Raw genomic sequence first — 64,445 nt, forward strand, 5'->3', positions numbered from 1 at the left:
AGGTTTTTGGCTTTGATCTGAAGCTGAATAACGCAGCCCCGGGCCCCTCGCGTGTTAGGAAAGCGTCTGGTCCCTTTTCACCTGGAGGAAAACGTGCGCTGCGGGAGGTGGCACCCCCACGTCTCCGAAATCCCGGCTGCGCCCATGCCGGGAGCGGCCCAAAGGGGCCCAGAGACCAGCGAGGGCCGGCTCTCGTGGGGCGCCGCGGAAAAGCCTGCGAGGAAGCGGGGTGAGGACTCCTGGGGGCCCTGCAAGGGAGGGGAGCCTCGTGGTTGGGGGGGGGTCGAGACTCCTGGGTCCCCTACTACCTGGGTCTGGAAGGAAAACGGAGCCTAGAGGTTGTGGGCATGAGGACGCCTGGGTTCGCTACCTGGATCTGGCCGGCACCAAGGCTTAGTGGTTAGAGGAGGCGGTGCTGGGCAGCGGTGGGGTCAGGCGGCCCGGGGTCCCTGCAAGGGAGTGGAGTCGAGTGGTCAGAAGAGGGGCCGGGCCAGGACTCCTGGGGTCCATTCACACCCACTGGTGCCCTCCGGCCAGTCTCTCCTCCCACCACACCAAAACCGGGATCTGGCCTGGAGACACCCCCACCCCGGCTCAGCCCCACAGCCAGGCAGAGCCCAGGGGCCACAGGGCCCTGTTTCCCAGCTCCGATCCCAACCCACAGCCACCGGGACTCTCCCCGCTCCTGTCTTCCTTAGAGTAGACCCATGGCTGTGGATCCCTGGACTCTGGGAGCTGGGGCTTGTGGGGATAGAAACGGCCCCAGGCCGGCCTGCCAGCTCCCCTTTGCCAGCACACTCAGACAGAACAAAGCCCTTGTGCCCAGGGCTGGGGGGCTGCCAGCTGTGCTGTGCACTATCCTCCTCCCACAGCTCCAAACTCCTTCTCCTGGTGGCTCATTTCCATGGACTTGGCCCTAGGCCTTGCAGCTACCTTTGGACCCTGCTGCAGAGACAGAAGGGCCCAGCCAGGCGGGAGCTAAGGGCAGAGGAGGGGCAGGTGGCTCCACAACTCAGCAGGCCCCAGGCCCTGCCCCAGCCCAGGCCCAGCCCTGTCTGCCCACAGGCCAATTTAGCTGCAGCGAAGCCAGGGGTGTTTCAGCTCCAGCAGGAGCAGTTTTAGCCACTGCCCAATTATGGGTTGAAACATGTCATTATGGGCGCAGAGAGGCGGCGGCGGGGAGAGCAGCACGGTGCCTGCCTGCGTGTTGTGTACACATGGGGGTGGGTGTGTACACGTGTGCAAGTGTGTGCATATTTAATGCATAGATGTGTGTCTGCATGCCGTCACATTAATGCATGCTGTGTACACATGTGCGTGCATACTGGTGCATGCTGTGCATGTCAGTGCATATTAGTACATACATGTGTACATGTATGGGTGTGCACGTGTGTACATGTCCGCCTGTATGTGTACATGTGTCTGCATATCGGTGCATGTGTACACATGTCTGTATCTATGTGCGCATATCAATACATGTATACTGTGTACATGTCTGTGTGTGCATATCAGTACATGTGTGTTGTGTACATGTGTTTGCATGTCTGCATGTGCACGAGTGCCCGTGCGTATTGGCGCATATGCATTGCATGCACCTCTGTGCATCTGTGCATGTGGACATGAGTCTGGATTGGTACATGTGTGTTGTGTACATACCTGTGTGCCTGCATCTATGCATGTTGTGTACACCTGCCTCTGTACATAAGGTTACATATGTGTTGTGTACATGTGCCTATGTGTTTGTACATGTATCCACACACGTGCATATGCATATGCGCATGGGGACAGGCAGGAACCACTTAGGATGCCCAAGTCCATGGCTTGGCCCAGCCTTTCTGCCTCATGCAACCCGGCCACGGACAAGCCACTGTTCCCAGCCACAGGCACCCCCGGAGCCCCCCGCCTGGTGCGCTCAGGGCTGTACAAATGCTCTGCAGGAGACCTTCACTGGAGAGGGGGAAGGGACACACGGCAGGTCCTTACTGCAGCCAGAGGCGCAAGCCCAGCTTGTCCAGACAGGCCCGGCTGGCTTGGGCTGATCCCCGCCATGGAGGAGCTCACTGTGTGGGGGCAGCCCTGCCCTGCTCCCCGCGGAAGGGAGCCTGCTGCAACCTGCCAGGAACACGTGGCCTCCAGCGCCAGCCTGCAACAGGGGTGCTGAGCAGAGCCCAGCTCAGCCCAAGATCCGTTGGCGGCCCTGGAGAACCAGCCCCAGCCCCAGCCCCGGAGGTTGAACCACAGCGCTATAACTAGCAAACACGGAGCCATCAAATAGCAGCGTGGAGGTTCCCGGGGGAGTTTTCCCCGTGCTGCAGGGCTCCGTTGCTCCCTGCCCTTGGCTGCACCCAAAGCCGTCGAAGGGAAGACAGAGGCCCAGGCCCGGCTGCGCCAGGGGCTGTACAAACACAGGGCAAGGGGCCCATTCTCTAAGGGGGAGATAGAAGGAAACCAATGCCTTTAGGTGCGCGGGGATGGAGCTGGGAGCAGGGCAAGGGCATGGAGGCACAAGCAGGGGAGGGAACGCAGGCATCCTGCTCCCTGCCAGCAGACAAGGGGCTCCAATAAAGACCTCATTGTGCGAGGCCCCGTGTGCTCGCCCTGGCAGGAAGCGCCGGCACAGCTAGTTCCCAGCGGCTCCTGCCCAGCTCTGCCAGACCGGCTGCCAGGGGCCGAGGCCAGGCCACGCGGCCTCCGCTGATGAGCAACAGACCTGGGGGGAGGCCCTGGGGAAGATGGGCTGGATAGGACAGCCAAAGCAGATGGGTGCCAGGCGGCTGGGGCACGGTGCCATCCGCGGGGATTAACCCTTCAAGTGCTCCTAGGAAATGACCCAGGAGGCCTTTGATCATCTTACTGAATGGGTGGGAACCCAGTCGTCCTGGCAGGCAGATCCTCTGCTCCAACGGCTCTGCCATGCACGAGGCACCACAGGGCCTGGATAGGGTCCAGCAGTGGTGCTTTGCACCGCACCAGCTTGGAGAGATTACGGGCGGGTGGGGCTCCAGTCCCACATCTGCTACCACCAGCTCCTGGGGCCTTGGGCAACTCCCTTCATCTTTGCAGGGGGTCGGGATTTCCAGAGGCTCCACTTGACCCACTGAGAGGACCCAAACCAGGCCCCTTGCAGCGTGACACCAGCCTACATGTCTCAGTCCCCAGCCCTAGCATGGTGTTGCCCCCTGCATAAAGCCCTGAGGCCAGAGCCTCCGACACCTTCCTCCGATCCGGGATGGAGCCAGGAGCAACTGCCGGTCCCCTCCCGGTGCTGGGATTTGGGTCTGTGCCCTCCTGGTGGATGGGGATCATGGGGGCTCTGGCTCCACACAAGGAAGAGGGAAAGAATTTCGTCCTGGCCCCAAACAGCTGCATTCCTCCATGCCACTGTGGCCCGGATCAGCCCTGGGGTGCCCACAGCCACGCGCTTTTGGGTGGCCCAGAGCCCAGGGACAAGTGCAAACCCCAACTCAGGACCTGTTCCCAGCAGAGAACCACATTGGCTTCAATCGGAGCATTGCACTTGCCCTGTGAGATTGGCTCATCCGCCTCGTCTTATGCCTGTGCCGGACCAGGCACTGCCCCAAACCGCTCATGTGCGCTGTAGCCCAGAGAGCAGGGCTGGGGAGGAGGAGAGGGGCAGGGAGAAGAGAAAGGGAATGATGCAATTTCAGTAGCAGGACCCAGCCTGTCCTAGGAGCTTGATCAAGGGCCTTCTGCTCTTTAGCATAAAGGATTTCTACCTTCCCCTAGCATCCCTGATGGTGAACAGGACAATACATTTCATGGCCAAGCTGGGCAGACTTATTCACCATCTTCAGTTAGTTAAGATCTGGACTTTGCTATCCCTGCAGCAAAGAAGTCCCTGAATTCATAGGAATAGGTGTAAAAAAATCATTCACTCTGCCCCAGCCCAGGCTGGGTTTCTAGTTTCCCCTGGAACTTTGCCATATGCCCTCCGAGAGGGACTGGGCACCCCTGAAGGGATGATGATGGATGGGCTGAGCCGGGACATCAAACCCCCTCTGCACACAGACTGGAAAGCGAGCTGGGGAGATGTGCCCAAGGCCATGCAGCAGGTTGGTGGCAGAGCTGGGTGCTAAGCTGGAGAACCCAGGTGTCCTAAGGCTCTGGCCACTAGACCCTACTACCCCTATAGGATGGGGCTAGCAAGGCTGTCTTCCCTGCCTTTGGCTCTGTGCTTAGCACCTGCAATGCTGGATGCCCTGGAGATCTGGCTGTAGCATGGAGGGGTGAGGGGGGACACACCTGCCCTACCCTGGGGACTTGACTATGGCCTAAATTCAGATGAGAAGGACTCGGCTGCTCTGGGGTTAGCAGTTCTGCGCAAAGTGGGGGCAGGGAGGGGAGAGCTGTAACGGAAAAAGCAGCGACAGAGCAGGCATCCTTTTTAACCGCAGCCAACAAGATGCTGTGGTTTCTACCCAAGTTGGATTTCTGCAGACTCTACAGCATTATTCTTATCCTGCGGGGGAGCGGGGCATGGTTCACGCTTATGCAGGCCGTGACAATGGAAAAAAGCCATGCTGCTTGCTTTGCAGTCGCTACCAGCTGGCTCTCTGAGAAGAGGCACTCGAGCTGGGTAGATTTCCTTCCTTGAAATCAAACCCTCAAAAAGATGCTTAAAAAAAAAAAAAGAAAGAGGGAAGTTTGTGCTGGGGGGGGGGAAAGAAACCATAATTAGCTTGTGAAAAAGGATGCAACTGGAGCTTTTTAATCTTCTTAGGCTCAAATAGCTGCACACAGATATTAGCAGCTGGAAGCCGGGGGGGTGGGTGGGTATCACGTCAGAGGATTCCAGTTGCAAACAGCCGCTCAGAGGTGGAAGGTAAATCTCTCTGGCATGCATGGTCGATGAGAAGCGATGCTAAAAATTGATCCCGCCACTTGCTGGGAGGAATAGCCAGCATACCTCGGCAGGGCGCGAACTGCATTGGACACTTCCAGAAGAGTTGGCCAGCCAGAGAGCAGGTCCGCCCTTTGCTGGAGGACTCAGGCCCAGGGAATGCAATGATAGGAAGCCAGCACGGCTCAATGAGCCGCCAGCTCCACTTGCAGCGGCATTTCCTCCTCTGCAGGATTGGCCTCTGGAGGTGGGGAAAACAAAAAGCAGAGGACGATTCGGGGTCGGGATTCAGTTATCCAGCTCAAATGTGCGCCTGCTGAGCTAGCAAGGTTGGGAGCACAGCCAGGATCTAAAAGGCAGCACAGAGGAGGGTGACAGGAGCACTTTGCACTACTCAAATGCAGCAAAAAGAGCTGACAATGAAAGGCTTCCTGGCAAGCCTTTTCCCAAGCCACCAGGAAGGTGCCATTGTCCATCACTTGAGGCTTTAGAGTGGTCTCAGGCTCCCTGGACCATCCTGGGCAGCCAGCGGATGAAGGATGAGTGCATGGGGTATGAATGCACAGGGGCTCCAGAAGCTGATCTAGAATCAGGGCACAAGAGACTGAAAGGAAATAGCAGCTTGCTTGACACCGATCTAATCTGGTCATTAAAATAAGCAACGTCGGACCACTCGTAGGTTGTGGCGGCAACACGGAGCAAGAGAGAAGGGGCTGACTGATAACCAGATGTGGGCTGTTTCTGCTCAGGGACTGGAATAGCCATTGTGCTGGCCGCAGGCATCCAAAGGGAGAGGGAGGACTTCATCAGAGAGTCTTGGCATCAGGATCCAGGCTCCGCGTTTCTAATTTACTGCAGTGGACAACAGCGGGGGTGAGTCCAAGTCGGGAGTCGGTTCAATTCCAGCAATGGCCAACCACTCTCTGCCACGAATAACGCTGCTAAAATAGGAAGATGCATGGATTTTCCAGCAAACCTTTGCAAGAGGGAACTCAGTCAACCTGAGAGGCCATTTGTTTTGGCCACCGGCAATTACAGGCCTGAGTTGATGCCCACGGAAATCAATGGAAAAATGAGATCTCTGAAAGCCTGCTTGAAGGCAGCAATCACTGTGGCAGAGCAGAGCCGGCAGCATTCATTCCCGGTTCAGCTGTGCAAAGCCTTCAAGCAGCTGCTGAAACCCTCAGCTGAATTGGGACATGGGTCTTTTATTTGATCATGGACACCATCAGATGGCTGCTCTGTCTTTCTGAGTTTACACTGCCTGCTTCTGTACCAGACAAAGATCTGCTTCGCTTGCTTCCTGGACTCGGTGGTGAAACGCTGCTGTGGGTGGTTTCTGATGCTTTGGGAGAAGAATATCTATGAATTCAAAGGGCGTCTTAACAAGCGCATGAAGGGATCTGTGTAGCCAGCCTGGAAGCTTTCCTGCTAAACCTTGTAATAAGACTGAAATTTGTTACCTAAATCCAAGGGACTGGGAAGTAGAGCAGAGTCCGGTGGTACCAAGGGCCAACTAGGAGGAAATAGATTAAAGCAGATGCTTAAGAAAAAGCCAATAGCTGGAGATCATTAACTTTAGAAAAATCCAGGGGTAAGACTGGTTACTGTGGAAATCAGAGTCTCTTCCAGGAAGGGCAAGGACCTCACTATGGAGCTGAATTTTTCCTCTAGGTCACAAGAATTGATGGTGTAAAGGTTTATTTAGGAGGAAATTCCCATCCTTAAGAATGTTAGGTCTCCAAATCCCTTTGCTAGCCAATGGGGTTTGGGCACTGACCTCTCTCAAACCCTGCTGAAATTCCCAAGCTGCAAACAGAGTGTGATGGCTCTTTGCAGCTAACGTAGCTCTGGAAAGGAGAAATATACATGCACGCAATACACTGGGCGACCCTGGGCTTCCAGATCAATGGAGAAACTCCCCCCGAGACCAGCGTTTGGCTTTCTGCCCATCTTACCTTTGTGCCACACTGTGCTGGCCTAAGGGGATGCGCTACAGCACCATACTAAAAACATTTGGCGGCTTGCAATGCCGGAGTGGTGGATGGCTAAGACCGTCTTTATTAGACGTTTGTACCTGATACAGAATAACCTGAAGCCTTTAGAGGCTACTCGAATACAAAAATAAATCAAATCTCACACATGCTATTGACACACACAGCCCCGTTATGTGTTCAAGTTGAAGCTGGACAGAAACCAGCTGTAGAGTTGTTACAAATTTTCAAGCACTACATTTCTAGCAGGCTGGCTCTTTTTGTAGCTGGAGAGATTTTTATGGGGTGACAGTTCCTTTGCAGGTACAGGACCGGTCTCAACCTATTGCGCGATTAACAAGTGCAGAGTAATTCTCATTTTAAAAAATTAAAGATTTTTTTTTTTGTTGCAAAAATGTAGTTGGTCTAATAAAAGATATCACCTCTACCACAAGTCCTGATTGCTTTTGCCTCTATACCAGTAAGTCTACAACCTGGATACCAAGTAATTTTCATGCAATTCACTGGCTAATCACGCAATAAGTGGAGACCGGCCACACCTGCAGATTGGCCAAAACCACAAAGTAATTCTCATGCAATTCACTGGTGGCATCTTTGCAGGTGTGGCCAGGTTCAATTCATGGTGCGATTAACCAGTGAATTTCAGTGTGCGCGCCAGGGCCATGCACACACAAATCCCAGATCTCTCATTTCAGTAGGAAGTGGAAGAAAAGTCACACCTGCTACTCCACGGTTATTAGTTGAACTTTTTTTCTTTTTTTCCTTTTTTTATTGGTCAGTGAAATCTATGGTAGCATAACTGAAAATATACGGTGTAATAAGACTGATCACGAAGCGCCACCTAGTGTTCATTACAGCAGTGCATTTAAACTATGAGTAAAAAAGTTGCCAACCCAATATTTAAATTAAAAAAAAAAAAAAAAAAAAAAGGTTTTTTTGTCAATAAACAATTGAAGAATTAATTCAGGTCACTTCTCATATCACTAGTGAAAAGCAGAGACGTGGTAAACCTTCCTATGGAGACTCGACAGGCCTGCTAAGATCATCCGTGGCTTTAAAAGTCACTCTTATAAAAAGCAAATACTACATCTGGGTTTTGGCAGAAATCAAGTCTAGTAGGTGAAATACAACAGCGAGCCTTCTAGCCTCAACCATGCTTCCTCTGCCCCAAAGCCAGAGGGTCACCCGGGGGCAGAGGGCAGCACGATGACATGCTTGTTAATGGTTCATTAAAATATTTTAACTTCTAATAGTTTTTAAAACCCTCTAATGTAGCTTTCCAAAGCCAGGATGGTGCAGAATTAAAGGAGGCTGCACAGGAAACCCCGGTCCTAATGGCAAGCAACAGTTCTTGCAACTGCACCCCTAAGTGCACTTATACGAAGACAGCAGGATCCAGTGCCCTTTTTCTGTCTCTGAGGCTAGTCCTCGGGGAGTCTGCCGTGTGTCTTGTGCCTCGGCATCCTCTTCGCTGGCTTCTGTGTGAGATATGCACTGACCTGGACACAGAAACTCGCCTTACTGCATGGTTCCCCCCCCCACGCATACAAAAGTGGAGCATTTGGTGCTCACTTTAAATGAAAGGTGCGTCAGAGCAGAAATTGCTTGATTTGTTTTGTCGTTTTCCCTCCCAACCCACTCCCCTGTGTTTCCCCTCTCCCCCCACCCACTTTTAAAAAAATAGGTACCGTAAAATATTTAACCTCACAACAGCCATCTTCATGCTGCATGGGCGATGGATTTAAGGATGTGTACAAAAGAAGGAAAGCGGATGGTTAATATTCTTTCAATAAATAGAATTTGCATTTCATAGTCCCCCCTTTTTCCCCCCCCCTAAAAAGTTTCACCATAAAGGAAACAAAAATGACCTGAAAAAATCCTTAGCAGTTCTACAGAAAAATTCAATCAATTTTCTTGCTAGTCAATTCATTATGACGTAGTTAAGGCGGGCAGGCTTTGGAAACGGGTGTGCTCAGGGTAATAGCTGAAATTCTGTCCTTTATAGAAAAAATACTCTTCAAATATCTTTTTTCTTTTAGTGGAAACTTAATTTTGTCTGAAGTTCAATTTTTTTTCTTTTTGATTAAAAAAGCTATGAACTAGACGTAACCGCAATAGTAATTATAATAAAAAAGGGCCAGACGAGCCAATGCCAGAAGCCAACCGCAAGGTTAAGACCCTAAAGAAATCTCTTGTCTGGGTTGAACCAGAAAACAACGTGCCTTTCACCTCCTCAAATGTCCATTGCCCCCTTCACCCAACTTTAAAAGCAATTGGGTCCTGGCATGCGGCAGTCTGACCGTACGTGTTTCTCTCTCACTCGTTCAGACTCCTATCAACTATGTACAGGTTTTACATTCACACCACAGTATAGCAATCTGGGTTCAAACAAGCCTGGGAAGGGTTGACAATACAGTCAAACGTCCTTAATAAGATCATTGTCAGTGGACAGCGTGAAGCACCCAAGGAAGCTCCCTTTAAAAGAAAAAATAGAATAAAAAAATAACAGAGCAGTGACAATTTTGCTAGCACATAAGAGAGAAATGGATTTTGTTTGGAAGAGTTGACCTATTTAGTAATCTGTAGCTAGCATCCTCCCAGCTATGGTCAGGGTGGCTCTGAACAAGTGTTGTGCATACAGCTTGCTGCCAGTCTCCAAGATGAAGTTGCTTTAAAAATTAATTGCTTGGTCTAGCTTCACATTTTACCACCGAGATTGTCAGCAGTGGGCTGTGAATATGGGTCTCGCCTTCTGGGGGTCCTTTTAAGACACCTTAAAAAGGGGCCTGACATGTAGAAAGTGCTTCTGATGCTTCAGCTCCACGGTCAAAAATCACTGAGCTCTAGTGAAAGCCCAGGCTGATGCCATCAGGACAGGAGCATGTTACTACCTTGCTTGTGGGGGCTAAAAGTAGGAGCATGGGCTTTTGCTTGTTATTGGTTTGGTCCAAATGGAACAAATGGTGATGGTGGGTTGGAGCAAGCCAGAAATGGAGCTAAATCCCCTTTGGAAATACATCAATCTCGCCTTTCTCCTACTCACGACCAGGTGAAGACAGGCCCTGCCAAATACAGTCCCTTCACTCCCATCACTTGAGTGGGAGCTTAAAAAATGTCATCCTCTGCAATGCAGAGCTGCTGTTTTGGATCCGGGGAAGGAAAAAAGATGATACTCAGGTGAAACATTCTCCTACTGCACCGAAGTTGCAGGACAGTGCTTTGGCAGCAGAAAGGGCCCACAATATGGGGCTGATTGATGGTTTATCAGACTTCCAGGCAGCCGTGGATGCGCAAAGGGGCTGCAGGGTTTATCTGCATGGAAAACAGCACTGGTTCAATGAAAGGCGCAGCTTAAATCAATGCAGTTAAATGAGGCAGGCTGACAGAACACCCCTGAACCCAACAGGCAGCTGGCCTGTATCCGTGCAGCCAAAGCTGAGAAGGAAAGAGGTGAAAACTCAACTGAAACATGGCTTTCAAACCCAAATCAGGATGTCTAAAAGGGGGTTAGCACCATATGAGCTAAGGCCTTTTCAGTGCAAAGATACACACCTGCTTAACACTTCAATTTAGCCAAGCCATGACAAACCCAGAGTTGCCGTTTGTTCCGGCTGAGCTTAGTCTAACAGCGCCTCATGGTTCAAACCCACCTTTAGATAAACCCATGCCGCTTTCTCTTGCGGACAAGACCATGTTTTAAAAACACCCTTACGTTAAACTGGTAAAACATGGGTGTTCAGATAAAGATTTAGCATTTTAGTGAAAAAAAGGCTCTAGGAGATGTTCCAGTGTAAGTACACTTTCACCTGCTCAGTGAAAAGCAGGCAGGCTTCAAATGGCATCTCCTTGCATAGTCACTTCTCTGAAGAGCAACAAAGGGAACGTTGCATTTTGCATTGTCCAGGACCATTTCCGTATTTAACTTCCACATGGAGAATGGTTTTGCAGTGCTCCATAAAAGCCTGGAAGGATGGAGCATTCTAGCCTGGGATAGATGGTTAAAACAAATAAAAGAAAAAACCTGTGCAAAGTTAGGTCCACCACAAACACTTCCTTTGAGTATGATTCTTGTTTGTCCAGGCTCTTGCTGCAGAGATTGGGAAGGGGAAGAAGGAAGGAAAAATTGCAGACCACAAAGTGTGTTTAACTTATGTAACAATTAGGGGGTTTGTTTTGGGGTGGTTTGGTTTTTTCAATAGTGCGGCCTTCAGACCCGTGATCAAAAATATCTTTGTTACCCATCGTTTCAAAGTCAGCACTGGGTTCAGAGAACTGGAGCCAAGTTCATCATATTCGACAAAACAGAGGTAGTCTGGAAGTTACTTGATCAAGTACAAAACTGCGCGTGCACGTCTGCGTGCGTGTGTTTGTATGTGTATGCGTATCCATGTACCTGGTTGTCTGTCTGCGTCTGTCTATCTACACACACACACACACACACACACACTTCTGAAGCTAGCAGCAAACCGGGAGAGGGCTGTCGTTTCCAATGCTGCAGGGCGCTTGGCCGGTCTCTTCTGCTTCTCCACACCAATGGTTATTGCTGATGGAGGCACTGACCCGATTTCTGGGCTGATTCTTAGTAAGTCGGTTTGACTGTATCACTGACAGAACGGCTATGCACAGTACTTCTGTAAGAAAACCCACACACCCAAGATTGCTTCCCCTGCCCCACCCCTGACACCCTCCCTCCAAAACCCCTCCCCTCAAAAAAGGTTTAAAAATAAAATCTTAAAAATATAGTCAAGCCCATCTGAAGAGTACAGCCCTGACCCTGCTGCTAGGAGGTGTGCTCAGAAGACATCCAGTGAGAGTGATCTAGAAGACTGGGGCTTGGCAGGACCCCAGGAAGTTAAAGGGAGCAGGAAAACTAGTCCATTTCCAACTTGAAATTCCTCTTAGTACCAGCAAAGACTAAAAATAAAACCAGTGTTAAAATCTCTTAATAAAAAGGTCCATGATTTAAACTGAAATTGCTGGGCTGTTTTTTGTGGGTTTTTTGCTAACTCTGCTGGAGAAGAAAGAGAAAGAAAAAAAAAAAATGAAGCTGTTTTAAATTAGGTTAAGTTGGAATCCAACAGAATAGGACCCCAGGCAGGATAACTCTCCACGCGCCTTAACTTGAAAGCTTTGGTCTGGTTTATTTGATCGGGTAAGAACCTGGCGTCTCTCCCCACGGGGGGAGCCCTACAGGGGCTGCTATCTTAGCTCCCCTTTCACCAGAAGAAGCCTGTTTGATAGCATCTCTCTTGCTCTTTCAGTCTCCTGGGAAGGAAGGGTTGTCTCTTCTTTTTTTTTTTTTTCACCCCCTCGCCTCCTTTTCAAATGGACTGCCACTATACACACAATAGCACAATCACATTTGCCGCTCCCCTCCCACCCCCCGTCCGGTCAAGAGGGAGGAAGAAAGAGGAGCATGGAAAGAATTATTATTGCATTCCCCATACTTCATGGGTCCAAGACGTGAACATGAGGCCAAGCCCTCAGAACCGGTGTATTAGTGCTTCTCGTTCCCTTTCTTTGCGTTTCAGCTCCTCTCGGTAACAGCAGGAGCAGAAATTCCCGGTTTCCGGATGCCCATAAAAACTGCAGTTTGGTTGCTTGCATTTGGTCTGTTGAACGCCATAAAGCCCACAGCCTCTGCTTTTGTCCGTGGCTGCTCCCTTCTGCAAGCTATCCTGCTCTACGTATTCCCTGTAGCCGTTGCTGTGGGGGGCGCCACAGGGAGGGCTGTCGCACTCGACGGGGTAATTGAGGGGTATGTCCATCTCGGTAGGGGAGAACGTCCCCAGGTGGGAAGGGCTGGTTTGGTACGGGTGAGGCCGCCCCTGAGTGCAATGTCTGGGTAAGGTCGCGTACGCGGGGAGGCTGCTGCAGGACCCCCCTGCTACCTGCCTTCTGGCGTCTTGATAGCTGGGTGGGTGGGAGCCGTCCGTGCTGCTCACCACAGAGGGCCTGGGAATGGTGAAGACCCCGGAGTAACTGGAAGGAAACGCTGTCATCCTGGCTCCCCCCATGGCCAGCTCTGGGGCCTGGAGGCTGTACGTGGGGGGCAGCTGGGAGTAGGCTGGGTTCAGCATCATGTCCTCCCCCTTGTGAGGATTTGCCCCGTCGGGCTCCATCTTTTTGGAGGCCCCGTTGCTGCCCAGTGCCTTCTTCTCCGCCTCCTTTTGCTGTTGCTCTGCCTCAGCGTCCAGGAGGTACCTCTGGATCATCTCCTCCTGGTATTGGTGCCGGTGGCTGGTCTTGAGGTGGCCAGCAAAGATGAATTTGCGCTCACCTTGCATGGCAGCCCGCAGGATGTTCAGGCTCAGCTTGACCTCCTGACTGTATTTGCAGGCATCTGTCTGTTTCTCGCTGGCTGCTTTCCCTGGACAGGTCTTCTCTACAGGTGATGACAAGTCCCCTTGGGAGGACTCCTCCTTGCTGCCCTTCCGTGACTTCAAAGAGCCTTTCTTCTTCTTTTCCAAGGTATCACCCTGCCCATTGCTCACTCCACCTTTGATGGCTTTGCCATGCATCAGGCCACCCATGTTCTTCTTGAGCTTGCTGCCCAAGGTCTTGCCGAAGCTGCCGAGTTTATTGGCCACCGAGTCCGCCCGCTTCTTGTCCTTCTCCTTATCCCGCTCTTTCTTAAGCTTCTCTTTCTCCTTGTCCTTGCTGCCCTTGCTGCCCCCATTGCTCGTGGAGCTGCTGCACACCGACTCTTTGTCTGACTCGCCTGACTCTGGGGCAGAACGGGCATCATCACCGGCAGAGGCCGTGGGGGATTCGGGCTGGGCAAGGGGTGCCTGAAGAGGAAAGAGACAATGCATGAGAAGGCCGCTGGCTCAGCAATGTGTAGGAAAAGATCTAGCAAGCTTATTGAGCACCCAGGGTGATGGTGGGGTGGGATTCTGACCATGGCAGGGAGTGGGAAGTCTTACCTACCCAGGTTCTCTGCAAAGTGAAGGTGGCTGATACTGCTGTCACTGCTGTAGCAGCAGCCCCATAGCATGGGCTCCCCTCCCCACCATATGCTACTGGATGCAGGGGCCATGCCTCCTCTGGCAAAGCCTCTGGGTTGGAGGGATTGTGGGGGGAGGACCATTCATTCTACTTATCCCACTTGCCCCCCAACCCCAGGGCACAGCTGCCTCTGCCATGGCAAAAACTCCCAGGGCGGGGGGTGGGATTCTGACACCCTCCCCCCATTGCTGATGCCCTGCTCACCCTTCCTACGATGTGCAGGTGCTAAACCAGAGGTGACAGGCACACAACTAACTCCCTGTCAGGAGATGAAGAGGAGCGTGCTGCTTTGCAAGGTTGCACAGCCTTCCTGCATAACCCCACCCAGTAAGTCAAATCTGAGCCACTGGACAGGAGGGCTGTGACATGCCTTGTTTGGAGGGTACCTGCACGTTTGCCCCCAGAGGTACATTCACATTGTAAGTGTGACTACTGGGCTGTTCTACTGGAGAGGGAGGGAATTAATGGTTTTTCAAGGACTTCCACTCCAAGACAACTCCGAAGCCAGCTCCAGATGCCTCCTGGAAATAGCCACAACTAATAGCCTGCCTAGGAAAGGTCACCCTGGACGCAGAGGGGGGATGAAGAACAGCCGTGTGAATACTGAGGCTCTGTTGTCAAGACTATAATTGAGAAGCCACCAGAAAGTTACTGGAGCTGAGGGCTGCAGCCCATTTCACTAGGGGTCACTGTACCACAATGATTCATGAGCGACGTTTGCTTGTACTGGGGCAGGGTGTTTCACGACAGGCTGAAATTCAGGCAGGCCAAGCAGTGTAAACAACCCGCGAAAGCCAGGAGGGATATTTAAAGGAGAGCACTGAGTCGGGGTCACTCGTGCCCGTCTGCACAGAGCATACATTGGCGGCATCTACTCCAGTTCTTGGAAGGGATTCAAACAGAAGCTTGGCAGTTTGCACAGGCATTTAGAAGCACAACTAGGTCCTAAATTACCAGAGCTACAACTTCCTTTAAATAATAATAATAATAAAAAAAGAGAGAGAGAGAGGGAGATAGTTTCTATGAGCCTGGCAGAATTTAAACCATATTTAAACTGTTAAGACAGCTACCACGATTTGGCAGGGGGACAGCAGGGAGCTTTCTGAAATATTCAGAAGGCTACAAATGAGCCCTTAAAATAACAGGCCCTTGGCAAAGAGTTTAGCTGACTCATCTTCTCTGCTACCCTGAGTCAGTCTCCGGTGACTGTAAACCAAGAGTCCAGTGGAGTATGGGTTAGACTGAGATTTGTCAGGTCCAGAAGGCATTGTGTAGCAGGCTGCATTAATGGTCCTTTGTGTTTACATGGAGGGCTCAAGCAACAGAATAGTATGCCCTACTACCCCGCTGTACAGATGCGTGCCATTTCCCTCATCTTGCTGATGAAAGCTGTGCCTTCTAATAGGAGCCTATAGAAACCAACATGAAAGGAAGCGACACAAGTCGTCCCCTCCCCCAGCTCTCCAAGGATAGAGGATTTTGTTTCTTTACCTGCATTTCGCAGGACAGGGTGATCCACTTCACATTCATGTAGCTGTGCAGCAGGTGGAGCTTAGCTTCCAATGACAACGCCACACTAGAGAAAGGCAGGAAAGAAACCACACAAGAGCGTTTCAGTGACGGCAGTACTCTGCATCCAGCAACGTCATTGCCTTTTCTCTTCTGCTAACACAGGCTTGCTTCTGTCTAACCTAATAACTGACTCAAAACCCTGTTTTTAAGTGGAACTGAACTTATAGGTCACCGGTAAAAGGGACAGTTGGGTTAATTTTAGCCCCTCAAATATCTTGTGTGGAGGCAATTTCTCAAGATGGTTTTATTCGGTTTTTGTTTTGTAAAAAATATTTCCATTTAAAATGCTTCCTTAGCCTGACGAAGGGTTTTTGAACCCGAAAGCTTGCTTAATAACTATTCTCCAACCATTTGGGTTGGTCTAATAAAAGATATCAAATTCACCCAAGGAACCTTGTCTGCCTTCTGTTTAAATTAGAATTCTTCTGGCAGAGACAGAACAAGGAGCAATGGTCACAAGTTGCAGCAAGGGAAGCTCAGGTCAGATATTAGGAAAAACTCTCTCACAAGAAGAGTAGCAAAGCACTAGAACAGGTTACCCAGAGAGGTGATGGAGTCTCCATCCTTGCAGGTTTTTAAGACACAGGCTGGACAAAGCCTTGGCTGGGATGATGTAGCTGCGGATGATCCTGCTTTGAGCAGGGGGGTCAGACTAGATGTGACCCCTGAGGTCCCTTCCCACCCTCATTTTCTATTATTTTGACGTGCCAAACACATCAGCAGCATTGCTGCAACTAGAAAAGAACCAGGGGAGGGGAAACCAGCTAAACATTAACAAAACCGTTTTATTCTTAATAATATAAAGGTCCATTATTTGAGAAGGTTTGAGCGGTTTTGCATTCTTCAAAAAGGAGTTTGTTTTTAAAAAACATTTGGAGATTTTTAGTATGTAGAAATTCTACATCACGCAAAGTGAACATAGAAAGAGAATGTGCCAGAAGACAAAAAGAAGTGCTAAATACAAGCCACAATCACATCGAGTAATTTAAAGCTGGAAAAGTGAAATTGTTGCATGCACCTGCTGAGTACTGATTTTTTTGTTGTTTGGTCAGTGTCCCTTTAAAAGCAGTGGCACCACGATAAATCTACTCATCTGTGATGCAACAGTCTGAGGACACTGATATATGGTAATGGTCCAGCCAAGACAGGAGGGGGAGTTGCTTTCTTTTTTGGCAGGGTATAAATCCCTATGAAAATAACAAGTCACCTGTGAAATCCTGAACCATCAGGCACTAGATGACATCAAGCATAAAAATGCACAGTTAATGAACAGGTATACCAGGCCATCAGCTATTCAAGAAGATCCCATTTTTTAAACTGGCTGAAGATGTTAAGAACACCTGACTGGGCTAATTTACTGGGTATTAAAAGTGTGGAAGATTAAAATTTATCCTAGAGAAGCGTCTTTAAAAATAAATCTATTTGAAGTTCTGGAACTGCATAAAAATATATCAAGGCAAGTTAATCTTCTGGCAGTACGGACACAAAGACTGCACTGTAGAAGGTCACCAAGGCCCTCCATGAGATCCTTTTAAATCACAGAAAATTTAAAATACGATGTTACCACGTGAGCACAGTGGCCAAATTCCAAAGATATTTTTCTGCGTTAGTTTGGAGTTACAAGATTACTGGAGGAATTAAAGATTTGAGGTTGTTTGTACATGTGATCCCTAAAGAATGAAGAAGCAGATGTCATACAAGAATCTAAATACAGCTTGTCTGCAAATGGTGTTCTCTTTTCCAAGAAAAATGATTTTCATCAAAAAAAGCCTCAAAGATGTTTATAACAAAAGCCGTCTTCATAACATTTTCCATTAGGTCAAAAACGTTGTTTTCAACTGCACCCACAATGAGGTTGTAGATCAAGAGGTGACAGGAAAGAGAAAAATATGTACTGCTCACTGTAATACCTCTGTAGCTGTATCTACATAAAATACTTTAAATCTTAGCTCTCTCTACAACTTGTACCCCTACAGTCTTACAAACAAAAGGATAAGAGCATCCAACGTTTGGTTGCTACCATCCAGGAAGTATTTTTTAACTCCCGGGGCAATAACATGAAGTTGGATCTAGGAATGGAAAATATTACGTGTCTTGCCCCAAATCAGCACTGAAGCTAGGGAGAAAGCTTGGGGACCACATTCCCAGCCCTGTTATCTCACAGATGCCCCATCCCCTCTTAGCACAATGTGACCCCTCACCATTTATTCAGTGGGTGAATCTGTACCAAAGCTGCTTCTACATAAGCTGCTGCAATCCACCAATATGACACACACAGTAGGTTTGAATAAGCTAATCAAGGAAAAAACCTGCTTCATCTCTATTGATCTTCACACCAAACATAAATGAGTCACGATGCTAAAAATTAGCAGTCCTAGTTATTAGGTGAAGATAAACTGATCAGCTGCCCAACTGCGGCTGCTCTTGCTACCCAGCTGAGAGCTCACCTTGCGAGTTTGACGTTGTCGTTGTCATCTTTGTCCCATTCCCAGTCCTTCCCTGGATCTACAGCAAAGTGCACGGGCAGCAGCTTGTGTTCAGAGTCCGTCAGTGGGATCACAGCTGGGATGGAATGATACAGTTTGGTCAGAGCATGGAAGAACAGACGTCTGAGCAAGATGTGTGCATGTGGATAAAGGTGGTGCGGAACAGAAGGAGCCAGCCACAGTCTAGGACTCCCATGCTGATGGATCACCATCAGCAGAGAGAGGGGCTCAGTCTCCGTTTCAGCCCTTGGCTGACACTACCAAGAAGGGTGTCTGTTTTGATAGCAGCTCATGGGGCACCAAGTTATATGCAATCACTGGCACTTCCAATGCATCTCATACCAGTTGCCTTGTGACTTAAAATTCACCAGCTGGATTCTAACATGTACCTTGGTCTTTTGTAGGTTCCTTCTGCTCCATGGACACCAGTGCAGAAAAATGGGCCTGATCATAAGCCAGTACCAGTGGTGATCGATGACATCTGTTGGCAGGAACTTCTAGGGGCAGGTAGATGCCACCAAAGGGGATCGGAGCAAATGCTGGGGAAAAAGGATTTGTGAAGCATTATTTTTTCATATAAGGCTATAAAAGAACTGTCCTTACTGGAAACTCAGCCAGGAAACAAGCTTGTTTGACCCTTTACATTTGAGAGCAGGGGGGGCTAGACCCAATGATCTCACAAGGTCCCTTCCAGCCCTAAACTTCTGTAAATCTGTGATGAGCCTAAACTCATTTGTAGGAGACATGGACACAACCTTTTATGTTTAACTAGAGGCCCACAGCTGCAGAATTAAACCTTATTATCTATACACACCTCCTTTCCTTCTGCACTGTTTGCAATGCGTGCAGCTAGTAATTGATTCATCTCTTCTGACAGGAAATCAGAAGTCTGCTAGTGGAAAATGATGTTCGGAGGCAGTGGAATTTCCCCTGTCTGCATATGAGAGCGTGGGGGCACGGGATTTGGAAAACAGAACATCAAGTCTAGTCTGCCCCAGTACCTTCTTTGAAGCTTGGTATAATGAAGGGGTCTAGTGGCATGAAACCTCACAGCTTCCATGCAAACCAAAACCGGATTGGGTTTGAAGACCTGAGCCAGAGTGCTACAACCCAGAGGAAGTGCGATGCGTCTCTGCTCCTGAACAATACTAAGGCTCAAAGAGCTGCTGGGAAACTCAGCTGTACTCAAAGCAAAGCCCCTCTGCAGTGGAGTGAAGGGGGCTGCGGGACTGTCAGGACCTACCTTCTCCCCCGGAGTCTCGCAGCATCGTGTCTGCCACTACCACAATGGGCCTCTTCAGCACGTGAGCAAGGACAAAGACGTGGAACTCCTCCAGGCTCTCGTATACCGGCTCCTCAGAGCTTTCAACACTTGGGAATGAGCAACGAGAAATGTGATCAGCCCTTGGCTTCTTGCATATTTAATCATCAGCTTTAAAACGGACTAGGAACAAAGTCTATATATGGGCCCAAGTAGAAATAGCTCATGTGAAGAGTGGAATCAGAGAGGGGGCAAAAGCTGTTAGTTGATCTTCGAGATGGTCTGGATCCTGACTAGATCTATACAAAAATGGCCCACTGTCCAATAGTTGGCATTTCTATAGAGTGTTTCCTCCTAAAGCTCTCAGAGTGGTGTGTACTGGTGAATACCAACCCATTTCACAGAGAGCAAGACGGAGGCAGAAAGCCAATCCCTTAAATTAACTGTGCTACCATGTCAAATGGGTTGCATTGCTGATCCATGCCCTTGATACAGATAGCAAGAACGTGGAACATGAAAGCTTGGGGGTGCTGTAGTGCTCAGCTGAAGCCCCACTGAGGATGAAAGCAGAGAAGGTTAAATCCAAGCCCCAAAACTGAGGCCAACGGATGTTCCCTTTAAACCAGAGATAACATCTTAGCTGTGTTCTCTAATGCCCCATGCTTACTGCAAACACACAGCCAACCAGGATTTCACAGGAGTCTCTGCAGGGACATATTAATCCCTCAGGAACACAAATACAGAGGAGATTAAATTTCTTTCATCTTTATTGTTAACTTGGCATTTGGCTATTTTTACTTCTGTTTCTGCCATCTGGCTGAGAGTCAGATGACAAGTGGTCCAAACATTAGAAGGCATCGAGTAGTTAATTTGGGTCTGGCTTTATGAGGAAGGAAGAATATGTAACACTGAGCTCAGACTCTTCCATGATAGGAGCATGTTGGAGAGAGACAAACTGGCAGCTGGATCCAGACTGCAGACAGAGATTTGGCTGCAGCGGCACTAAAGTCCAGGATCAGGTGTTAGGCAATTTACACAAGGAAAAGATGACCCATTGCCCCAGATAATTTACAGGGTGAGTCATGTAGACTCTCTGACTATCTTGGACCTTGAGTATAGCCCCACTCCTCAGCAATTACCCACAAACTGTGTATTGATTAGTGAGATCACCGAATTATGTTGTTCTTGACCTGGGAGACCTTGGACACAAAGGCACCTCAGATGAAAGGCTACTGAGCTATGCCTGTGAGCCACCTAACTTGTCAGGGACACCTGCTGGCTTTTCACAGCCGTCTTCCACTCACCCTCCACAGTTGCTTCCGTTTGTACCATAGTGCATACGGGGCTCACTCGATGCAAGCTTGATTAGCTCATTCCACTCCTTCTGCCACTCCTCTTCTGTGTAAACAAGACCAGACTGAAAAAACAGAAGCACAGAATATGGGTTTACCACGAGCAGACTGGTTCCATTCCTCCTGGCATCAACTTCTCTACAGAACAGAGCCAAGACTGCCAATACCTTCCACATAAACAAGTCTGCAGTGATCTGATCTGGAAAGAGTGACCAAGACAGAATCTAGACTTAGAAACAGATTGCGTTGATCAGAAAAAACACATTTCTATCTGCTGGAGGCAAATGTTTAAAGCCAGAGTGTTTGAATACCTGAAATTACACCAAAGGCATCTTGATCCCAAACACTGCCTAATGTACTGAGAAAGTAGCAGAAAATTATAACTGGATTAGCAGAGTTAGGTTTTGTTTTAGAAAGCAATTTATTTTCCCTCCTGACTGAACAGCAAGAAAACTGTCTAAAACTGCCTCTATGAGGTCTGCATCCTTCATGGCTTTTAAGCCTTCCAAAAAAATTAAGAGATGCACAATATAGAAAAGACAGATTTTTTAAGTGAAAAAGGGGAAGATGTTCAGCTGTTACTGAGTCTTCTGTATGTTGCACATTAATTAACAGACAAGTTTCTTTGCCCGATAGCTTGCTAAGAAGAATTTTTCCAACTATTTGAGTTGGTCTAATAAAAGATATCAGATTTACCCAAAGAACCTTGTCTACCTATGTCCTTAGACCAACATGGCAACAACCTACACCCTGGCACCTTAATTAAACTACCTATACTCTCAGATATGCTTTTGCTTCGGTCTACACATCACGCATACATTTCATACACATTTCAGACACACTGATGTAGAGAGATGGTTGTGATCACTTATTGGCACCTCGTATTACATCATGCATCTCCATTCCCGTTGGGATGATCCTGCTATATCTTGGCTAAGCATAAAATGAGAGAAAGGTCCAATCTCTGCCCTGAGGAGCTGATGAGGTGAGTCAAGAACTGGCCAACAGCATGACACACACGCCACCTCTGGTAGACTAAAACTAGCCTTACAAAAGTATTTGCTTCAGTAACTCACAGCTGGATGATAAGAAATTATGCCCCATCCTCTTACCATAAGATCTTCAGTGAACAACTAACATGCCCATGAAGAAGGGCAAGGAAAGGTAAAGTGTCAGAAACTCTCACTCAACCAAAAAGATCACAAAAGATGTTATTAAACCTGAGTCTGAACTCCAACATACCAAGCCTGGCTTGGTGGGTGTGTGGAAAGATGCTGTGCCCTGAACTTCCCATGATGCTACCTTGCGATTCTAATGAATCTGCAAATTCAGCTAAATACCTGTCATCAATAATCTCAGACAGGACATGAGAAGTAGCAGTGAGGTGGTAACCTAGAAGAATGGGGCTATTGCCAACATGGACTATGTCACCCCAATCTAAGTGGGTACAGAAAGAAAGGGGAGTATCATGTTGCGTAGCCCTGCACAAACCATGTACAATGCACATCTCCCCAGGGGTCTCTGCCAGGGGGAGAGAACTTGGAAGTACAGTAACTTGGACAACCTGACTCCCAATTCACAAGCTGCCAATTCATCAGCATCATCTAATATTTATTAATTCATAGATGTTAGGGTCGGAAGGGACCCAAGTAGATCATCGAGTCTGACCCCCTGCCCTGGGCAGGAAAGAGCACTGGGGTTCGATGACCCCAGCCAGGTGCATGTCCAGCCCCCTTTCAAAGACCCCAGGGTAGGGGAGAGCACCACCTCCCTTGGAAGCCCATTCCAGAGCCTGGCAACCCCTACCATAAAGAAGTTCTTCCTGATGCCCAACCTAAATCTGCTCTCTGTCAGTTTGTAGCCGTTGTTCCTAGTTACTCCAAGGGGTGCTCTGGTAAACAGAGCATCTCCTATCCCATGCTGCTCCTCCCTGATGAATTTGTAGGCGGCCACAAGATCACCTCTCAGCCTTCTCTTGCGGAGGCTGAAGAGATCCAGGTCCCTCAATGTTTCCTTGTAAGACTTTGCCTGCAGGCTCCTAACCATATGAGTGGCCCTCCTCTGAACCCTCTCAAGGTTGTCCACATCCCTCCTGAAGTACGGCGCCCAAAACTGGACGCAGCACTCCAACTGCAGCCTAACCAATGCCGCATAGAGGGGAAGTTTCACCTCCCTGGACCTGTTCGTCATGCACTTGCTAATGCATGATAAAGTGAGGTTAGCTTTACTGATTGCTTCATCACATTGATGACTCACATTCATCTTAGTGTCAACAATGACTCCGAGATCCCTTTCTGCTGCTGTGCTGCTAAGAAGGTCATCCCCCAGCTTGTAAGTGTGCTGGTGATTCCTTCTCCCTAGGTGCAGCACTTTGCACTTGTCTTTGTTGAACTGCATCCTATTCTGTTCTGCCCACTTTTCCAATCTGTCCAGATCCACTTGGATTTGTTCCCTACCCTCTAGCGTGTTAACTTTACCCCTTAATTTGGTACCATCTGCGAATTTGGACAGAGTGCTTTCCACACCCTCATCCAAGCCACTTTGTTATTCAATCTGGTTCCTCCATGTACACTTAAATTAAGCCATGCTTCTTTGGAGGACACCACAGCTGTTTATTCTCTCACACTACACTCCTCAAGAATGTTACATGCTTGCTTGACCTGCCTTTTGAATTGTAACTCATGCATCCAAGCAAATTCTGGTGGGAACATGCTCTGAACTCTGAAATGCTTGTGTCAGACGCCAGGTCAAGACCCAGACAGATCTTCCAACACAGAAGGGAGAAGCACTGGCTTGCCCTGTTTGTACAGTGTTTAAAAGGTCTTTAAGACATACAAGATAGTCATGCTTCCTGGGCATGAGATAGAGCTCAGACAAGGAAGATCAATGATGTGCCAAGGCCCAGAATTTCAACATCAGTGCAAAGACCATTTGGATTTTTAAATACCCTGTTTTAACAAGGAAGGATCCCTCTTCTTCTAAGCTGCCCAAATAACAATCTCATCCTCCATCTGAGAGCTAAATAGTATATAAAGCAGCACCCAGTGAGGGATGGAAACAGAAACTCTCCCCATCCCGAAGAGAAAGGGGCTGCAATTGCTATGCAAGGACATCTGGTAATTTTCCACCTTGCTGTCTTGGGCTAGTGTCACAACTTAATGGGAGTTTAATGTGGAGGAAGTGTGAATACCCTTTCTTAGTGACGTGGCCTGTGCCCTGCTTGGGGCTGAGACATCTCTCTCTTGGTCTTAACAGCAGTCAGATGCAATTCTTGTCTCTAAAATAAACATGCAATCGTCACATCCTGTCACCTCCAGACAGCGCAGATGCAAACAGGAGGGACTGCATCAGGGAACAGTTATTAGCATTGTGTTACCACCTTCACACAGCAGCTTGTATAGGCCTCTAGTGTGCAGCAAGGAGTCCCTGCCCAACGCAGCTTCCACCACATAAAAGCCTCTTCTCTAATGCTTCAAGCCCATCCCTGTAACAGACAGCTGTCTCTCTAGGAGTTGCTTACCTCCTTGTTCTGCTGTGTTTGCTGCCATCGCCACCGCCGCTTCAGGGCTTCCCTTTCCACACCTTTGTCCATTAAGGTATAAAGGGATTTGCGAAGCATGAGATCCCGATCGTGGAAACCCCACATGCCTACACGGAGGAGAGAAAAAAAGGTAGAGTATTAACAGTAGCTGGCATTTCTCCAGCCTCTGCTTTCTAAAGATCACACATGAAAAGCCTTATAATTACCATATAAAACAAGGAAGTAACCACATCTTACTGATTGGGAGCTGAGGCTGGTAAATGATCTAACATGAGCAAAGACATCCAGGGAGCAAAACTGCAGAATCCTCAGCTCCCAGCTTACCCAATCATGCTGCAGCCTGCCCCAAACAGGATTTTTATATAGCAAAAAAATATGGGAGGAAGGCACAACTGCTTCAGAGCTGGCGTTTGTTCTTTAAAAAAGTCTTCTTAGCATGGATACACAAAGCATACAGGAGCTTTATATCAGATGTATACAGATCAGCCTAGATAATGAGATACAGGAGACAGGCTGGCTTCCCAGCTCTCAGGAAACCAGCCGCAAGGAGGAAATATACCACTTCTGTTCACTTAAAATCTCAGATGCCTCAGAGCGTTTACTGTGGCGACGCTTAAACTGAGGAGGTCCCTGGGGAACTTGGGCACTTAAAGCAGTTCGAGTCTGGAAAGCGGTGCCCAAACATTAGATGCGTGGTCAGCTCTGCTCTCTCTCTTATGTCTTTACAAATATAGCGAGAGGAAAGGGCAGCAGCTCAAGGCAGTGAGTGGCATGTCCAGATTTCTAGTAACCCGGATACTTATGTAGCCCCATCATTGCAGCATCTCACAGCTGTGTGTTGACTTATCTACCCTGCGATGCCCCGTTTGAAGAGACCTTGCCGAGATGAAACCTGCAGAGGGGATGGAACTTAACCCAATTTCTTCCAGTCCGGACTCAAATTCTTAACCATGAACTAGATCATCCTTCCTCTTACAGCGAATGAAAAAAACCCAACAGATGAGGTACCAGGATACCCAAAAGCTTGCCTATATCTATACCAACCATACAGCTGGTCCAATAAAAGATGTCACTTACAAAAATTCTTGCTTCTCAAAAATAGATGAGCCTATTTATACGATTACTCAGCACTGGAGTTCTTTGAAGCCTGGCAATATGTGCTTTGAGAAGCTTTTCACAATTTCGCCTGCCTTTATCCATGCTCTCTCCCATACCACCCTAACCCTAATAAGACCCACCATTTCAAAATCTGCTTGCTGCCATGACCTTGCAGCTCATTAGTCCCCAGGAAGCTACAAATTCCTAGTGACCGACTCGCACGTTGACAGAGAGGCCTTCCACTGCATATTTCTGCAAGCCTCAGTGGAGGGGGTTGCTTATATTGTGCGTGTCATGGCTGTGCAATCTTATCCTGAGCTTTGCGTCTAGCAGCAAAGGCAATTAAATAAAGATTCTGCGCTGTATGATTTTTCTGCAAGACGGAAAGAAGCCCGAGCTGTATTATTCCAGCATAAAATTATCTTTGCCTAAGCAGTGCCAAGGATGGTTGCTTGCCACATTTTCACAGCAGGAGAGCCTATTTCTCCTCCATACAGTTTCCTTTCAGAAATCCATAGCTAAAAATACACGCGTTTGGAGGGGAAAGAAAAGAAGGAGCTGTGGATTTCAGCCTACTGAAACATAATGGGACTCAGGCACAGTGGGAAAGTGCTACGTGCTCGAAAATAAGGTCAGGGATTGTCTCATTCAAGTGGGGAGAGTTGGCACGCAAGGGAATTTATTCATTCTGCTTCCAGGACAGGCCATCACAGAAGTGCTGGTAGGCAGAGCCATCCCTGCCTCTCTCAGCTGCCTCCTCAGTCTCACTTCCAAGGCTGCACATTACAAGGCAGGGCCTAGTGCTTTCAAGATCAGAGACAGCAAATATTGTGTACAGGGCTGGAAGGAAGGACCAGGAAGAGGCACGTTTGGAAGAAGCAGGCAGGAATAAGAACCAGATCACTGTCTCATTCCTTGCTATTATTCCCCCCCACCACACCATCTTACCTAGCGAGGCGGCATGAAGCAGGCAGTTCCCATCCCCTGTAGTGGCCAGAGGAAGTAGCCGTTGGCAGCTGGGGTCAACGTTCACCCACCAGTTCAGGCGACCTGTGGGAGTATTTCAGGGGAGAGAAGAGACCGGTCATGAATGTGTGGCAGTTACAGGAAAACTGATGGTCATCTGCTCAACAGGAATAGGGGGAATGGGCTGGGATTCAGTCCAGGAGCCTGCTCTGAGCATAACCACACGATCGCTTTCTGCTTGGGAGAGAAGTGCATTGCTATGGTCTCTTTGAAGCGATGCCTCCTGCCCCAATTCTCTCCCTGCAGTACCATGTGAGGGGCTGTTTAAGAGAGAAAAAGTTAAATCAGCAGGGGAAGAAATACTGGAAAAAACAAAGCCAGGAGTCCACAAAGCAACAGGCAAAACACTGAGGGACCTCTCTGAAATCATCAGCCAGACAAGCAAGGCTGAGAGACTTCAGGGCTTACTTGATTGCAATCCTGCCTCTACACCAGAGCAGGACTCGATTTGGTCAGCGGCCCTCGAAGCTGTGGCTTCCCTCGCAGGAGAGACACAAGAGTTCCTTGTGACCAGCTCTGGGCAGTGCCCAGGTAGAAGCGAAAGAAACCTCCAGCACGTTAAAGCACAGAAATTGTTCACACGCACAAGGGTGGCAGAGGCGGACGTGGAGGAAGGGTAGGGACGGGACCGCCTGTGCCAGACGTGGAAGGTGCCCAAATCACTGTCCAAGCTTACATCAGCCAAATATACCTGTTCTACCAGACATGCACACAGTGCCTCCCATCAGAAAAGCAGGCAGGTTTTCCCAAGCACGAATGCATGGAGCTATGCAATGCTGCACTATTGTTAAGTTGGCGCCTCAGCCCCATCTCACAGGCAGGAGAGACTAAGCAATTTACCCCGGAGTATAAAATGTAAGGAGCAAGGCTGAAAACAAGAGCTGCAGGACTCCTGCCTACCCCTTTCTTCAGCCCAGGCTTTGGCAAAGATCAACCTTCTCCCTATGGGCACTTGAACACCACCACAAAAAGTGGGATGAGACTGATTCTCATCTCAAGCGGATCGTAAGCAACCCAACACCCTATCCACCCAGGTACGAGCTCCCGCACAACTTCTGGATTAAAGTAAACAGTATCCACCCTGGAGCTGGATGCTTTAATGCCACGCTTCATAAGATTGGCTTAAAAAGGACAGTCCAATATGCGAGTGTGATGATCCACCAGACTGCTGACCACCTCCACACATGTGCAGCATACCCAGGATGAGGACCTGGCAAGCATCAACAATAAAGCAGTTGTGTGGCTCCACCACATTAATGATGCGTAGAGGGGGAAATGAAGTATACGAGAAGAAGAATCTTCTCCTTCCATCCATCCCTTTTTTCCAGGCCTGAAACAGTCCAAAAAGGCTGCAAGCTTTGTTAAAAGCATTGACCTTGAACAATGGGTTTTGCTGATTCTCAGCTGCAAACAACACTGGTTTGTTTCTTCTGCAGGTTTAATTGTACACATCTTAAGCAGCCAAAACCATACAGTACAATGTGACCATCTTTTCTGCATGGCAGAACAGAGTTTGGGGAAGTTTACCCATCCTACCAGCTAAGCAATACACATCTTAAGCACCTGCAACCAAACAGTATAATTCTTCTCTTTCCTCTACACACCAGTTCAGGAACAAAGTTTGGGGAAGTTTACTACCAGCTGGGCAGCTTTTGAAAGGGTCTTTTCCCACGTTAATTTGAGCAGCTAATATAAGAAATGGCAGAGACTGGTGCTTTGTACTTGTCAAAAAAAGGACCTGCAGAGATTGTCCCAATAACAAATCCCCTATAAAGGGAATATGTGGAGTATGGTGGTACAGAGCACAGCTGGAAGGAGTCAAAGCTCTGCTTGGACAGAAAGCAAAGACAGTTTGCAGTCCTTTTGAGAAGCAGCCATATTCCAAGCCACCTGAACCAGATTTCGGCTTATTGGGTGCTATTAAACCATGTTCCTTGGCTCTGATGCCTACTGCTAACCTCTCTGTAATGAGCCAGCTGAGCTCCAAGCAGCACGCAGTAGGCTGCTATGCCTCTATTCCTATTGCAATCAAGACACAGCCACCGGTGACCCCCCCGGTTTTTAGACGAACCAGCTCTGTTCCCAGCATTGCAAATGAACTTTCCCCGTTTAGAGACTGTGCGCGCTGCTCCACGCAGACAGCGCTTCTAGCAAGTCGGGGATACAGATTTCTCACAACTTTTTTGCAATCTCCGCCCTGAGGAATGCAGAGGAAGTAAAAGAAAAACCAGTGCAAGCACCATAAAGGGAGAAAAAAACCCGAGAAAGCATCAAATGGAGGGTCAACTGCAATTCGATGCCAGTAATTTCTTTTCTTGGGATTAGAAAAGGAATCCACTCGAGTTGAAAGCTGTTTAGTACACAACTGGGGGGGACGACAATAGCTCCACTCACCAAGGCAGGCTATTTTCAGTCAATATAGCTTCTGGCACAGTAAAGCCGCAACCCATTGCCAAATGGATCACTGCCAGACGAGTAAATTGAGAAACAAAACAGCTTCTAACAAAAGCTAAGCAAAATTTAAGGCTACTGTAGTGACTCTTAAGCCTTTTGTCCGCCTTGCGTGTTTTCTTGGGAATTTGTTTTTTGTTGCAGCTGCAAAATGAACGCATTCGAGAGAGTCAAAAAGCCAGGAAAGCGCGGCCAGGCTCTGGTTACTGTCTGAACAGACTGTGCAGCTTAGCCTGGAAAGCCAGGTTAGAGTCGGAGGACACACCTCGAAGACATGCTGCCAACAGACGTGTGGACAGGATGCAGCGCGTACATCCACAGTGACGTACGAGGAGTGATTTGTACCTTTCTGTGCATGCCAAGTTATGTGAGAGGGGTCATCTCTGCTCCGTTACTCCAAAAGTCTGGCTCCGAAAAGCTGCTGTAGAAAGGCCAAGAGGCCCCCTGAAGTACGGAGAATGAGAGACTCCTAATAACTGTTCCTGGAGGAGGGATCCTAAGCTGCGTGCGCCGCTGCAGGGGATAACAGCTCCCTATTCTAGAGGCCAAGCTTCCCCCTTCAGCGATAGGGTTACACTAGGAGTGGCCTTGATTAGCAAGGCAAATGAATAGGAGAAAGTAGGGCTAACCGTAACCCAATAGCACTGACGGGCCACTCTGAACTTCCCCCCCATAATCCCGGCTGCTCCTCCTTTTCCAACCTAAGTGCTTGCTAGCGTCCTGCCTCGACACTGGCTAGACAGGGGAGTTGCTACAGGCTTCAATGCAAAGTGAGATCAGACACTGGCAGGCTCCTTCCTCAGCCTTTATCACTGGGATGAATCTAATGAGTAGCTTTAGAGATGTTGGCTTCAAAGGCTGCAACCTGGTTCAAATGCCAAGACCAGGATTTGTGCAAGAGGCAATTATTTTCATGGTGCAACCTATTTGTCCAAACGAGATCAGGGCCTGGCTGCGCGCGCTTGTGCCGTGCTCCAAAGAAATCCTAATCTATATTGGCCAGACGGATAGGAAGAAAAACAGCAGTTCCCTACCATGGAACAGATGATGAACAGTGCCCCGGAGACAGCAAGTGGCTTGCTCAAAGCCACAAAGCGCCAAGTAAAGGAACCACTGCCTTCACCACAAGATCATTCTTCCGCTCTCATGGGACAAGGCTGCAGCTACAAGGAACAACCCATCCTCTTGCTCCCCAGGCGGACACAGCTCATTTAACACCAACACCCACCACCATCTTTGCTGCGTTACTGCAAAACACATTTTTTCCCCCTACTGAATCACAGGCTTGGGGGGGGTGGGGGTGGGGGGGTGGAGGGTTGGTTTGAATCAAAACTAAAACCAAGTTATGAGACCAAAGGAATGGAAAGCGCAGTTAAGAGAAAAAAAAAAAATCAGTATCCGAGTTCATTGTAATATTAATCATAGTTTCTGCCATTCACAGCCTTTCTATATACGAAATCACCTAGCTGACCCCTGCTTTCCTCATCAGAGCTAGGAAAGCACACACGCATGCAGAGATATGAAAGGAGTCTGCGGTGACAATTTGTTTCCTTTGAAACCTGACAGCTACAAAAGGTTTTTCCGACGTCCTGGTGCATGTCGCTGTTTTCTCCTTGAATAGACAGCCACCTTCAATCCATATAACTTCCTGAACCATTTAAGACCTGCACGTGGTGTGTAAGGGACAGGCCAGAATAAAAACCCGGTATCCACAGGAAAGATCCAGCAAAAGCAGTGACAGCACCTCCCATTTGACCCCAAAGCATTATAGATGCTTCTTCCAGGATCAGGTGTAACAGGATAATTCTGGGATGGGTTTGAACACTCAGCGTTCCACTGAGGATGCCAAAAGAGAGGTCGACTCACCACAACCGTGGTGGTGATGGTTTTGCAGTGTGGGCACCCACCCAACAAGAACAGGAGAGAAGCTGCATATTCCATTACAGCCCCTCCCAGCCATCCCCAGGTCCCCAGGGAGCTTTTCATTACCATTTTGCAATCGTGTTGGTCTAGCAATGAATCTGACTTCATGGTGCCTCTCCCCATGAGTAAGAGCTGGTCCGGCCAGTGACTTTATTTAGCCAGGGGACCTGCAGAAGCTCAGAAAGCCGAATACACAGCATGCAGCATTTAGGGAGAAGTGGGCAGATGCATGTGTGTATAGAAAGGCCAGCAGAAGATACCACCCTGAAAGAAAGAAACCTTTATTAAGGCCAGCGGCAGTCTTGTATTGATTCCTCTTATCATCTGTAGCCAAACACAAGAGGTTTCTATTCTCAGCAGAAGGCATCTGTTTACCATTCATTCGCTGCCTCTGCATCAGTGGGGGAAATTGCGCTCGAACGACAGGACATGCCTAAAACTGAACTCATCATACAGCAATTTTTAATAGCCTGCCTACAGATGGCATTTTGCAGATTGCAGGACTGTAACCTATGAGTGAAAGAAAGCACAAGTCCTATGGCCAATGGGCTTGGGGGGGACGAGAGCTATTCAGCACCACTCAATTCATCTCCAGTAGAGGAATGGGAGTCAAAGGCAGCAGATCTAGGGTTTACTCCCAGACTTCAATGTGACAACAAATAAATCACTTCCACCATTTCTTCCTCTGTAAAAAGGGCAGTACTCCCTCCCTCCCTCCAGAAGCATGAGAGGGAGGCTTCTTTTATTCATATTTATGGAGGCTTTTTGGATAACAGAATCACACTAAGAATTACTGGCCTATAAACTGTTTACTGCATCCCCCAAGCACACTGTGTGCTAAATCGATAAAGGAAGTCGCTAAAACAAAAACAACCCCAAAAACCAGCAAATGACACTTGGAACGTTTCAAGCTATTTCCTAAACATGCTCTATTTCTCTGTTTAAGAAACACTCACATTTGTCATACACCCACACACAGAGAATCCCACCTCCAGAGCACTTCATAAACACCAGCTAATGTATCCTACCATCATGCCACAGTACCAGGTATTATTGGCATGCAGATAAGAAAGCCAAGACCACCAAAAGCCTATCCCAGCTTTGTTGAAGTCAGTGGGAGTTCAGTTCTGGGCTCCATATCACTAGGTCTAGCTAGTATGTGGTTTTAACACCTAAGATTGCTGCTAAATTATGAGCAAAATACAGCTTTGAGAGTTGAAATGAGATCTTAACCCTATGCAAGAACATGCATGTCAAACACAATCTCCATATTACCACATTTTCTCATGTACACCATGCAACTGTCTCCCCAAAACCAGCCCCCCTAAATTGGGGTGTATTAAGCTGGGAAGCTGGATTTTTTTTTTTTGCCTGAAATAGAAGCTTTGATTCCAGCTCCACAGCACAGCAGCTCTGGTATCATCATTTAGGCAACTGAAGGAGTCCATAGCCCGTTATTCTTCATTTCACAGGTGTTAACAATCATCTCTTCTTTTTAACAGTCATTCCATTAATCAAGCTAACCTTCCAAGGGCAATTTTGCAGTGCACTAGGGCTTCTGATCTCTTCTCTTATTTCACAGCTCTTAAGCTCTTTTCAAAATCATAGGTCCACCCGTGGAGACCAGTCTTCATCTGCAGCTAGGTTTAGTTAAGCAGGAAAGGGAGGGGATGTCAGCTGAAGATTAGGCTTTGTCCCTGCTCTCTTCAGCCCTAATTCTGGAAAAAAAAATCTTCATAATGCCTATCTAATACCTAGATGTGTAATAGGCGAGAAAATACGGTAGCAAAATAGGTGCACAACGGCCATCTAGAGGCATGTACAGAGGCCAGGATGAATGAAATTTGTTTTCATGAGGCAGGATGGTTTCACTGATTACCAGGCCTGCAGGTAACAAGATCACTCGTATCAAGTGTTCATTTCCAAAACCTCAGTATATTTATTACAGGGACACTCAAATAGATCAGGTCTAAAATTTAGCCTACCTTAAAAATTTGTTCCCTCTAGAGGAACAACCTTCTGGTTATAGCCATACATTGGTGGTAGGAGCAAGAAAAATGTGGGAGTATGCTGAAAAGTTAAGATCAGGCTGTTAAAACCAGATGGGAATTTGTGCCTTGAGTATGGAGTTTTTTTATATTTCATTTTTAAAGGCTTTGGAGGAAACCACATGCTTATTATCACTATTCACCCGACTGCCCCCAGCCTCTCCTCACAAGTCCTGTCCCCTAGCCTCCAAACCATTTTCTTTGCCCTTTGCTGGACCTCTCTCTCCAATTTGTCTACATCCTTTCTATAGTGGGGGGCGCAAAACTGGACACAGGACTCCAGCTGTGGCCTCACCAGTGCTAACAGAGGAGAAGAATCACTTCCCTCAATCTGCTGCCAACGCCCCTACTAATGCAGTCCAGGATGACATTAGCCTTCTTTGCAACAAGGGCACACTGTTTACTCTTATTCAGCTTCTTGTCCACGGTCACCCCCAGGTCCTTTTCTGCTAGCTTGCATCTATTTTCATATAGCGTGTTTTTGGAGTGTTTACACATATTTGGAAGGGATGCAAGCTGCAATCTGCTGTCTTATATTATGAAGAAACAGTGCACAGAGATGAAATCTCCACAGGGGGAGGCGGATGCATTATTTGGTAACATTCAAAAGTCACTTGAGCAGATAACAGTGAACACTGGTTGCTTTCAGTGCCGACAGACAAAACAAAGCAGCTTTAAGCCTGTTTACATCCTCCTCTCAACTCTGCAGTTTGTTTCCCTGCTACAGAAAGAATCAAACCAACGTTATCTATCACGGATACAGAGTGCATCATCCCTGTAACGTGTTCAATTCTTTGCAGCTTGGAGCCTGTAAACAGCAGCACAGGCCAGCTGGCACGGCTGCACCTTGTTGCTGCACAATGTTAGTGTTAATAAAACTTAACCAAAAAAAAAAAAAAAAAGGTAATACCCCCCCCAGGGTAAAACTTACCAGCCTGCTCCAATGCTACCAGCATCGACTGCTCAATGAGATCGCGCTCAATGAAGCTCCGAAATTCCTCGTTGTAGATGGTGAGGTCCGGCAACTGGAAAGTGCAAATGGGCATCTCCAGCAAGTGTTCGCTGCTGCCATTGCTGGAGACATGGGAACGGGCCAAGGAGACAATGGTGGAGCTGGCGTGAGAAATCCCCCGGGACAGGCGTTTCTCTGAAACCCACAGGAAGGAAGAGGGGTGTGAGAGCTGCATTTCTTGACCCATGTGCCTCTACGAAGAAGCGCCAAACCTCACAACGGGACATGCCCATGATCACAACTGGGAGGGAAGGCATTGTAACAGGGTAGTAGTAGGCTTCATTTCTCTCCTGCTAAGCAAAACTCAGGATAGACTCAAGTGACCCAAATTCTACTCCCTCTGTCTCCAAATCCTTTTGTGACCCGAGGCACAAGACCCACAACCCACCACCTGGATAAAAGGTTTGATCAGCCACAGCAGTCCATGGTCTAGTTAATTAATATAACCAAAGTGCCTTAGAGGAAAGGCAAAAGCAAAGGAGCTGCAGTGAAGCAACTCTCCATTCACTGCAAGGAGAGCTGTCAAAGGCCTTGTTATCTGTTAGCGGCTGTTGGCATGACAGGCAGTGAATTCCAGCAGGGGAAGAGGTTCCAGCTTGAAGAATAAAAAATGTAAAGGCAGCAGCTTCCTCTCATCCCCGGATTTGGCTCTGATTCAAATGATGACCAGCGCCCCTGTAAAATCAGACTGTGTCTGCTCCTCTGCCTCACACCAAAAAGACATAGCCCAGCACAACCATGGGGAATGACGGCTTTGCAATACTTTTGCAGCTGCTGTGTTCTGGACTGTATCTGTGCTCAAAGAGTCTCCAAAGTAAATCAAAGAGCTTTTGATAACCTCTGCAAGGTTTGGGATGCAGCTCTGCATTCAGTACTGTACAACCCTCCTCTCTCTCTCTCTCAAGCTACTTTCCTCATAGGCCACAAAGGCCGACACTTGGAGCGGGTTAGCACAGAACTGGTTATGGCAGGGTGAGTGAGTGTGAGTGTGCCTGAGCCTATTTCTTTTCTAGCTACATGCCACCTCTCATCTCTAGCAGGAACCAGGTCAAGGGACCAAAAAACCCCATGACTTTTTTTTTTTAAAGCCATTTCTGATCTACCACATCACTAAGCATCATTAGGCTGGAAAATGCCCCAGAAATCCCACTCACCTTGCACAATGTCGTCCTGGCGCTGGAGCGGTGGCCGCATGGGCCGAGGGGCCTCCTTCTCCAGGGGTTTGTAGCTGCGCCCTTCGTTAAAGGAATGTGGCAGGTTCCCTGCGTGCACTTGCCTCAGCTGTTCAAAGTCGCTCAGTGCCGCGTTCATGTCCCAGTTTTTACCTTGGTTGGGAAGAATAATAAAGACAGTCACCATTTGAGGGAGGTGGAAATCAAGCCAGATGTGAAACATGGTGCCCTTGTAGAAGTCCTCCTTAAAAAACCAGAGCAATCAGCGATCAATCTCTTGGCCAATGATAACTCCAACCTGGAAAGGAACATCACCGAGTCTAAGCTCAACAATGCAAACTGAATATGCTCAGCACAGAAGACGGAGAAGGGATAAAAACCTGCTCTAATTTATTCCCTTTTGCACTTTGAAAGGCATCCATTTTTATCCGAGTTGGAGTGTTGCAACCGTGATGGCCCAGGAACTGTGTGAGAAGCAAGGACATCTGATGTCTGAAAACTTGCCTAATACTTCTCCTAACTGTACAGTTGGTCCTAAAAAAGATCATTGTTAAAAAAAACCAACCCTTACTTATGGCTTATTATCAGAATATAGCTGCACTGATCTTTATTCTTCCTTCACATTCACCAGCCACCCTGTAGCCACACCAGTTGGCCGTCTGATTGAGGTCATACTCAATATTGTTTTGTAAGCTGCTTCGACCGCATTAAAGAAATGTGTTACAATGCAAGCACCATTTGCTCCCTGACGGAACAAAGAGTAAACAGCTTTCCATATCACCCATGTTACTGGAGGGCAATACTAAAATTAAATGGTCCTTCATGGACAAATCCAATATATTTTTTTTTATTATATATATGTATTTCCATATAAATTTAATTTTCTTTTCTTTCTTTTTTTTTTTTTTTAAGGAAAGAGAAACTCCCATTTCACATCAGCAGACAAGCCCAAAAAGTGCAAAAGCATGTCAAGGTGCCTACCAAACAAATTAACAGTGTTTTATAGCAGAATCAGATGTATTATTATTTTAATACGCAGTGATGCACAACTGCATGTGTAGACTGGGGCTGAATGCTTCTGTAAAGCAGGACTGCTCAACTGGCAGCCGACGTGCACCCCTCTGAAAGGGTTAGCGTGCCACCCGTGGGCTCCTGTCCAGCCACCACTCCCCCTACCCCTGCCCCAGTGGCCAAGGGGGGCTAGAGCGCCCAAGCTACAAGCATAGCAAAAAAGAGAGCCAAGAGGGGTGCGATACCGGGCAGCCCGTGCTGTAACAGGGAGCTGGGGGGTCTGTGGCTCCAGCTGCCTGGAATTTAGGCAGCCTTGCTTTAAAGTAATTCCCCTTCACTTAAAGGCTAATCTTGAAAGCTGAAAGGATCTAATTTAGCAACAGCGACAACAACCCTGAAATATTAAACCATTTGAATCTCTTCCAGGGTGCAATAAACCTTTCAAAACTACTGCTGTTTGGGTGGCGAGTGACACTGGGGTGTAGGTGGAAATTGCGATGCTAAGGGTTTTTCAATCAACACCTTTTCTCGGGAATCTTCACATTGTGTTCATTTACTGCTTTCAAAGGCGGCAAACATATGGCGCATCCTCACGACCGGAAAAATACTTGAACCGCCAACTGGCTTAAGACAGATCACAGATAATCCAAGCATGTTTCAGTGTCTCAGTTCTGAAGGGAACTGTGTTTCTGAAGCATTTCAGTTCTTTTAATAGTGTTAATTGACGGCGTTTAGCCATCAGTTCTGCCTCGCAAATCTGTTCCACCACTGGTCCTCTTCGAGTCAAGCCCCTTTGGCTGGAAAGTTAAAACGATCCATCAGTTCAAGGCTTCCGTTTGCTATCGCGAATCAGTATTTGCCTCTTTCACAAGTGTTCGGGTCCAGCCGCTCCTCATGTGGTTTTAGCACTTTAAGTTACGAGGAAGTTGGAGCAACTGGGCCAGACGCTTGCAAAATATGCAGCTTCCAAATTGTGCTACTAGGCAATCTGCCTTCGCCGAGTGTGTTCATAGGATGATAAAGAGGTGAGATGGCAAGAAACTGTGCAAGGCTGAATTAGGGAAGAACTTCACTTATGAAGCTAATGGGCCAGACTGGGATCTTAGCCTTAGGTGGACTCAGCAATGAAGTACGTTAAATGCAAGAAGCAGGCAGAGGTGTGCAGTGAAACAGCTGCCCGAAATAGGAGCTACTGAGGCAGGGAATGAGATGGGACCCACTGGGGAGCAGAAGACTACTTATCCTCCAGGGGCACTGCATCCCCTAAGCTGCCCTGATGCTCACACGTGCCTGGAGAGACTCCACCCGGCAGAAGCAACCGAAGTGAAGTCCTTCAGAAGCTCGGAGAACTTTCTCCAGCACCGGCTGGATTTCTCAGCCAAGGGCTGATGGCCTGTTTGCTCCAGCCCTCTCCCTCGCCTCCCCGTTACTCCTTCCACATTCTTCATGCCTCCCTTCCCTTCGAGGTCCCTTTCCCCTTTACTTCTAGTCTCCATGATCACCACGCCTGCCCCCACAAAACAGCTCAATGGACACTTGCTGCCACTACGCTATTTGCCTGGTTTATCTCCCTCCAGGTCCTGTGTTGATCACATCTAAGATATTTGGGACACGGGCTGTTGGCTGCTGGTTGTACAGTACCAGGCACAACAGGACACCTTCCTAGTCCTCAGGTGTTACTATGATGAACTTAGCCCTAATGAAAACACAGCTGTTGTTCAGCCTTTCATTGCATTTAAGAATAATCCACTAACTATAAAAACTATTCAAGTTGCATGCAGCAATTCCTTGGCACAAGAACCCAAAACCCTGGCAGAAAGGGCATGAAGGCCTGTTTCTTCCAAAGGTACTGAACCACCTCCGTCTTCTTATAGCTTCCAGCACAAGTGGCAGGTACTGAGCACCTCTGATAAGCACATAAACCATGCATAAATGGCCTGAAGGGCAGACTCCAGCTCCATCCACCCCAAGGATGAAATAAAAAGCAGACTCTAGGGCCCTGTCCACAGATCTAAATATGCACCCTTAACCCAAGTCTTCCAGCTGATGTAAGCTGCCGGGTTAAAATATGCATCTCAGACTCTCTCCCCTTGGATAATTTGGGCTGCAAAGGGGTTTTATTCCTTATAGATCAATGCTGACACCTTAAAGCTACTATTATATTTCTACTACGAGCACTGTTAGTAACTAGAATGAGTATTATTTACTCACCTAACTACGTTGCTCCATTATCTATCCCATTACCCTGAACTGCCTGAAATAAAGGTTCATATTTTATATCCAAGTGAAACTGTGGTACATACTGAAGACGTTACATTAAAAGCACTGTTTGAAGCTAAGTATCCAGGCTGTAGCCGTATTGGGTCTAAAGGAAAAAAGCAATCAGGGCTCATGGTAGAGGTAAAATCGGTTGGTCTAATAAAAGATATCACCTCTACCATGAGCCCCAATTGCTGTTTGAAGCTAACGATTTTTAGAAATAATCTAAAACAAGGAAGCCACATAGAAGTTCCTTCAAGTATGTCTTCCGGGTGGGGGAGAAATTATGGAAATATTCTACACAACAGTTTTTAAACAGAAATTAAAATATCAAGAGAACTGACACGAGAGAGAAAAGAAATGTATGTATTGTCTGAGGTTTACCAAATTAAAACTCTGTCTGTTCTGCTTAAAAAAGTCACTTTGAGAACACCAAAACCTCAATGCTTTCATTCCCTGAATTAAACACAAGCGAGCAAAGGAAATGCCCATTTTAGATTCAGTGACAAATCAAGTTCAGGAAGGTGCTGTTTCAAAGTGATGTTGGAATTAGAGCTATAGGATGCAGTGAAAAATCTAGAGGAATTTAAAACTGCAGTACATCTCCACTACACATCTATCAAATCGGCAGCTGTTTGGATGTGATGGTCTTATTTGCAACCAATTTTAACGGAAGGACTGTCTGCTGTCCTATGTAGTCAGAGACAGATCCCTCTACAGTAGGTCTGCGCTCTTTGCTAAGACTTCCGCTGTTACCATCATGAATGTACACTGCTTAAAATCAAGACCTATTCAAGTTTAGGTAATTACTACTTTCTTTTAGAAACAAACTAGAAGTGCAGCCCAGTGAACTATTCATTCCTGTTATGGCAACAGTCCTGTTCCCCTACAGCCATGTGGACAAGTGTGGATTCTGCTCTTCCAAACTGTACTTCTCTCTTCCAAATTAAAACCTCCCCGAGGACCAATCCAAATTAGTTAACTGAAGCCGGCTTGTCCACTCCTAAAGAGGATCAACTACTCACCTTTTGCTTTAAACTCTTAACTGGTTCATTAAAAATATTCCAATGACAAGAAAAGTCTAAATGGGGAAAGAAAATTCGAGCCACTTCCGTGTTCCAGGTGAGCAAATGGACAAGACTTCACAGGTGCCATGTGACACTAAAATCATCTGAGCCCACACATGAAGCATTTGCAAACTGATAACAGAATATAATATGCTGTTTAATAGTTTTACAGCTTTTTCTACATCAGCAGTATGCCATTTGCCGCTTAATGTAAATAGTGTCCGTTGTACTGCAGACTCAAATTCTGTTATCAAATAAAGTTTTATCTTGTATTTAATTTATTGAACTAGATAAGAATAGAAAGGAGGTGAAGAAAAGTGCCAAAACCAACTTCAAGACAAAATCCTGAATGGTCTAGAAGAGAAAGTCATGTCCCCGGTCTTGCAAACTTAGATTAGCCGTAAAGTCTTCAAACTAATCTCAACATAATTCTGCCGTTCTGAATATAGACTCCTCCTCAATCAAGCATTACCATTAATGCCACTTTCATTTGTGTGCAATAAAACTGCTCAAATTAAATCAAAACCTTTGCTCGGACAATACTAAAGTAGTTTTGGCAGACATGTAAATAACTATAGTAAAAATCTAAATTTGCCAAGAAATTATCCTGTGGCAACGTGGGCTCCACTGTACAACTACTTGACTGGCTCCATTATAAAACTTAATGCATACATCTGTGAATGATAATGCAGGATTTAAGTAGAGCCTAAAGTAAATCTTCCCTTGAAAACAACACTCAATCATACTTGCTCTTAATAGCTCCTGCCCACATGTTTTTTAGAAGCAAATGGCAAAGTGAATTAATTTGGATTTCACGCTCGCAGACTGCCCTGATATATGAATAACCAGACTGAAAATAAGGGGCTATTCCAGCGGGAACAGCAGAGACAGGAGGGGAAAATTCACCTGGGATGAGTGAGATCTGTCAGCTATTTCCACAAACAATTTTGTTTCTGGATGTCACCAAAAGAAAAACTACTAGGGTGCATTTACTCTTACATTCTAGCTTGGATGCAAAAGACCTCAAAATTAAGCATGTGTAAATGTACTTGCTAGATATTCTGGTTTTTTTGCACTGAAACACTTATTCCTGAAATGTAAAATCCTTTCTTGTCAAAACAAACCATCTAGATTCTTATCCAGCTGCACAGCAGCTATAAAAACCTACAGGTAATCAAAACACAGAAGAGTGTATAATCAGAACCAGACTCAGCTTGCAATTCATGCGTTAATCTGAACACAGTGCGCACAAAGGTGGCATCGGTGTCACCCTGGGATGTCCTGTTTTGAGATAAGTGATACAGTGGCATTTTATATGACTGCTTTCTGAGCACAGCGGAAAGTCAATCCCCACCAAAAATATAACATCAGTATCTTGCCCGAAAGCACGTAGCTGAAAATGTTGTAGTAACACTGAGTAACTTTAGGAAATGCGTTATGAAAATTAGTCAGCGTGACAGTTGCCCAAATAAGTGACCACGCGCTGAAGAAATGGGCAGATGATGAAAAACTTCCTCTCCTGGTTTCATCTTGAGCTAAAAATACTCTTCTTTAGAAAGAAAAGATCAGAAATCCTTAAGTGAAAGGAAATATTCAATTAGAAATCAGAACTTAAATGCACCCAAACTGCAGATGCCAGGCCTCCCAGAGACAGCATCGTCTAGAAACACGGGGCAAAATCCTAGTCCCGTTAAAGTAAAGGGGATTTATTGCCATCACCCAAATCCTAGTCCCGTTAAAATAAAGGGGAGTTTTTGCCATCACCCAACATGACTTGAAGAGGAAGAGAGCTCCAAATCCTCAGAGCCTTAAGGAGCTTTACAGAAAGACTGGGGAGAAGAGATGGAGCAGCTTGCTAAGGACACATACCAGCAAACGTATCTATACCAACAAATTCATATCCTGTAATTTGTTATGGATGAAGCTCCAAAGTGGTGGCAGCCATGAAGAACCCAGTGCTGGCTGGGCACAGATGCGTTTAAAACTGTGGCTAGCCCTTCTATAGGCTGTCGTAAACGACCTGGCAGCTGATCTGCATTAGTGCTCCCATCTTTAGATACCAGAGGAGGACTGTAGGAAAGAAGGAATGGAAGGGACCTCGGGAGGTCATCTAGTCCAGCTTCCTGCTCAAGACAGGATCTTTCCCGACTAAATCCATCCCCATTAAGTGCTTATATCTAACCTGGTTTTTAAAAATGCCCAAAGATGGAGATTTCACAACTTCTATAGGTAACCTGTTCCAATGCTTAACCACCCTCATAGTCCAAATGTTCTTCCTAATCTACAACCTAAATTTCACCTGTTGCAGTCTGAGGTCATGGCTCCGATTCCTGTACCATCAGCCACAGAGAAAAAGACTCTCTTATAAACTGCCCTTCGGGTATTTGAAGATTTATCAAATCCCCTCTCCATCTTCTCTTCCCCAGGGAAGAAATAAATCACTTTCTCTCTTTCTGCCTTTCCTCATAACTCATGTTTCCTGGGCTTCCAATAATTTTTGTTGCTCTTCACTGGACTCTTTCAAATCTACCAAGCAGGTACTCTCAGGATAGAAAAAGTTATGGAGATCGCTTCAGAGTCAGGTTCAAGCTCACAGCTCCTGGCTCCCAGTCCCAAGGCGGAAGCCACCACACCCCACATATGAAAACAGGATGCGTGCGTACCTACAACAGGATAAAAAGGTCAGCTGGGGACTGCAATGTTAGTACAAAGCCAAATTCCCAACTCACAGAACAAGCCTGGTTCTAAAGTGAAGGCGGTCATGGCATGGACAACTCGGCAATGCCACACTGCACCAAATCTTGCCTTGTGCTAGACACTCATGCACTGTTGCCAGACACAGCTCTCCTGCTGTCACCATGGAGGATGAAAATGTCAGGGCTTTTGTCAGCATTTCCTTGCTCATGTGTAGCATCACCAAGCATTTTGGTAACACAGACCCACAGGCTATGTTTGTAAGTGTATTTACAGCTTGGGGGAAGGGGGTGGGGGGAAGCAGAAAAGTCAGTGCACCCTGCTCCTTCTTTTAATGGTAGGCTGAGGGCAGCGCAAGTTATTTGCAGGCTTTTATTCAATATATGAATTTAAGAACATGAGAACTGCCATTTACTGGGTACCCCTGTGACACAGGGTTAGAGAGAGGATGCAGAAAAGGAGAGCAAACTGGGTCTGACCAGGGTTTTCTTCCATTGTTCCTCTCTCACTTGCAGCCTCCAGCATTTTAGGCAGATGAAGAGCTACTCATAAACCAATTAAAAGCATGCAGTCTGGTAAAGAAAAATGCTCATGCCTTTCAGAGGTACAACAGGCAACTTCCCAGTGCTGCACCCATCTAGTCCCACAAATCAAAACGGCAGGGCCACATCTGCTCCCAACTAAGCCTATCTAAACGCAAGACTGCAGCTCTGCTTTCCAGCACATGGCAACCTTAACTTTATGGCACTGTAACAACAGCGTCAATAACTTGCTCGTCTTGGATCTGCATTTCCTTCACATTTGGATGGAGTCTCACAGAAAAACAGAACTGCTAACATCATGCGATTATACGTGGGACAGGGTCTACTCCAGGCACACTTTTCCAGTATAGGAACAGCAGGATGCTAGCACAACACAGCGCTCCTAGCACAGATGCAACTATACTGGCAAGGCATGATGAAACTACCCTTGCAAGCAGAACAAGCTATACCAGTAAAAGCACGGTTTTGCCTGAATAACTCTGTTCTCTCTAGATGATCTTGCTCACACAGGTAGGTTGATCATGGGTCATGCCTCTTCTTGCCCCTCAGCTACAGCATTGTGCCGATCACTGCCTCTAATGTGGGCACAGCCTTAAAAACCTACATTGAACTCTTGTGTTCCTGTAACTGAATTATTAGATATATAGAGCACGGCAAAAATAAGCCCTAAATTACTCCTATTTCTGTTTAATGCTCTGCTTACGTGATGAACACATTTATCAGTATTAGATGGCAGGCTAGTCTGAACCATCATGTATACATGAAGTCATTTTTAACAGCTAAAAGTGATTTGCATAAAGCAAATAGAGCAACCTGTGTAGCACAAATACCCTTAGGCCAGAACCAGATATTCAAAGTTAGCAGATAAATTGTTTTATTGACCAAAAAACCATAGGATTAATTTAATCAAAACTAAATGTTACAATTTTAATTGTGAAGGCTGGGACCTTGTCTGTCCAAAGCACAATGCAGCTTCCTGGCTGTGAGTTCATTGGTGAAAACTGCAGGGTTTTTAGAATAAAACTTGCCTAACCATTAGATGACAGAGGAAGTTAACTGGATGAGAAGTGCATCTGATGCTCAAAATTAAAAGATGGGAATTTAAAAGGTCAAGATTAGGATACAGTAACATGAGACAAGTCTGTGGCACTTAGCATATGTTAAAACAATGGCATTACTGGGATCAGAGTAATTTTATGCCCCACCCCAAGCATCGTGCCTGCTGCCATGTCAAACATGTATGGCAGGAAGTAAAACATTTGAAATGGGGTATAAAATTCCTACAATCCCAATCACCCCACTGATGAGCTGCCCCGAGCCTGATCTGTCAGAGGGTAGCTGCGTTCTAGACGAGACCTGGAGCTGTCCAGGCCAGGTCCCATAATCAGCTGACTGTCGACCCCAGCCCCAGCAATCCCAGGACCAGGTCAAGCAATTAACAGATTAATGTGCAATTAACACCTAAAATCATACCATAATTGTAATGTGTGCCAGGTACCTGCAAGTGATCAGTACAGAGGTAGAAAAGGAAGAAAAAAAACCCACATTCAATTTACTTCTCCCGACTGCAATCCCTTACAAGAAACATTGACACGTGGATTTTTACAGTACATTGAAACTTTTACTGAGCGCCTGATCTAAAATATACAGCCTCCAGGACAACGTGCTCAACTTCTAAACACCACTTCAGCTAAAAATTGATTTCCGATCCACTTTGGGATGCAACACGCCAGGAAAGATAGTTTATTGCTGCAGGCTGCACTTCTCTTTTAAGCATTCGACTCTCACCCCGGCAAACAGTTGAGCTCCATTACCTTAGTCACATGGAACGTAAAATCAAGCCAAGGTTTCACTATCTACATTGAAAAGGTCACAGCCTCAAAATGTGCAGTGTTACCATCACTAACAGCTTGCCCCTGGCAGACAACCATCTCCTCTCCCAAACTCTCCTCCCTGCCTACTTAAACCAAGAAGGAACCAAACGAATATCAAATGTTTCTATCCCAGCACTTATTACCTTCAAGTAAGTCTCTGGCCAGTCCTGGCTCTGCCCCCGTTGAGCGAACAAAATCCGAAAGGACGATGTCCATATCCAGGGTCATGTGATCGTGAATTCGTGGCAGGCAGTTGGAAGCAGGTGGAACATAGATCAAGGCTTAGTCTTCAATCTAAGAACAAAACAAACGTACATGGTTCATGTTACGAAGTATAAAACAATTAGCTTGGCAAGGCAGGCTGAGCAACCTGGGAATTAGCCAATAGCAGGGGCTTAACTCTCATTTCTTAAGCCAATTTTTGTTTCGGGATTTGGAGGAGACTTCCTGGCTGCCTGTTCACTCATTGAGAGAAAATATGAATTATGCTGCTATGCCCGTTCCCTAGCACACAACCTTATTTGCTGTGATACAATTAGATTCAGTGGCAGGAGCTGCTTGAGATACCAGAACGATTGAACTAAACCCAACTGAGGTGTTGTACAAGACCAGAAACAAAACAGCTGGAAGGCGCGATCCAACTGAGTACAGAGAACTGGCATTTCCACCCAACAGTCACAGAAAAGCCCGACCAGCTCCAGGGTTGCAGGGGTTACCCTTTATATCAAACTGAGTCAGACAAATAGTCAGCAGAATAAAGGAGTTTATTTCGCGGACAGCTGAAAGAAAGCTCCTCGTATCTGACTATCTGCACCAAGTATGCTCCATCCTTGACTTCTCTTCTGGAGACAGGCATTCCTCTTCAAACCATGTTTGTTATGCTCAAGAAGAAGAAAAACAAAGGAAGAATGAGAACAAAATGCCTTCGTTAGTGGATGTCATCTACACAAAACAAAAAACAACCTTTCAGGTTAAAAAGTTACCCTGCTTTCACACTGGAATAACTCGCCCCTCCAACTTGGCACGAGATAAAATATTCTTTTTCAACGTGCATTTTAAAAAGAAAAAAAGCACTTAAGGTGGAAAATAGCCAATGCACTACTGTAAAATTTAAGTGGAAGACTTTGTTAATTAGAAGGACCTTTCAAACCCACCTAATAAAGGCAGCATTGGCATAATTCAGTACAGCGGAAATATGAAATCAGCTTGGCAGACTTCATGATTTTCCACACAAGATCTCTTTCTGCCCATCAAATCACCACCGTCTTCAATGAAAGGCTTCTGAAAGAAGTTAGTACATGCACAAAACCCATCCCTTCCTCCTCTCCCCACAAATAAAAACCCTGTTCCAATGGCTTAAAAGTTATCTCCTTATAAACGTCAAATGCAAAAAACAATCGGTTCTAAAAACCTGAAGTCCAGAGGCAAGGTCTTAATAAATAAAGTTTAAGCAGGTCTGTAGATCTGAAGAGCCACGTATAGGTGTGTGCATTCAAATCCTGATCTACTACATTCCTGAAGGTAGAAATAAAAAAACTGCACCATCCACAGAAGTTTGGACTGAGCAAATACTTAGGCGAGATCAAACAGCGCTGTGTTTCAGAGGCTATTTTAAAAGCTGCTTTTTTCAGGGAAGAGTTTGGAAAAAAAAAAAAAAAATCATTCCAAGCTGGAGTGTGTTAACAAATTAGAAAGGAAGGCCATAACAGAGGCTATTCCATATCAGGAGAACAGAAGAGATTTTGAGTGCTCTCTAGGTGACTAACAAACCCGTTCACCTTCTCAGTGGCCTAAAAACTGCTCTTTCCTGGCCTGTTACTACAGATGGGCAAAAACTGCACGACGATATAAAGGCAGCAAATTAACATGGAATTTCCTGACTTTGTTGGTTTAAAGACTGTCAGACCGTTCCAGATACCTTCTAGCCTGGCGGATCACATGTACATTCACTTCACACACAGAAAAGCCACTTCTTTATCATTTGTGCAATCTTCCTTTGAAGGCTCTACTAATTTTACCAGATGCAAACGGAGGGTGAAGAGGTGACGGTTCTCTTACTGAGGATGGAGACCCTTGCTGTGGTTGGACAGAGATACAGATTAGACAGGGAAAATGCTCTAGCATATTAATTGTTGTGCATATGATCTTAGCATACAATCTAAAGCTTGTATTTGCTGTTTACCCAGCTCTTAAATGGGATCAGATGAGATTATCTTTGTTTGCAACAATTCATGTTTCCTTTAACAGTTTCAGCAATTTTTGTAAGCGTATATAGCAAAGCTAATGGTCTGCTACAGGGGGGGGGGAAGAGGGGGAAACAGCCTATACTAATTAACCGCTGGCATTTACAGCTACCTCGAAAACTCCCTCTTACACAAAAATGTCAATATTTCAACACTAATGAGCAACACAGATGGAAATCACTAATTCAGAAGATGCAATAATGAACTGCTGAAACGTATTTTAAGGGCTCCGAGGAGGACACATCTTCTCCCTCCTCTGTTTGGGTTTTATATTTGTAATACATCCACTTGTGTTTTTCCTGTTGCTATGGGGAAGATGAAAAAGGGAGGTTACTATCCTTTCATCAAGGCAGATGAGGTCTGGAAATGCTGCTGCGGATGGATGGACATGCCATCTATGCACCACTCTGGAGCCTGATATTTGTACAGTTATCCTAGACCCTCATCAAACTCCTATTTAGATTTTGATTTCAACTGCTTGCTGATTTTAAAACCCACCTCCCCCTTAAGGTATTTAGATGGTGATATAGGGGACAAGATTGTTTCAGTCACTGAATGCAAGTAGAGTTTCCTACTGGCAGTAAAAACAACCAACACTAAATCAAAGGTTAACTGAGGTCTCTTATTTATGATGCTTGCAGTGCTGGCAGTTGCTTGCAAGATGCATTAGGCACCAAGTCCCACGCTATGCTATCTGGATGCTTATTTATGGGACTGCATTTATAGATAGTCTGCAGGGGATTACTGTCATTGTTAAAAGTTTTGCAAAAGCTACACTGTGAAAATAAACTGTCCCAGTTCCCTTCAGCATCTCTCAGCTGTGCATTAATGCTTCAGAGAGGATCAGATCTTCTCTGGAAGTATCTGAGATATCACTTGCTCCACCCTTGGCTTGCCCCAGCGACTGAGCCCAGCCTTCACCGAAGTGAGATGAAATCCTTGTTTCCCTTTAAGACGTCCAAACATTAAGCAGATGGTTTCTGCCTCCTGAAGTTCCTCCCTGCAATGCCTAAGGGATGGAGATCAAAAGTCACGAAGGAGATCAAAAGTTAACCTGATTCACTCGCTGAGCTAATGCTGTGACTGCTTCCAATGAAAAGATTTCTGATCACACTCAAGATACAGAACAGAGGAGTTCCTAACAAGTCACAAAGTTTATCTGCAAACTCAGATTAATGGAACTGTTGGGTGCCTTCTGGAGCTAAAAGGAATCAAAACTCATGGCAGAGATGATATCTTTTATTAGAAGTAGATATTTGCAAGCTTTCGAGCATAGGCACCCTTCATCAGGCATAGGAGATTGCAAAGATTGTAAAAGTTCTCCTAGGTGGAAATGAAAATCCATATTTCTGGAGCTAATACATTCACACCTACTGGAGCCATTACTCTAATAAGCTGTTGTGCAACACCATGCTTTGTGTATTCTTTATTGCCCCCCCAATATTTCACCTTTTACAAAGGATGCCTCGTTTATGCTCCTTTCACTATAGAAAGTCCCCTTGCTGGGAGACCCAGTTACCAGAGTGTTATGCCTGGCGAGTGCCAGCTCCATTTAACCGCTTGTATACATGGCACAAATTGTATTGGTTTAACAAAAAAAAAAAAATCAGACCAACCTTCTGAGTGAAAGCTGCTGCAAACCCAGATGTGAACACAAATAGTTTAAAACTGGTTAGCTTGCACTTGGATTGTTATCACAGTGAGATCAAACAGCGTAGACCTGATTTACATCCAGTTAGGGTCGCTGGGGAGCCTCTGGTATTGGTTTAAATGAATCAGTTAGGAGAAAAAGCCATTCATACCTTTAATTACGCAGGTATTCAACTTGCATTGGTCATGGTCCTAAAGCTGAAAGTCCAATTTATGCCTCCAACACTGAAAGAGCTGCTTGTAAGCAAAAGTAAAATCTGCAGCAATGCGCTCCCTGGCTGCTGCTACTCAGTTACTTGCTACAAGAAAAGATCTTACTTTCTTCCTTCTGCCTTTCAAAAACAAGGTGCGTATTATAGCCTGGGTGCGTAATCTGTGACAAAATATGGTTGTCAGCCTCAGCATGACTAGAAAGATGATTTGACAGTGATAAAAGGAAAACTAATTTTGGTTTTCAATTCCTGTGAAATGCAGGACAGGAAACACAAATGCATCACAGACACAAAAGGGCACAGTGGGGTAAGGTGATGAGTATTGCTTCCCTGATCTCCGCATAGAATAAGCATGAAGGTCACCAAGAATTTATTAGGAGACTGTAATACAACTTAAGTACATGAGAGAGTATACAGGAGCTGGTACCTGCTTAGCTAGTCTGGTTTACATTTATATCCAAAGTTATGTCCGTACCACTATCCTAAAACTTTTGCCTGTATTACAGCTTCTGGTGTGTTGCCAGAGCTATGCAAAAGGGGCCTTAGCATGATGGAGGACCAGGCCAAAGAGTCAGTAAGCAAGTCTTGCCTAAACAAGGTTTGGGTTAGAATAGTCTAAGTTTGGTTCAAATGGAGCCCAGCATCAGCAAGAATCCATACCTGACCGCCCTGCGCAGACAGTCCAGGGAGTTTCATACACTAGGTGAGAAGTCCTTCTAATGTCTTCACAACCACCATTGTGATAGCCCTCCCATGTCTTCCCAACCTCCCGTATATCCTCCTAACAACTTGGCTAGAAGCGAGACTTTCTTCCCCACTCTTTTGGCACTGGAACAAGGCTCTCTGCCCAAAGGATCTCAGATAAGCGCTTGGGTAAAGTTATCAACGGTACATCACAATGGCACCTTGGGGGAAAATATTTGGAAATAGATGTCTGGGACCAGAGCCAAGCACTATTACAGACACCAGAGGTACATAGCCTATGGGCTTATCTTGGCACCAGACCAGGCAGATGCACCAGGTTCTTTCAGGTTGAGAAAGGCAGCAGTTCTGTCTGAAAACAGGACTGGCAACAACTTCCCAAGGCAGTGGTGCTGCTTGAGATTAAGACTTACAAATCCTGCAGATGTTCTTTTGCAAGATGCAATGTACTGATTTCTCCCCAGACGGTGGCCTTATTCATGAAAGATTTCATTCTCAACTGAACCCAGAAGGTTATCATCCATCATCTGGAAGCGTGCATTTAACACAGATTGCTAGAGACCATCTAGGCAGTAAATGGGCTCCGCTTGCTATAAAAGCACTTATATTTGAATGGCATAAGATATCTGACTATACACTTGAAGCAGCGAGAAGGTTTTTGCAGTGCTTGCTTATCCTCAGATGACATTATGCTGTCTGAAGTGATTTTACAGTGCAAGCCATCTGAAGCAGCAACTGATCTGTGGTGTCTTTCTACAGTTCATAGAATCAGAGAGAAGTAGGGTTGGAAGGGACTTCCATAGATCATCTAGTCCAACCCCCTACCTGAGGCAGGATCATCCTTAGCCAAACCCTGCTATACAAATCCATAGTCTAACCTCGTCATAACTCACAATTTGGATGCTACTCTGATAATAACGGCTGGCTCTTCAGATCTGTCATTGCTGTAAACCCAAACCCCATTTTCCAGTTTCTCAGAGAGAAAACAGTCTACAAACGTTTCTGCATACACTTGTGCTTCTTTATATTCAACTGCACTTTACCTCTTTTGCCATCAATATTTTAGCAAACAGATGAGTGCCTTGCAGTGATCAGACTAACAATTAAATGAAGAACCAAAAGCCAGGCAGTATGTGTGTTATGGGCTGTTACAGCCTCTGTTACTTTGGATCACTAGTCTGCATTGTTTTCACAAATTCCCAGCCTGGATCTTTCGCCCTCAAATGACTTCATTCAGATTTGCTGTACTCACTTTTTGTTCTTGACGTTAATTTGCAAGCGTATTAAAGGATCATGGTCAGTTGCATCTACTTCTGTGACTGCTCTGTTCTGTGTCCCAAGCGATGCGCTGCTTGCTGATAGCGCAGTTTTGCTGCCTGTGCTCAGTGAACCCTGGCGGCTGGGTCTCCACAAAAGGCAAGTTTGAGAACAACCACCTTACACACTTCTCTAATAAAAACGATGCAATGCTTCTTCACTGTTCATTAATACAAGTTATAAACACAGCGGGATCCCAAGAATGTGGTCGCACTCACCCAGCGTAAGAGGATGCAACTTTTGCACAAATGGCATTTTTTAAACGCCTTCATTTTCCTTCACCTTTTCTGTATTGCTGACAGTTTATGCCAGCAAGTCACCCCACCAGTTCAGGTACTCCACGACTGGTCTGACTGAATGCCATAAACGAAGGATTTTCCATTCCACTAGAGCAGGGACTTGCAGGGAAATGCTCTCCCCTAGAAGCAGAGAACAATGCCTTTAGGAAAGCAGCTTTCATCTTGGTCACCCTTCAGAACAGCAGCAGAGGGTTTACCTGGGCATTTCCCCCTGCTCCATTAGCCAAGTCCCGGCCGAGCACACGGTATGACAGATGCCAATCTTTTTGTACACAACCTTGGGATCCGACACAAAATGAACTTCACTAAGAAGTTCAGTTTCAAAACCCAGAACCTATCTAACACAGTGGAGCCCAACCTTTTTGGCAGGTGTGCCACAAATTAGCTTCACACCCTCCCTAAATGCCACTTTGATCCCCTTCCCCTGCCCAATCTGTTGCCCTGCTTTCTGCTCCATGCCTGAGCTGCTGCTCTGCTCTCTGGCTCTACCTGCCACTGTGCTGCCAGCTCCCTCCCTGATCTGCCATGTGCTACCTGTGCTACAGGATAGCCACGCCTGATTTAATACAAGGTACATGAGCACACGATGCTTGACCTGTTAGGAAAACACCATGTACCTACAGCAGAAGTTTCCTATCAAAGTTTCACCCTTCTCCAAAACTTGGCTTTTCGTTTCAGTATACGACAGGTGCTGCCATGCCTATAAACACTTGTCTGAAATATACTGTTACAGCCTTCAAAGAAAAAAAAAATGGGGAGAGAATAAAATTATACATTAAATGTTACTTTGAAACAAAGAGCAAAAAGGTAATCTGCAAAGAGGAAAAGCTTACGGAAACAAATGTCCCATCATCGGACCAGCAACTCCAGCACCAGTATCTCAACAGACGAAGCCTTTGAGATGAACGGAATAACCCAGCCTTGGACGACTGGGAATAGCGTCAATGTTTTCCTCGAATTGTGCATAAATAGTCATTAACAAAAAAATACAACGAAACAAAAAAAAACAGTGTCCAAGACTGTTAGGAATGTGCAAAGTTCAACGCCTCTTTTGTGATGATGCACACGCTGAACTATGCATGCAAAACACGAGTGACAGGAGTCGAATCAGGCTGCTAACCATTTCTTGAGAAAGAAGGAAGCCTATCTTTGGAGGCAAATGCTAGTGACATCCAGGTCTGGGCAAGACTCTTAGCTCTTCCAGGGTTCACTGACATGACATTTCAAACAATGATCGCGAGTCGTTTCCTTCAGAGCCAAGCCTGAATCCTCTGAATCGCCAGACGTCTGCCCCATGCCAAATGGCGGGACAGTAGCACCCTCCAGTTTCAAAATGAACCCGGCTGTCATAAATTCCCTCCTCCCCTCAACCAGATTTTGAAGGCTATAAAGTGAGCGTATCAGCCACTGAACTTTGCTGAAGACTGGAAGCAACTAATATGAGGACGGCCGACGACTGCCTGACTTCCTCTCTCTTGAAGAATATTTTTCTCTAAACGTCGGGTGACCCCAGCTCAGCTGGTAACCAGCAGCTTTGCTGTGATCTTAAAATAGGCCGATTTGCTTTTGAGCGGTCTGCAGCACAATGCCTTAGCATCACTGCCGATCTGCTCTGACGGAAAGAATGAAGACATAGGTGCATCTTTACGTCCGCTCTGGGAAACGGCGCATACAAAAAAAGACCGCAGCTTGAGCATCAGCACATCAGGCACTGGCAGCGTGCTTCCATATTAATTTAATTCCCTGCAATTCCTGTGTTTTTATTTCCAGCTCCTCTATCTTGCTTGCCTTCCATTCGGATGCCCAAAATACGTGTGTCAACGTGACAGTTCACAGCAATAAATTTAGCTGGCTGCTTGCTGGCAGCTATGGAGAGGCTAAAGTGTCCCAGGATACCTCTAGGAAAACTGTAAATCTTCATTAGCAGCTTTCTAAAAAGCTGGAGCTGAATTATGGCTCAATTTTATCACTCTTGGTATTCACTGTAAATGGGTAGGACTCCCCAGAGTGTCTGCTCCTTATTACCCAGAGCTGTGATACAGCTTACCAAGGTCTGGTTACCACAACAGTACCATTTCTTTTAAGGTTCTTTTGCACCTTTGTGGGTCTATAATTTAACCCCAAGTTAAACCGATGCTAAATACACTTGTCCAGGCCACACGCATGCAAACCAGCTTGTTTTCTAGGGATGGCTGTACCTTGAGAAGCCTCAACGCATCTGACCCCAAACTGGCCGCACTAACCTGATCCCTCAAGACAGCACGTGGAGATGGAAGGATTTTGGAGTGCTTTGAAATATCTGCTTCTGATGCGAGAACCTAGCTTGACCCTAACCGAGGGCTAAGAGTGGACTGCCTCGTAAATTGTATATTTAGCCCCATGTATGGAGATCTCCAAGTTCTTTATAGACATCAGTCAGGATGACTAAAATACCTACCTCCTAGGGATGCTGTGATGGTTACTTACCTAATGCCAGTAAAATGCTCTTAAAAAGGCTAGTTATTAAGCTTCACCCTTATGAAACGCTGGCAAGTATTTGCAGTCTTACTTTACAGATGGGAAGCAGACAAGCGAGATGTCACGGAGGGTGGAAAGCAGAGCCAAGAACAAATTCATGTGTCTGCAACTAGGCCTCCTACTTACATGGCCAGACAATTCTCCAGAAGTCAAGCAAACCTGAGGAAATAAGCCCTGTTCTCCCAGGGCACAGGAGTTGGGCTGGTTTGATACCAAACAAAAACCGGGATTCACTGAAGAATGACCCCTGCCCACAAGTCGACTTGACTTTTACTACTGCTGAGAGTGAATTATAGTAGCAAGTTACCACTATCAAGGGGCTTGTCTGCTTCTCATAGCAAAGCCCATTTAAAGAACTTATGGCTTGATTGTAACAGGCTTTTCTGCTGTGATTTCCCTAGGTAAAACTTAAGTAGGGTGTGAACCGCATGCAGGCTTGCTACTTCATATCAGCTCCCATTAGATGTGCACAGCCAGGGTACTGAGCACTGTCCACCCAGAGAGACAAGCAAATATGCTGCAGCTCCACCGCCTATCCTACTGTTCAGCATCATCCCCACAAAGACAAGCCGTTAGCAATATTTAAATCCCTTGACGCTTAAGAGGGTGAGGGATGCAGGGATGCTAAGGGCTCCACGCCAGCGTATCAGTCGAGTTTCAGCAGCTTCTCCAACTTTGTAGGTTAGATCCTAATGGACATGCGTGCCGGGATCCCAGCAGAGCAGAACTGTGTCTTGCTATTACGCTCAGCTTGAACTGAAGGATTATTATTAGCACTGAAAAGAAAATGAAACACTTCTAGAATGTAACTGGGTGGTTCTTAAACCAACACAAATGAGGAAAGCAGCCGAGTAAAGGTTACTAATATTTCCTGCACTTGTTATTCGTTCATGCTTTGGCATTTGGTGTGGAACTATACATCAGATTTGGAAAGGAATTTCCATGTTTCATCACAGAACTGCGAAGGGATGGTTTCAGCGTGATTCAGGAGTCACTCCGACACTGTCCAGAGCACAGAAGAACAAAGTTGATTGCTACCGGAAACATTTTTAACATATTGTACCCTCTTCTCCATATGTGCCGTCATACCACTGGAGTGACACTGTGACACCAATCTCCACCCCGGTAGGAAGCCAAGTTGTCTCCAATCATGCATTATTTAGCATAGTGTACTGTAAGGTATGCAAGTAAGAGGGAGGGAGCAGGATAGAAGCAACATTGTAAGCCAATGAATTAGCCTGGTCTCTAGAGGCCTCGGTCAAAATAAGAACTGGATCAAGAGTCCCCGTAGAGCTGAGGCAGCAGTTTATGACATTGTAAGTGCTTGGGCTTTTATTTTTTTTAATTAAGGAGAATGAAAAAAAAACAACTCCTGCTCACATCTGGAATACACCCACTACCTGTGCAGAGCATGGCCATGCCCTTAGCTCAGTTGCGGCAGATCGGGAAGGGGACAGGAGGCAGATAGGACAACGAGTAGAAAACAGAGAAAGACTGCACAGGGCAGAAAGCAGAGCAGACAGGGGGCATGGAGCAAGGAACAGAAAGCAGAAGAGCAGAGCAGACAGCACAGCAGGGAGCAAAAAGCAGAGCAGCAGACCAGGCAGATGAAGAATATTGGAGTGGTACTCGGAGAGGGTATGGGGCTAATTTGTGACATCTGCCAAAAAAGTTGGCCCCTAATGTCCCACCCAGCTCAGCATCACAGGCACAGTTCGCATGGAAAGGTAAGCACTGCTGGTGGCCAGCTCCTCTATTTCAAATTCCTTCAGACGCCTTCTCGCCAACAAAGGGTGCCAATGCCAACCTACCAGCCCATACTTGCAAAATTAATTTCCTTTTCCCCCCCCAGACAGTTTCAAGTGAATCTGCAGTTATTTGCATTCTCTTTCCAACCCCTGGGTAATGTTTCTGGGTGCTGTTAGAGCTTCACCCCAGAAGTGGCTGCATTTGGGCAAGTCATGAATATTTTGGAAAACAATTTAACTGTGCAGAAAGCCGTATGTATCTACAAGTTCACTCCAGTACTGAAGTCCATCCTGTGTCTTATATGAGAGCAGGCCCCTGTAGGGACTGAGCTGTGGTACAGCTTGTTCATGCAAAGAAAGATGACAGTGGCGCTACGTAACTCTTCTACAAGGAACAGCAGAGTCCCCAGGCCTGATGCCCAGGCCACTGGACTTGTCCTTGTCGCTGTCATCTGTCAAATTAAAACAGCCACACGCCAAGCCATATTTTCAAACACTGTTTCTAGGTTTGCGCTTAGCATCAAAGCAGACCAGTTTGTGTAGCATGGTATGTACCAGATATCGTATCAATTGTGTGCAAATGTGGAAGGAAAACACTGGAGATTTGAACTGGCAGCTGTACTTTTACCAGCCACGAGCACCCACCTCTTGAAACAACGATCTGCAAACCACAATAATTCAGCTCATTTGCAAAAGACTCAGACAACTGGGCAACCGTAGCAAGTTATACAGGGGATATAATCTTAGCTAGGTGTATAGGGGGTATAAAGCAGGGGTATAATCTAACTTTTGGCACAATCATTGCAAGAAAAAAGAACAAAGCCTCATATTTATTTCTTGCCTGACCATAACCCCCTGCTTCTCCAGACAAGGGAAGTGCATGTGTATTGTAAGGGCTCAAGACATTTCTCAAGGGATGCTAAAAGGGAGACCACTATAGAAGACAAGGATACAATGTTATAGCCAAAGAAAACAAGCCAGGAGCAGACAGCAGCCCCAGTCTCAAGTGGACAAGCCTAATCATGCAAGTCAGTGTTACAGATCAGGTGCCTGAAAGTGCTCAATAAACATTTTTGTCTCAAAATAAAAGTGACCGATTATGAAACCAGCAGTGAAGAACAGGTGCGCTCCAGCAGCAGCTGGGGGGTGGCTTCCTGCTTGCTCAAGAGAACAGGTCACTTGTTTAAGCAGACACCTGTTCAATCCTAGCCCAAGGAATTTGTCCTCTTTTGCCTAGGATTAAAAAAAAAAAAAAAAAATGTAGCCTGCACTTAGTCTCTTATGACTGAGGGTAAGCCTAAGTAGCAACAGCAGACCAAAAGGCTTACCTTCACCTCAAGGCCACTCAAATGTTCCCTTCGGTGTTAAAAGGGGGCATATGTAGACTCCCAACCTGATTTCTTTACCATTCATTCCATCCAGAAAGAGCACAGGCCAACTGCAGACACTTCCTCAGCCTGACAAAGGGTATTTGTACTGGAAAGCTTGCAAAGAAGAATTTTTCCAAGTATCTGAGCTGGTCGAATAAAAGATATCAGATTTACCCAATGAACCTTGTCCTCCCAACCTGACGGCATTCACAGTGCCCAGTCCAGCTGCAAAAGTCTGTTTCTTACAGGATTCGAGTAGGACCAGGCTCAAAGTATTATATCATAAATATTCTAGGTGGTGAAGAGGCTTGCGTACAGATGTATTTATTGTTCATAAATATTCAACGGGCAGAAGGTCGGCTCAGTGAGACCTACACCTTCTCTAGGCACCGCCCGTTTCTCCGTTAGGCTCATCACTTGATCCTGTACCAAGTTTAAGTTGTGACAGTTCAAAATACTAGTAGCTAAAGCTAAGGCTTTCCCCCTGTTCTCCTCACTACAAATTATAGGCATAATACAATACATTTAGCAGTACTTCAATACAGGCTTGATGTTCAAAACTTGGGATATGGCTATCAAAGCTGTAGTGTTCTCCATGCTTCAATGCAAAATTACGGTTATACCGAGTCATGCATAGCTCTGAAGCATAAGCAGCTTGATCCCTGCACAAACAATACTGCAGACACTGAGAAAAGTGAAAGCCTTAGATCACATGAGGAACACCTACGTCTATCACTAAATGTAAATGCCTCCATTCATCTATCTAGACTGGGTATCTACCTGCGCAGAAGAGATGTCAACTTCAGCTGTAATCATATCCTGCCACAGCCATTTAAATGAGGAGCCAAGGCAATCAGCTCTGAACACAGACAGGTTTAGTAGCTGTTAATCTCTGAATAGGAGCTGAAAGACAATTTGTATGAATCAGATGTTCCTAAGTGCCATCTGCCTTCCGAGTTTATTAATCATACGGTCCTTCCCCAGATTCAAGTAGTCAGCTGTTTCAATTTGAGGTAAGAACCACCTGCAGGAATATAGGAAAGCACTAGAGTACATAAAAACTTTCTTTCTAGCCTGCCTAGGTAAAGCCAAGGCATACAAGACAATCATCCTTCCATAGGTGTGTGCCACCAGTGCCTGGGAGAAGGGACAGGATTGTCTTTGGTAATAACCAGGCTCAAAAGCAACTCCCTTTGCATGAGAAAACATGCTTATCTGATTCCCTCATACCTACCTATAGTTAGGCATCTAAAAATAATACTGCAGGCACACTGAAATTAAAAGCAAACCCAGGAAGTGAAAAACCCCAGTGACTCAGCCACGATCATGGCAAAGTTAAATATAGCTGAATTCTCAAATGGTTAAAAGCCACAGTCTGGTCTTACAGAGCACAAGGGTGAGTGCCAGAATACCACAAAAATATACCACAATGCACTGTAACCAGGCCAGGCCTCAAGTAGACAAAATGCACTGGCTCAGCCAGACTGGAAAAGCCTTCTTGCATCAAGGTAAGAGTGCTGTTGCCACTTATGGTTCATACCAAGTGGAACATTACTTTGTTATATCCATATAAAAAAGGATACAACTTCGTTATATCCATATATATTTTGCCAGCAGGACACCTATACTATGGCTGAAGGTATCGAAAAGTTAGGCAAAGACATGATTGTATCTGCAACAGCTCCTAGTGTCGGGCATAAAGTGCTTTAAAGATACAAATCCTAACATATTTGTCCTTCTTGATCTATTGAGAAAACGAGCCATTAATACTCAGCTTGCAATAGGAACTTGCTGCCATTGGGAGAACCCTACCAGCAAGCCAATCCTAACACAAACTGTGTGCAAACAGGTAAGTCTTTCATTAATGCACTATGAAAGTTCACAGTGAAGAGGAGCGTCTTTCTAAAGGATGGAGCAGAAGGCATGCATATAAATATCATCTGAAACAGAGCTAAACTGTGTCCTTTCCCGAGGCACTGAAGCTATGTTCTCTCTGTACGGGAGTGTGCATTTCAGAGTATGAACTGGACCAATCTGTCTGTGTCTTGCAGGTCTAAAGCAAAAAAAACAAAAAAAAAACAAAAAAAAAAGTGAGCTTTGGGGTCATTTATAAGGCACATTTCATGCCAGCCAAGCTTTCTGAAGGAGGGAGCTATTTCTGAAACCTTCAAAGCACCACCACAGAATTAAACTGTATACGCACATGCACACACACACACCTCACCAGTAACCCTACTGGTTTAAGACCATTTCAAGCTACCACTTGCATTTACCATTTATATGACAAAAGACATTTTAAAAATCTCAGTACTAATGAACTCACTGTGAGCGACAGCAAATGCAAATATAACTTTGCAAAGTCTCTGCTCTATAATATCTTAGGCTACAACAGGAAAATATATGCAAGAAAGGGGGAGAGAGAATTAAAAATGCAAACCATATGATAAATGAACAAACATGTGAAGTTAAATACATTTGAGGCAATTGATTTTGCGACTTCCAGAGTGTAATGAGCCAAGTATTACAGTGAAATAAGCATCTTGCCAGCACAAAACCCATGGAGCATTAGGAAGGACCTGGCAGTGCCTGCACCCAGCACACTAGTTCTGCAACCAAACACCTAAGAGTTTTCTCAGGCTCAGAATAGATGCTGTAAAGATGTAAAGAAAAATGAAGTGAGACCAAAACCCCTTAAGAATCTGAATTTCACTGGGTTAGAAAAAAGAAGGGACAGGGGGTAGTTTGTGGTTTTCCACAGCCCTGCCACAGTTAAACATGTACACATTGATCTTGAAGGCAGTCCTAGGCTGCTGGCCTTTGCAAAATCCCAAACAATATTTCCTAAGAAATGTTTCAAAAGGCTGGATCTAATAATGACATGCACCTCCCCCAGATGAACTGAGTGACCTTCCCGGATAGCAGAAAGCACAGATTAGGGACAGAAGCAGGGGGCTGGAAGGCAGGCCATTAGGGTTATATTCCCTTTTCTGTTATAAATTTATAACCTTGAAGTCGCTTCATCCCTCTGTCCCTCAACCCCAACCCCGCTATAACAGCAGTGGTGCTACAAGGCTCCAAGTGTGAGCAAAGGGTTGGCTCGGCTTCAGATGGGAAGGGACTAAAATGCGAATGTACCTTTAAAGTAACGGAACATCAGCACCGGAGACAACTGCCACGCGTTGAGAGAGAGCATTGAATATTAACAAAAATTATTTTAATTCTGAAACGGGATCCTCCTGGCAGCTGCCCTGCGGCTTCACTGGCAACGCGCTCAGAGGAATCGATTGCACCAGTTAAGGAACAGAGCTGCAGGAGCGCAATATTTGTGTTCTCCATTATCACAATGTACAGTCACGGGGAAGGAATCGCCCTGGGGAGGTAACATGGCCCGGCCCGGCCCTGCCCTGCGAAGTCCTTTCCCAGGGGAGCCTGTGCACACTGCAGTGCTGTAGCCCAGCCCATCGGAGCCCTAAACCCCGAACCCTGCATTCGATCTGGACCTTACCTTAGTCGCTGAGCGGGATATTGAGGTTCCTTCCTCTTTCCCCCACCCCAATCACCTGGCCTCCACAGCCTTGCATCGCCATCCTGCCGGAATGAAACATTCATGATGCAATCCTGAGGCAAGGCAGACGAGACTTCAGTGCCTTTGCCAGCCAAACACCTGTGCTGAGTGAACCCTGCTTGTTACCTAATAAGCCTTATCAGAATAGCAAACAGCAGGGCAAGCCACTCGGGTGGCCTCCTTCCAAAAAGAGCAGATCTAGAAGGAAATAAGTCTTTCCACAAGGCTCCCACCTTTTGCCACGATTTGCTCTGGTCGACAGGGTCTCTCTGCCTTCCTAAACCATATTTACCTGTCTGATGCAGGACGCTGGTTAAACTATTGCATGGAATTGAAAACAGCCAATGTGGAAAGCCAGGCTTAGTGGACATGAAGAGAACGAGCCTGAAGTGACCCAAAGCCTTTATTATATTTGCTGAGCTCTGCCAGTGTGCTCAAGTCTTAAAATGGTTTTCCCTAAGCAAGGACAAAATCCTGCAGTCAGAAAGTACCACGAAGCCCTGAGGCATGAAACCAACCCTGCTCCTATTACCAAAACCCCATCAGTATCCATATTCCCAGCAAAGGCTGTGCCCCGAGACATACAAGCTGCATTATCTCCTCCAGTGAAGTTGCCAGACACTGGGGAAAAGGAAGGGGGAGAGAAAGAAAAAAAAAGGTTTTTTTTGTTAACCACAGACAGTGACTCAAAAAAACATATGCGTCTCACATTGCACAAGTAGCGTTGTGGCATTTTTGGCAGTCTTGCTTCAGCAAACAGTTTTGATCCCTTTTAAAACTGAAATTAGCTCCTGTTTATCTTTTTTTTTTTTTTTTGGTAAAAATTATTTTTAAAGTCACAGTCACCATAGCTAGCTTTTCCTCTCTCTTTGAACTGGAATGAAAAAATCTCACCTAATTTCAGACTAACAGCGTGAGAAATTTCAGAACAATCGGGCCCCAACAAGTCTCAAAGTCAAACCTCAAAACAATATGAAAAAGGGAAGTGGTCTCTGAACACGCACTGAGCTGAGTGACTGCCTCTGAGGTCCTGCCAGCACCCAGCACCCAGCAAACACTAGAGTATGACTTTACCCTTCAGTTTATTTTCTCATTCTGCTTCTGAAAAGGTTTGCATCTCTCGCATCAAGTTAGCCTTAGGACTCAAACCTCTTGAGGCAAAGTAATTGCTAAATAATAGAGAGTATTTAAGTTTCAACCTGTGCTGCATTATGTTAAAAATGAATTATGAGAGTGCAATGCTTAGTACTGCAAACAAAGCATAAGTGTTTAGTGACTAATTTTCAAGCTTTACTTCAATGTACCTAGCACGTTTCATACCCACAAAGTAGCATGGGCAAGATGAGCCCAAAGGGGTACCAGAACACTATACAAACTATAAATTGCTACCTCTGGGGTGACGGATGACAGCCAGTCACAACAGCACATGGGAACCACATCACTTAAGGGTGGAGGCACAACTGGCCCAGGGCACTCCCACCCCCTGGGGAAACTGCTGTCAGTTCTATGAAAAGCAGGCAGAATTTTGAATCATCCAGTTTCACCCTAAAGTCTCACATACAATTGAGTTTCTAGCAACTCATCGGGCTGTCCTGGTAAGAGAACATTTACAGAATTACACCTTTTTTCAAATACGTTAGAGCATGATACAAAGAACACACACACACACACACACACACACACACACACACACACACACACACACACACACACACACAAAACATTGGGAACTAATTTTCATCCAAACCCCTCCAAAGGCAGCTTATGCAATTTTGGCTCTCGTGTTCCCAAGCGCGGGCAAAGCCCTTCTCGTGGTCCAGATGTGCTCATACATTTGTACTCTGCTCCAGCCTTCAAACACACCACACAACCTGTGAATAATGCCTGATACAACTGAAATGCTGTTTCTTAATGGCATTTTAATTTCCATAATGCTCTGTAGCTGCCAAGTGTGTCGTGGTAGAATCTTTCTCCTGCTTTGGCCAACTGTGAGAGGCACTTACCTACCACACACACATACACACACCTCTATCTACCTGGCTACCTGCATTGGAACAACTGCACCTGCTTAAATGAAGGCTTACGCTGGAAACCCTAGCGGCCCAGTTTTCAAAAGAGCTGAGCACTGACAGTTCCCACTGGCCTCCCCTGAGACTTACCAGCCCTCGGCACCTCTGCCAAACAGGCCACGAGAGATTTAACCAACCCATTAGGCACTGCCTCTCATATGCTCTGTATTTCTGATTCAGGAATCTTCGTGTTCAGAATGGATATTTTCATGCAGTTACCAGCCCTCTTAAAGAGTAATTGATGGCCAAACAGCTCAACCATAAAACTTTCAGACAGCCAGAGGGGGAAATAAAACACTTAAACAAATGTTCACTGGTCCAGCATTGCTTTTTATAGTACTGACCATCAAAACCACAATCCCGCTGTGTCACAGAGCTGAGATCAGACATTGTCTTTACATACAGCTCTGCTGTGATCCATTATTGAACCAGGAGACTCTGTATAAGAACAACATTTCAAACCTACAGCAATTAAGGTCCTCCAAAGGTACCCAACTCCTATGGGTTTTGATCGGGTTGGGAGAAAAGCAGTGAAATACGTCTAAGGATATGGAACCCTGTCCTGAGAACGGATTTGCAGATCTAAATATACACTGCTTGTTCATCCAAACTCAATGAACTATTCGCAAGTATTTCGCGTGCCTGGCCACACAGGGCGCAGGGCTGGCTGAGAAAATGCCCTGACTGGTAGGAAAGGAGTTTTTTTAGGATGGTCCAAGCAGGTACAATTAAGAACAAGTGGGATGAATGTAAGCAGAGGTAAAGTTAGGATTCAATATCTAGAAATCAGACTCTGATTTAGTCTTCCAAGGAAAGAAGACTGGACACAGCACTGGAAAATATACTCCAGAAACAAGCCCGTGGCGGGCAGAGGGTGAACAAGATGGAATCTAACAGGTCTTCTCCGGCCCTGGTTTCTAAAAGAAGTGCTTGTCCGAGTCTCCCCAGCCCCCACGCTGGTGTCTCCTGTTGCAGTGAAGTTATAATCCTGTTTTCGCTGAATCCCAAGCGTAGTAGGATGGCAATGACGGGGGGCTCGTAAGCACAGTCATCTGACTTTGTGGTTGAATCAGCTACAAGACAGTCCACAGAGAAGCACGCTCTTAAAGAGGTATGTGCATAACACAGCGATTCAAACACATCCCCAGCCAGCTTCCCCCAGCCTCAGGAGTAAAGAAATCTGGTAAACGTTAATAAGAAGTCTGAGTGTCTCCTTTTGTGAAATATTATGTACAAATCAGACAGAGGCAGGTCCACAAGGCAGATCTGCCATTCCCAGGCTGCACTTGGCCCCCGGGGGATTAAACTGTGGCCCCCAAGCTCCTGTTTTGGGCACTGCTCACCCCTTTGCTCTCTTGCTGCTGCCACCAAAGTCCGTGGCTCCACATCCCTCCTCCAGCTTCCGCTGTCTGCCCCCACCACTGCAGCATGGTCCTGGGGTTGAGGGTGCCAGTAGGCAGAGGACTTGGGGGACTTGGAGATCCCACACAACATTTACACCAGGGCAGCAGGAGTCCCCTGTCATGCAGCAGGGAAGGAGGAGCCTTGTGTGGCACCCTGTCCAGGGGCTGTGCACTGTGTGGGGAGGGGTGTTAGCAAGGCATGGCACGGCACAGCATGCCACAGCACCCAGGGAGTGCATATCACACACACTGTGCAGCTGGGGGGTCTGCAGCCCCAAGCCCCTCAAAAGCTGGACAGCCTTGACTGAGGATAAGGTCCCATTCTGCAGGGCAGTCCTGTCCTGCCAATACTTAACCCAGCCATGCCAGCTGATTTTTTTATACCTGGCTTTTAAAGCAGGAGCTTTAGTTGCATTGATACTGCCAAGCCAAATCCGGCTTGAAATTTAGGATTTGAGGGGGGGGATGTTGTTTGTTTTTTTAAGGGTTTTTACAAAGCTCAGAACCCAAAGGAACAGTCTCCAAGATATTTAACAAAGTCAGTCGCAGTGACAAATATTTCCAAGATGAAGAGACAGCCAGCTGCAGTGCTGGCAACCCAAACATTGCAGTGCATTGTTATTTGCTGGGACATACGTGATCAGCACTATCCAAAGCACAACGGGAAGAGAATCAATGCACACCAGAAAGTCCGACTAGAAATCACGAGCAAGAGGAAGACTGATGTCCCCACTCACTCCCCCAAACTCAGCAAGGTACAAAGCAGCACACAGCATATTTAGATGCTAAAAATATTGATATTTTCAGAGATAAAATGCTTAGGTACTAGCATTTTAGGCAATTAGTTCTGCTCTCTCAAGCATCCAACTTAACCTGATGGTTTTCCTGTGCCTACCATTGGTTTTGCAAACCAGAAGTAGGAAAACATCTTTCCTTTGCACTGCAAGTCTGCAAGGGAAACACACTGGGGAACTAATAAGCACTTCCGTAGTTCCTTTCACTTAAGCACACTCAGTACTCAATAGGCATGCAAGCATTGCCCCATTTCCCAGACAGGTAAGATGAGGCACAGCTCCTCCGATGCACAGCAATTCAGCA

General features: G+C 46.3%; 1 protein-coding gene across 2 annotated transcripts; it reads right to left on the reverse strand.

Annotated features, from left to right (window-relative positions):
• Positions 1-6,902: 6,902 nt before the first annotated feature.
• On the reverse strand, positions 6,903-59,834 carry OTUD7B (OTU deubiquitinase 7B). Of its 2 annotated transcripts, none has more exons than XM_025215280.1 (12): positions 59,816-59,834; positions 44,396-44,546; positions 34,788-34,958; positions 33,553-33,768; positions 26,122-26,223; positions 24,055-24,182; positions 20,487-20,599; positions 19,165-19,292; positions 18,311-18,460; positions 17,883-17,997; positions 15,355-15,439; positions 6,903-13,646 (listed from the first exon to the last, which is right to left on the reverse strand). In XM_025215280.1, the coding sequence occupies exons 2-12, from the start codon at positions 44,478-44,480 to the stop codon at positions 12,339-12,341; spliced, it is 2,601 nt and encodes an 866-aa protein (XP_025071065.1). In that variant the 5' UTR covers positions 44,481-44,546; positions 59,816-59,834; the 3' UTR covers positions 6,903-12,338. The 2 variants fall into 2 exon arrangements, with proteins under 2 accessions (XP_025071065.1, XP_006033563.1); XM_006033501.3 differs by lacking the exon at positions 59,816-59,834 and adding an exon at positions 46,171-46,245.
• Between the last annotated feature and the right edge of the window lie 4,611 nt (positions 59,835-64,445).

This window comes from Alligator sinensis, unplaced genomic scaffold (assembly GCF_000455745.1).
Source record: "Alligator sinensis unplaced genomic scaffold, ASM45574v1 scaffold735_1, whole genome shotgun sequence".
NCBI lineage: Eukaryota > Metazoa > Chordata > Crocodylia > Alligatoridae > Alligator > Alligator sinensis.

Bases quoted from the DNA above. Each gene is read 5' to 3' on its own strand.
- OTUD7B (XM_025215280.1), bottom strand. From the start codon at position 44,480: ATGACCCTGGATATGGACATCGTCCTTTCGGATTTTGTTCGCTCAACG. The intron at 26,224-33,552 runs GTAAGTTTTACC...ATACTCCCACAG, and splicing joins GGTAGCATTGGAGCAGGCTG to GTCGCCTGAACTGGTGGGTG. The intron at 13,647-15,354 runs GTAAAGAAACAA...TTTCCTCTTCAG, and splicing joins CCCTGTCCTGCGAAATGCAG to GCACCCCTTGCCCAGCCCGA.